Source organism: Engraulis encrasicolus, chromosome 5, assembly GCF_034702125.1.
Source record: "Engraulis encrasicolus isolate BLACKSEA-1 chromosome 5, IST_EnEncr_1.0, whole genome shotgun sequence".
Taxonomy (NCBI): domain Eukaryota; kingdom Metazoa; phylum Chordata; class Actinopteri; order Clupeiformes; family Engraulidae; genus Engraulis; species Engraulis encrasicolus.
This window is the reverse complement of record NC_085861.1, coordinates 39542630-39613473: the sequence shown is the minus strand read 5'-3', so window position 1 is coordinate 39613473 and position 70844 is coordinate 39542630. Positions and strand designations below refer to the sequence as shown.

The 70844-nt window shown below is 42.5% G+C and overlaps 5 protein-coding genes across 17 annotated transcripts in view; 2 read left to right on the top strand and 3 right to left on the bottom strand.

Annotated features, from left to right (window-relative positions):
* Nucleotides 1-12422: 12422 nt before the first annotated feature.
* Nucleotides 12423-21161, bottom strand: LOC134448540 (cornifelin homolog B-like). Of its 4 annotated transcripts, none has more exons than XM_063198216.1 (4): nt 21071-21161; nt 15426-15559; nt 14456-14607; nt 12423-13047 (listed from the first exon to the last, which is right to left on the bottom strand). In XM_063198216.1, exons 2-4 carry the CDS (start codon nt 15517-15519, stop codon nt 12835-12837), a joined length of 459 nt encoding a protein of 152 aa, XP_063054286.1. In that variant the 5' UTR covers nt 15520-15559; nt 21071-21161; the 3' UTR covers nt 12423-12834. The 4 variants fall into 4 exon arrangements, with proteins under 4 accessions (XP_063054286.1, XP_063054283.1, XP_063054285.1 ...); XM_063198213.1 differs by lacking the exon at nt 21071-21161 and adding an exon at nt 20926-21022; XM_063198215.1 differs by lacking the exon at nt 21071-21161 and adding an exon at nt 15714-15823.
* A 2816-nt stretch (nt 21162-23977) lies between these two features.
* Nucleotides 23978-29993, top strand: gpatch4 (G patch domain containing 4). Its single transcript, XM_063199326.1, has 7 exons — nt 23978-24210; nt 24317-24390; nt 24482-24574; nt 24722-24835; nt 25096-25208; nt 27474-27524; nt 28828-29993. The coding sequence occupies exons 1-7, from the start codon at nt 24132-24134 to the stop codon at nt 29843-29845; spliced, it is 1542 nt and encodes a 513-aa protein (XP_063055396.1). The 5' UTR covers nt 23978-24131; the 3' UTR covers nt 29846-29993.
* Nucleotides 29994-39530: 9537 nt separating this feature from the next.
* On the bottom strand, nt 39531-46625 carry LOC134448539 (C-type lectin domain family 4 member A). The gene is made up of 7 exons (XM_063198212.1): nt 46362-46625; nt 43379-43489; nt 42810-42914; nt 41833-41979; nt 41559-41716; nt 41056-41171; nt 39531-39864 (listed from the first exon to the last, which is right to left on the bottom strand). The coding sequence occupies exons 1-7, from the start codon at nt 46537-46539 to the stop codon at nt 39726-39728; spliced, it is 954 nt and encodes a 317-aa protein (XP_063054282.1). The 5' UTR covers nt 46540-46625; the 3' UTR covers nt 39531-39725.
* A 1238-nt stretch (nt 46626-47863) lies between these two features.
* Nucleotides 47864-58661, top strand: nes (nestin). Its single transcript, XM_063199325.1, has 4 exons — nt 47864-49019; nt 50685-50809; nt 52782-52861; nt 53920-58661. Exons 1-4 carry the CDS (start codon nt 48171-48173, stop codon nt 57447-57449), a joined length of 4584 nt encoding a protein of 1527 aa, XP_063055395.1. The 5' UTR covers nt 47864-48170; the 3' UTR covers nt 57450-58661.
* Nucleotides 58662-70309: 11648 nt separating this feature from the next.
* Nucleotides 70310-70844, bottom strand: part of mef2d (myocyte enhancer factor 2d) — an 85000-nt gene continuing 84465 nt past the window's right edge. For all 10 annotated transcript variants that reach the window (XM_063199316.1, XM_063199318.1, XM_063199323.1 and 7 more), the window contains one exon: nt 70310-70844. This exon is cut by the window's right edge and continues 961 nt beyond it. The gene's annotated coding sequence lies outside the window, so the exon portion shown is untranslated.

Below are 70844 nucleotides of genomic sequence, written 5' to 3'. Positions count from 1 at the left end.
ATTTCAATAGCAATTTCCTGAACTCCACAATGTGGTGATGTAGAATCTCCACTGAAATGCCAATGGCACCACTCACCAAACCACTGACATGAATAATTATGTTTTGAAACTCAACTCTCATTTTGAAGAGAAAAGGCAAATAATGTAATGTCTTAAACCACAAATGTTTGTGCTATCACACCACGACCAAGCTGTGATATGATGTGTGGCAACAGACTTGTCATTGTAAGGCAATTATTAAGATTTGGAGGCGTTGTAAGACATTATAATCACATGAGATAAAGATGTGACTCAAAGGTAGCCTATTCTCTGCAATTCATCCAGTCAGCACTCATACAGAGACAAAACAACTGTATATCATAAGTAGAACTACTGTCCTTGCCTACACAACCTGGGCCACTGTCCCATATTAATTTCTCTTTTCCTTTTAAGAATTTGTTTTGTATAATGCATATTTGGAATGCACATAAATTAGGTAAGAATTTCCTGAACTCTACGATGCGGTCATCTAGACACTCCACTGAAATGCTAAAGGCAAAACTCACCAAGCCACTGACGTGAATCATCACATGCCAATCAAAGTAATCACACTTCCCCCTATAAACCTCTTCCTGCATCACCCCCCTCCATTTGTAATGTCTTTGTGTGGGTTACACTTTAACACGCAATCCTTGTCTTTTAAGTACACATGTAGGCCACATGGAAAATATGATTCTTGGGTCTGCTGTGATGCATGGACAGAAAGTTTAGTACATGTATTTATACAATGACTATACGCTCTTAATATCTTAGCAAAACACTTAAACCCTATCAGAAAGTGAAGAGTTGTGGGTTTTTGGTCATGCACTTAATTAGGATGGGACAGTTAGAAACAAAGTGACGGAGATGGGGGAAGGATCAGGAGCCGGATTCAAACCCAGGTTCCCAGGTATATGGTATGGTACCTTAGGTTAGGCAACGGAGCCACAGCGCCTCTGAATAGTGTGTGTGTGTGTGTGTGTGTGTGTGTGTGTGTGTGTGTGTGTGTGTGTGTGTGTGTGTGTGTGTGTGTGTGTGTGCGTGCGTGCGTGCGTGCGTGCGTGCGTGCGTGCGTGCGTGCGTGTGTGTATGTGTGTGTGTATGTGTGTGTTTGTGTGTGTGCGTGTGTATGTTTATTTCCAAAAGATGCAATCAGATTCCTCTAAAATGCCAATGGCAGCAGTCACTAAGCCCTGTTGCCATGAATCATCAGATGCCTATGGAAGCAGCAGACTCACTTCCACTACGCCTCTTCCTGCAGGCCAGTTCCCCCAGTAGCAAAAAAGAAGGACGAGGGGGTGGTGGAGGAAGTGGAGGGAGGATAGAGGACGGAGGAGAGAGGTGGTGCGGCTCAGGGAGGGGGCCCATAGGGGAGTTGTCTTTTTATCGGACTAATAAATTCGCACACAGAGTCCCTGAGTCACTGTGTTGTGTTCGGCCGTGGTGAGGTCAGGTCACCACTCCAGTTATCTTATCATTTATGACTCATTTCACACACTAAACACAACACATTGCCAAACAAACGGCGACAGGAACGTGCCTGTGGGGGAAAATATATGGCATCAAAATCTCCCGCGCTTGTCCAAATATGGTAGCCAGACTATAGGCTATGAATATGACAGACTGCAAAATTTACAGTCCACTTTAAAGTACCTGCTTTATTATTTATTTATTTCTGTAAAAAAAAAAGTCATAGTTTTTGGAGACCTGAACCACCTGGAATGTCAGCACAGACCAGATGCGATTCCTTTTTTGGCTGTTTTTTTTGTTTTGCGTCTGTGAGGGGCCGCTTGTTAACTTGAAAAATGTACTATGTCCAGAAGGTGCTGTATGTCTCCTTTAACACAGACCTGGACACTCCTCGTCCAAACATCTATCCACTGTACAGGGACAGACAAAAAGGAAAACGGGACAAAGAGCAAAGAGAAGAGAAAAAAGAAAGTCATGCTCTCAACCCCTCAGTGCTGCAAAGAGTGCAATGCAATATCTTCCTTTCCACTCTTTGCCAAGCCAGGCCAGAAATGTAATTGAACTCCTTTGTACAGAGCATATCTGTTATAACACTACTCTAACATGAATGGTAATGACGATGTCTTAATCTGTTACTTGAGTCTCTTGGTATTGCCAATAGCAATGCTGTTATGATGTAATTGAGTCTTTTTCAGCAGCGAGAGAATAGGCCCATCGACTGCCCCATCTGCCTGAAAAGGCTACACGGTGAAAGATGCAGTGCTGATTCAACCCTTAGGGAGTACTCTGGGACCAAGCAAGTGCACTCTAGATGTCCAATCAACTCTCTAAGTGTTAAACACTGCATTTTCTTCGTGCACAAAACCTCCGAAAGCCGGAGAGACGTTACCGGGCTCTGCCAAGTATGACCGATTGGAGACTCGATCTGCTCTCAGCGCTCCACCAAAACACACAAGCGCTGAATGAGGTCATGGAAGTTCTTCTGGGGATGGAGCAAACGAGAAGTAAAGCTTTCTCTCTCTTTCTCCTGCCCTCACAATAGAGTGCAAAGCTTATTCTGGATCTCAGAGAAAGACACAGAGAGAGAAAGAGAGAGAGAAAGAGCGAGAGCAAAGCTGAGTCAACAATTCTAATACAAGATCTTGTGTATTGTACTGTGGACTGCAGGTTCGGTGGTGTGTTCCCTATAGCACAGTGTGCCTGCAGCATGAAGGAACCGGGAGTGTACTGAAATACACAGCAGATGTGTCTAGATCACAGAGCAACTTATGCAAGTTAAATTTGAGCAAAATGTAGGGAGTGGGGTGAATGGTTCAACTATTAATTGAATATAAAAATTCTTAAGTCAGTCTTATGCCTACAGCATGGAATACAGTATGTGCATAGAAAACCAACTACAGTGTGTGTGTGTGTGTGTGTGTGTGTGTGTGTGTGTGTGTGTGTGTGTGTGTGTGTGTGTGTGTGTGTGTGTGTGTGTGTGTGTGTGTGTGTGTGTGTGCGTGTGTGTGTGTGTGTGTGTGCATACGTGCATGTGTACGTACGTACAGTTCTGATTCTGGACCAAAAAAGGTTTTACTGATTTTGAGGGGCCACTCTGGAGTTTGGACTCTCTCTCTCTCTCTCTCTCTCTCTCTCTCTCTCTCTCTCTCTCTCTCTCTCTCTCTCTCTCTCTCTCTCTCTCTCTCCGGTGAGGAATGCCTGCCAATAAAGACCTCATCAATGTTGCGGTACACAGAGTGTTGGCTCCTGTCTGCAAGCCAATAGCCCATATCACTGGCATCACCTGTCAGGTGGGGGGACATTGTGCATTATACTACCGTACATCTGAGAGTGCTGCTGGGTTAGTTTAGCTTTTCCCGACCTTTGACCCGAAAGAGAGAGAATACGAGGGAGAAGAAAACACCCACTAGTGGAAACATCTGGTTTGCATGAAAAACACTGGTTGGCTGGTAAGTTTATTAGCAGCCCTTAATACCGCCTGAAACTCATTTAGAACTGTTTGTCATGCTCGAATGTATTTTTATTTGTTTGTTTTTTTCTGTTATTGTTTTTTTATTGGCCTAGTGTCTATGCATGCCGAGCTTCCTGTTTGCTATGTACGGTATACAGTAGAAAAGGTATCTCCACACGTCAACCTGTGTACCTCAGAAAACTGGTTCCATATTTGAGTGCATTACAAGAGTCAGCAATGGGAGGGTCGCCCACAGAACTCCATATAAAAAGAGAATGCAATAACGCAATGCACTGCTCCACCCATGGACACGAACAACACAAAGGGCATATGAAACCCGATGCTGTTCTCTTGCGGTGTTCCATCACAGAGACTTGCTTCTTCTATCAACCAACTGATGCTGACGCTACACTGATGCTGATGCTACAATGTATTTGTTGACGCAACTTGACTTAATGTAACATAATGCATCCAGTACAGCCCCTGCATTAAGACTTCGAGATGTCAAGCACTGAAGAGCTCTTTCTTTCATCACGGCCACCACAAAAAGTGTTTTTGGAACGCTCCCAATTTTGATTGCAACGAGGGAGGGAGGTATGGAGGAAGGGAGGGAGGAAGGGAGGTCTCGTCTTTGTTGCTAAGTCTTTAAGTATGTCGTTTATCAGCCCAGGGTCTTGTGAGGGTAGAGAGGTGGTGAGCTGCTTTCAGGAGGGCAGCATAAAGGAGGAGGAGGAGGAGTGTGTCTCTCTCGTACCATACAGTATCAGTCCCCCCTCCCTCGATGGATGCAGGCATGGCTTTATAGCATGGCGGGCCCTAGCCAGTAAATTCTCCCCCCACCCGTTAAAGCCCCGCTGATTTACAGGCTAGGCTTCCTACGGTGCTGTGCTGCTTTTCTGGAGAGCAGAGCAGGAAACCTGCTCATGATTAATGCACTGATCATTTTAGCATTTTTTTGGACGTGGGCAGCAATAAAAAAAAATATCACCAGATGTGGAGTGTGTGGCTTAATCAACGCACACTTGGACAGCAGGAGAGGAAGACTTCTCTTCCCCCCTCTGTACCTTGGAAAAAAAGGGATTTCAAAGACAAAATGCGTCTGGTGCTCTCCTTCTAACCTGTAGGTGACTCCACCGAGACGACTTCCAAATATTTGTCCCCGTTGACTGAAAAGAAATAAGTTTCCAGGCTCAAAGCTGCTCCTCAGGCAAGAAAAGCAAAGACCCTGTGTGTGCATGGAAAGCGCCACTGACAGCATTGGCTGGTCGCCCGGGACAAAACCTTATCAAAGACCCCCACTCAATGCATTCAATTTAATGGTAACCCACCTCTGGGCCCCCCTCATGGTCACAGGACAACTGAACCCTTTGTACACCCTTGTCGGCCTCCCTGTCAACGAATGAAGGTGTGCTGTGTGCACCACAAATGTGGTTGCATAACTAGACACACTGTGGGTCAAAAACGCAGATCTCAGTGCAGAAAAGTTCCATAACAATATGTTCTCAACAATACGTTCTCTTCCTTGTGTAGCTAAGGATACAAGAGTTGCCATAACATAAACATTCCACTGCAAAGAGAAAAGAAACGGTTCTTTCCTCAATGCAAATCAGCTGTGATTTTTTTCAGACAGTAGGGTTTGTTGTGCTTTTCGTAGGGGCGCCACTAGAAGTTGTGCGCCCCTTAAAGAAAACAAACATAGGCCCTCAGCCCCAGCCCCACCACATCATAGTTTTGTCACTGTGTGTGGGCCCCTGTGAAGCGATGGGGGCCCTCATCTATCTCCACTTAGCAACGCTACAGTCTTTTTAGTGCCCAAAATCTGGTAAACAAAAATCACTTTAAAGACTATGTATGTATGTAAGGAAACCAACAGGGGGGACAAGCAGGTCCGTTGTCCCGGGCCCATGGAGAGAGGGGCCCCAGAAATGGGTCCCCTGGGGGGGCGCTTTCAGAACACTTTTGTCCTGGACCCGGGAAAACTTTACATAGGTAGGCTACAGTCAGTAGTATGTGAAATGAACAAAGCTGCTTCTTTGTTCAGATCCACCACCGGGCTGCTGTTGTGCCTTCACGGCAGCAGAAATAACAGGAAGACAGTGGAGAGGGCAGCGCTGCTACCAACCAGATGCTACGACACAGAGGATGTCCTGCATGGCAGCACGCAAGGGTCGCAGAGCAGAGTGGAGGGTGTGGGGAGGGGGGGTGAGTGAGGGACAGAGGGCAAGAATGGCGACGCAGGAACCTGTCCTGTTTGGGCGATCTCACCTCCCACCACGACCAAATAGGAAAAGTCAGCAGACAAGAATAGGAACTTCCCCGTCCCTGAAGACAATTCACTAAGGAGGTTTTCAATCCTCGGAACAATGCATCGTAAGCATTCTGGAAGTGACAAGAACTTGAACTTTCCTTGTTATGGATACATTTTATTGTACCTTCCAAAGCTTCCAAATCTCTTAAAGAATAGCAATTCAAAGTTTAAAGTTCTTTGTTTGCCATTTGTATGTGAACTAGTAATCCAGGCACATTAGAACTTAGAATTTAGAATATGCGGAACTTAGAACATTACAATATGCCGGCCCCCTGAGTCAATAAATGGAAAATAAATGGGTCATGGTGATGTCATATCATATGTCATGGTGTAGTAAAGCTAACCATATCTAGGTTATCTCCTAATAGCAACAGCAGATGTGCTAATGAGCCAGTCTCCTAATAACAACAGCACTTGACATTTCTCTTGCCCTCCGTGGTCTGAGGCATGCGGCACTAGGGACCGAGATGGCACAAACAATGGGAAGGCCATAGGAAACATCTTGAGAGAGATGCCAGGTCAACATCCCACTGGCCTCTTCCCCTGCCCAATGGACAGCAAACAAGGTGGAAACACATCTGACAGGGGCCAGGTTTAACTCAACACCCAAACACAGGCATGCAAGCAAGCACACCACATCACAGACACACACACACACACGTAAGCACACCGCACGTGTGCACGCGCACGCGCACACGCACACGCACGCACACACACACACACACACACACACACACGCACACGCACGCACACACACACACACACACACACCACCAATGCAGGCATATCGCAGTCACCACCAATGCAGGCACATCACACACACACACACACACACACACACACACACACACACACACACACACACACACACACACACACACACACACACACACACACACACACAGGGAAGTAGAGAGAGGGAGGAACAGGAAGACTCTGAGAGAGACAAAGTGGGAAAGGTATTTTTATGGATGCGTTATGGATGGATTTCAATATTCCAGCTGCATCTCTACCAGGAATTGTGCGTATTTACTGCTTTTTACTCCTCGATCCCGTCTTTAATCATGTCCATTGTTTTGGAATCGAGACGATGAGACTTTTTCCACTCTTTGTTTCCCTGCCTGTCTCTCTCACTGGCTGACTCTCACTTTTTTATTTCCTGCACTAGGAAAATGGAAACATCTGAGACTCGGGGAGGATAGCATAAGAGAGAGAGAGAGAGAGAGAGAGAGAGAGAGAGAGAGAGAGAGAGAGAGAGAGAGAGAGAGAGAGAGAGAGAGAGAGAGAGAGAGAGAGAGAGAGAGAGAGAGAGAGAGAGAGAGAGAGAGAGAGAGAGAGAGAGAGAATAACCCTCTGTGATTTAGCATTGAGGTGTCAAGGTGCAACCATACTGGGGGAGTATCGTGTGGATTTTAAATGCTAGCAAAAAATGACTTCATCCCTCATCTCCTCGGCAACAGAATGCAGCCAGCCCACTGCCAAAGATAATTGTTGGCATTGGTCGATCTGTTGTGAAAACATGGAGAGTGAAAACTACAATCTTGCACTGCCATTCCCTTACAGTAAATGAAAAACAAAAAAATATGACACGCAGTGTGTTTTACCACACAAAATATAAGGTTTCTCTGTGTTCCAGTAAAGAGAGAGAGACAGAGAGACAGAAGGCAGAGTCTGGACTTGACGGCACCCGTTGCGCTCACATTTTAATTGCAGATGTCTCCAATGCTACCCCACAAAAGCCTGTCCAAAGCAAAAAGCACACAAGCAAAATGGCAGGAAAGACCCTCGCCGCAGTGCAAGTAGTGTGCGGTCGCCCAAGCCCCTCCATCCCAGCACTCTCCTCTCCTCTCCCCTCGCCACATCGCTTTGTAAACGCTTATTTGAGCACAGGCCCTGCCAGAACCTGCTGGGCCCGCCTGCCTGCCTCCCTGTATGTGTGCCTCAGTGAGAGAGAGGACAGACACAGAGAGGGAGAGGGGCGCAGAGAGAGAGAGAGAGAGAGAGAGATGAGGGGAGAAAGGGGAAAAGGAGAAAAAGAAAAAATAATAAACCTTAAACCCCAATGGCCTGACTCCAGAGAGAGCAAGCGAGACACAGAAAAAGAGGCACAAACAGAGAGAGAGAGGGAGAGACACAGAGAGAGAGAGAGGGAAAATGCTGGAGAGATTGAGACAGAGAGCAGAAAACTGAAACAGAGAGAGAGAGAGGGGAAACAGAGACCAAGAAGGGGGGGAAAAGTGGGGAGAAAAATCAAAACCCCCAAAACCCCATGGCCTCGCTCCAGCCGCCCGGATCTGCTCCGAATTATCTGCGTGGCTGCCGCACACATGTGTGTTTCAAAGGCTTATATAAGCACGTGGCAGGAATATTAAATACTACCCCTCGTCTGTTAAGTACACCACAGAATAACGTTTTCAGGCTGTCTTGTCCTCGCCGCAGCCAATAAGGTAAAAGCAAGACTTTACGTTCTGTTTTGCCTAGGGATAAAATCAATGTCACTGTAATGCACATGAGTTACATCCCCTTAGAGGATCCCCCTGCTCTGTTCGTTTCTTTGAGGAAAGAAAATCTGATTAGTGCCTATGAGAATACGCTGAATACAATTCACAGAAAGACCAACAAACTTGCTTCCGCGCACAAAGGGGAAAAAATATACAGTACTGTACGTCTAGGTACTAACAGCTCATTTCAATTTTGTGTACCTATTAGATATATCAACTCTATATGCCTACCATATTGTATCTTAGACGTTAGGCTACATGATTTAAAGCACATCATTTCCAGTAAAAGGTATTTCTACTCATGCGGGGCAGCCGTGGCCTAGTGGTTAGAGAGTTGGTCTTTCAATCTAGGGGTTGCCGGTTTGAATCCCTCCTGGCCTCGACCTACATCTCCATCCATGGCTGAAGTGCCCTTGAGCAAGGCACCTAACCCCACATTGCTCCAGGGACTGTAACCAATACCCTGAAAAATAATAGTTGTAAGTCGCTTTGAATAAATGAAAGCGTCAGCTAAGTGTAATGTAATAATAATGTGATGTGTAATAAAGCAGTATTTCCATGGATCTCCTCTGTACTGGGGTGATGGAAAGTTATCAGAGGAAGCACATCATTTGACCTTTGTCTGAATAACAACACCACAGGGGTGCTTCTGGGTGGGAAAGTGGTCACTGAGAGAGAAGCACTTAAGTTATCCTTCCCTGTTCCAAGGCCACTACCGTTCAATGGGTTGCCAATGATGAGATCTAATTTCTCAGACAGGTTCATTCACAAGGCCTGCCCCACTGACATACATAATTGCATTACTTTAGGGGAGCCAGAAACATTTCATAATTCAAAGACATGAAAAAAACTTGGTAGCATAGCACAGTGCTCAAGGCTTGGCTAAAAGAGAAAGGCCCACTATTAGAGAGTCCATTAGCAGCAGTTCAGTCCCTGACGGATTTACCACCACACTTCAACACATAAAACAAGCCTCCTGCTGGGCCATAAAAACAACATTATTTGAAGAAAATCTGAACAGTGAGGGAAATAAATTCTATATCACCTCCAGAGCCCCTGCTGAAAACATGCCATACACTCGCACATAGAAAGGAATGACCGAATTAAGCTTTCGAACATCAGAAACACTTCAAAGAAAGTAACATAGTAGATGGAAGCACATACCTGCTCCCCTGAAATGTATACCAAAGTCGGATGTGTCCAAAATATTTTGATTCTTTGTCAGAATATTAGGTCTAACTGCCACAATAATATGTAACACTATGACAAACTGGTCATATCTCAGTTACTTTAAGACTGACTTTATAAACAGGATACTGTAGGCCTATATCAAAGTGACTCACCAACACAGCTGTCACATGATTACCTCGATGCAACTTAACTACTGCCACAAGACTATCTTCATGCCCCAAATAATATAATATTTGAAAACCAAACAAACCTGAATGTTACTTTATAGAAAAAAACTGCTTTGCAAAAAAAGGAAAGAGGCTATATCTAAGGGGCTACTGTAGACAAAGGGTCACCTAGTCCTGCCATTGTGAACTGGAACCCTTCCAAGATATCAGACCTGTGTTGGCAAGATTGATAAGAATTCCCAAGGAGCATTTTGCTCGTGGAAAATACAGGTAAAAACTGTGAAACTGCACGCACGCATTTCATTTGTATTTTCATAGAAGATGTGATGCACCATATAGTGCATTCTGCCAACACAGCACAGAGAAATGTGATACTATTGCACGCATACAAAGCATTAAGAGATAGTTCTAAGTGTAAGTTAGAGCACAGTGTGTAAATCACCAATCACCATTGTAGTCACAATGTTTAGACAGATATGGAAAATGAATGGCGTGCTTGTTATTTAGTTGCCATTAATACTCCATCAAAAAAGAATCAGAGAAGCCAAAAGAAAGCGCAGAAGAAGAAGAAGAAGAAGAAGAAGAAGAAGAAGAAGAAGAAGAAGAAGAAGAAGAAGAAGAAGAAGAAGAAGAAGTGCAAACGGCATGCATTGGTTTTGTAAACATTTGTCTCACAACAAATAGCCTTACCTTTGCACATCTGCCAACTGCTTGCTCTCCCTCAATCTTCTTCTATTGTTTCCGTCACTCCGTTGGAATTTACAGAACGACTTCGGTCCTCTTGACTTCTGCCAGCTATACGCTATGGCAGTCAATAGAGACAATCCAAAGAAATCCCATATGGCTTTGTCGATGGATGGAGACACGGTTGATCAAAGACGATTTTGAAGCGAATATGCTTGCAAAACGGGGCTTCAGTTTGGCAGCTGTCCCCCCGGCGCCAAGGGGGAGTGGGTTTGTGTGACAGTGGTAATGTTCAGGGAGAACGCCTCCTCGAGTCTCTGACTAAACTTTCTCTATTGGTTTGCCGCTTGCGAGTTTGTCGATATATCATTCAAGTGTATGAGAAGTGTATGAAATATGTTCAGCTATATGCTAAGCCAACAATAGCCCAAATAAGTAAAATAATAAATTCCATGATCTTGCCTACCTTTTTATTTAGGTCATCCAGTGCATCTGACGCCAAGACAAACAAAGTGCAAAAATGAAAGTCTGTTTTGGCCATTGCATTGTTAAAGTGTATGATACATTGGTAATAACATTTGTGATTATTAAACTGGGGGGTCGTTTCACGGAGTAGACACTATGGAACAGCGCGTCACCACCATTATATTTGGTGAGAAACTGAACAATTTCCTTTGAAGAGATGCCCAGACAGAGCTCATTCCCGCGCATGCACTGGATTGAGACCGGCTTGTAGCCTTGCTGGTGAGCGCGACGTGACAGTGGCAGAATGGTTTCCGGACGAACAGTGGGCAAACACTGATAAGACTGACTTTGGGAAGAGTTTCCTTCTGAGGGACCAGCCACAGATAGGCATGTAAGTGTCTCCTCCTGCACAGCAGAACAACAACACCACAAGGAAACACCGAATTACAGGGAAAGGCTTCCGCTCTGCCAGTTAAGCCTAATGAGATCCTCCAGCTTGTGTTTTTGTCTTATTTTAGACATAGCCTATAGGCCTGACCAGCAACAGACTGACTGCCGAGGGGGTCACTATCATCCGTTGTCATCGATGTCTTGCCTCTCTCGATTAGTCAATAGCTGAATTCTGTCACTAGATCAAGTAGTAGGCCTACTACTTAAATAATTTCAGAACATGGCTGTTCAGAGGTTTATTTGTACACTTACAATATAGACCTGTGTTGTTTAGGAGTTTTCTTTCCTTTGTTTTCAAAGATGACAGCTGAACCTTGGATTTCACTGGGTCCATATAATAATTGGACTTTTAAACATAACAGCCTCATATGACATTTTCCTTGTTTTTTTGTTAGACCCTGCAAACCCAATTAAAAATGCCCTTAAAATACAGACCCTCAAAAGAGGCTGATCTCTAGGCCTAATTCTTGTTTCATCATCAGTGCAACAACCCCCTTAAAAAAAGCAAAGAAACAAACAAAAACAAACAAACTGTCAACATCTAATTAAGTAAAATATGTTAAACAGCACTAGGCTATATATTTGAATTCCACATGTCCTCACAAAAGGTCGGTGTATTTCCCTGGGCCTTGGGTAAAAAATAATGCCCAAACCTCAGCTAAAATTTGGCTCTGGCTGACAACAGCCTGTTGTAGCTGATAGAGAGACCTCTAGTGGCAACTTTAGACTATTTTTTAATAATCAGACTCAGACCATTACTTTGCCCTTATGTTCATGAGCTCTCAAGTCTCACTCTTTGGGGGTGAGTTTCGCTCATTTCCCCCCTTTGACTGGGAATGCCCAATTTGCCTTCCCACCCTCAGTATTTTCATAGACTTCACTCCATGGAATGGCCATAGGAGAATTTTCCAATCAGAAAACTGTTGTACGTAGGCCTACCGGGCAGGGCTAAGTAATGTGCATTCAAAATTTTAAAAATCATACCTCCGCTCTTGTGTTATGACACCTTAGAACTGTGAGAACGAAATCATGGTCATGCCAGTGGAATGATCTAAGCTTTGTCAGCTGAATCAATAAATAATAATAATAATAATAATAATAATAATAATAATAATAATAATAATTATTATTATTATTATTATTATTATTATTATTATTATATTTATTATTTATTGATTCAGCTGACAAATAATAATAATTGATGAGAGGACAAGGTTAGGCATTGATGAGAAGCATTATTGTGGAGGGAGCATTGCATAGGCATATTGGGCACATTGGGCAGTTGTATCTACTACCAGCGGGACAGTTACCTTATACTGTATTTGACATTATCATGACATTGCTCTGAACTTAATCATGCACTGCAAAAGAATATTGGGAAAGAAATTTAATGAAAAACAATATTGTGACAGTGTTTTTTAAAGTTTTTTTTGTTTTTTTTTAATCCATTTGATAGGACAGTGTGAGAGCTGGATAGGAAGCTAACTGGGAAAGAGACGGGGAGGGGTCGGAAAAGGTCAGCTGCATGGCAGGCGAGTGCCCTACCGGTTGGCCACTGCAGGGCTGTGACAATGTTTTTTAAAGCATGAAATGAATATGAACCAAATAACATCAAACATACAGCCTGTTTTAGTATCCCGGATTTGGATTGTATCCCGGATTTGGATTGTATCCTGGATTTGGATTGTATCCTGGATTCGGCATTTGGACGTTAACAGGTTGAACATTGATCACAGTGGTTGTCTGCTGCTGCATTTTGCGGATCTTGATTTCACGAGCGACCTGGCACATGGAGCACGCGGTGCAGCAGCACACCTGCCACCAGTCATCGCAGAGAGAGCCCTGAAGGGTTTGGAGAAAACACATGTAACACGCACACACACGCACACACACACACACACACACACACACACACACACACACACACACACACACACACACACACACACACACACACACACACACATACACAGTGAAAACCATTAACATGCATAACTATGCAATATTGTGCATAGATACACAATAGTGTGTAATTTCAGTTTATTTCCAAAATGTATCCTGCCCATTCATAAATATGATCATATTACTAAATACTAAGAGAGAGACAGTTTACATCATGCCCCTGGCTGGATACGAACCCATGACCTTGCGGGTGGTGCTTTAACGTGGCCACAGCTCTTCTGACTGTTTGGCAGTCCCAATGTGATATTTTAACAGATAGCCTACATTAGCTAATGGGTGCACACATGGTTGACTTGTTCGCAAACATTCACATGCATGGTAGATAATAAAGAATATAGGGAAATATTATGTTAAAATATAACAAAATAAAACATAAGATAAAAGAAAATAAAACATACAAACATACGAACATACATAAATACCCACAAATAATGAATAATAATTAGTGCACATTTAATGTTTCACAATTAAAATTAATGGATAATAGCCTGTTGATAACATTGTCAACAATGCATCATCTTTTAAAATTAATTAATTAAAACATGAATTAATAATTTAATTTTACTGCACCTGTGACATCTAGACGTCTCTTTGACGTCCTCCTGAAAGTCTAAATCAAATGTTTGACGTCCAGATTGGGTCAGGCTAACCTGCACTTCATTTATTATGTCAGAATTAGTCTTGATTGACCAATGCAATATAGACATGATCTGCACGTCCAAATAAATCAGTAAAGCCTGTGGTTCAATTGTTTAATTACAATTTGATGTCCAAATTGTGGACCTAATTTGTTCATCATTTTTTGGTCCACAATTAGTCTAGGACAGGCAGACGCAATATAGACACGATATGCATGTCTATATGTTTAGTGGATTCATAATGGCGGATTTACGCTGAAATATGTGAATGGAAAGCACACATTTGGGAAATAAACCACCAAATACACACTTTGAAGGGATAGGCCAGATCAAATTGAGGGCCTCCCCGTCCAGAGACTGAAATAAGTGGTGTGAAAGTGTTCCTGGTGACCCAGCCATTGTCCGATTCTATCAACACTGACCATAGCTTGCTTTCGAATAGTATGTGGGACCGTTTGGTAGTTGTTTGGATGTTTTTACATATGAGCGATTTACATTTCCAGAGGACAACAGTGTTATTTAAAGGGATATGACACCCCCAGTTCAAATTGAGGGTCTCCCTACAGTCCCATAACAGTTTCAATGGTGATGGCAGAATGCAGCATCTAAAACCAGTGCCATGACACAAATCTTGGATCCACAATGTGTACCTGTATCCCATACTGCTTCCGTACTCCGTATCGCAGGGCCAGGTGGATGGGAGATGGAACCCCACCATCACAACAAATCAGCCCACAGTTTTCATTGTAGTCGGAGAGAGTTGATCCAACAAAGCAAGGATAGCACCACAAAGCACAGCAGCCTGGTCGAAGGGACAGACAATGAGAAAGGCAGATACAACTCAGTATTGGATTTAGTTTTCCCCCCTTCCCCGCACATTAAAGTAACATTAGGAAGTTTTCTCAGCTTTGAAAGTAATATCTGCAATAACCATTTTTAGTGGTGGATTCATTTGGGCAGTCATGGGTGAGCGGTTAGGGCGTCAGACTTGCATCCCAGAGGTTGCCGGTTCGACTCCCGACCCACCAGTGCTCTCCCCCATCCTCCTCCATGACTGAGGTACCCTGAGCATGGTACCGTCCCACCGCACTGCTCCCCATGGGGCGCCACTGAGGGCTGCCCCCTTGCACGGGTGAGGCATAAATGCAATTTCGTTGTGTGCAGCGTGCAGTGTTCACTTGTGTGCTGTGGAGTGCTGTGTCACAATGACAATGGGAGTTGGAGTTTCCTAATGGGCTTTCACTTTTTCTTTCACTTTATTTGCGACAGGCACTTTATCACTTTGCCAGTGCTGAAAGGGCTATAACAGCACCACTCCAACTGCAGATTTTGTAGGAGTAGGCCTAGTCTACATTTTGATTGAGAGACTATTCTGCAGTTTGTAGGCAGTGATGGCCAGCTTGAAGTTTCAATCCAATCCAATGCCACATATTCCAAAACACCTTGTTTTACCTGTAAAATGAGGGCATTTGGCCAAGTAAAACCAGGTCATTTGGAATATGTGGGCCTGGGCTTCTGAACCCCAGTTGCCAATCACTGCTTGTAGACAAGCAAAGAGGAAAATTACAGTGCTTTGTGTTCATCTGTAAACTCAGTCAGGGGACTGTCTGCTACACTCACATGAGGCCATGTCATTGAAGCAGTCGAAGGTGCCTGAGCTCCACACGGTAGGGCTCGACATCAACGGCTGCATCACAGTCACTGTTCCCGCCATGGTTACCACGTGCCAGTCTGAACCTCAAGCTGAAGACAGTCTGAAAGACAAGTAAATTATTTCATAAGCATAGTGGAGCAAAGTGTGTTTTTTGGGAGTGCAAAGCTTCGTTACTCTCTCACCCATATTCAGGTTTCAAACACTCTTGTTTGAAGGCTAACTCTAACCAAATATAGTAGATAAGAGGAAGATACTTCAGGCTAGGACATTTCCTGGATCCATGTGATGTCAGGTGGACGCCCCTTTAGGAGACCTTCGGTTAGGAGACCTTTGGATACGGTTGAGAATAAATGGAGTTCCCTTAGCGCTGCAGATGGCAGTAGAGCACAGCTTGTGCTAGCCACCACCAAACATCACAAAAACGGAAGAAGAAGGAAGTGACAACAGGGGGTGTTCACTCACGGAACTAGCTACTAGCCACAACTGGCTAACCCTAATCCTACCTAAGTGCAAAATGAATGGGTGTCAATGAGTTTTCTACTATTATAATTTTTGTGATTTTTTAAAATCATTTTTTGACCTGAAATATTAACTTAATATCCAGTTCACAGGTAGAAATAATAAGACCTCATTTGAGTAGTGTTTCCATTATTTTGCGCCACTAGATTATTATATACTGGGTCACAAAGCTCAATTTTTATGAGGCCAAACCCATAAACATTAGCAGGATGGGAAAGAAAGAAAAGTGTGAAAGCCCATTGGGAAACTCCAACTCCCATTGTCATTGTGACACAGCACTCCACAGCACACAAGTGAACACTGCACACAACGAAACTGCATTTATGCCTCACCCGTGCAAGGGGGCAGCCCTCAGTTTCGCCCCATGGGGAGCAGTGCAGTGGGACGGTACCATGCTCAGGGTACCTCAGTCATGGAGGAGGATGGGGGAGAGCACTGGTTGATTACTCCCCCCACCAACCTGGCGGGTCGGGAGTCGAACCGGCAACCTCTGGGATGCAAGTCTGACGCCCTAACCGCTCACCCATGACTGCCCATAATGTAATGTAATGCTAGCGAGTACAGGTCAAAATCTTCTTCCCTGCTGTAAAACTACACACCTGAAAGATTTGTCAATACACCCACCCATAGTGCTTACCAGGAATGTTTTGTTGATGAGATTTGTGACAGGAAATAGCAGTAGCAATGTATTTAGCATATGGGCTCCCTTTTCCATTCCATACATTTTCCCACAGACTTACCAACGCTCGCCAACTAGTGGACACTCCATAGGAACTGCAGTATGCATGCAAAGCTAACTGGCTACAATGGGAACGAATCAGTGTGAACATTCTCCCTGTATTCTAATTTCTCTAGTGACAACACCCCCTTAGGAGACCAAAGTTGAGCACACGCTTTTGCATTACGCAGAATTTGGAGTAGCTTTCTTAAGAAATTCTTAAGAAAAAACTTAAGAAATTCTTTGTCTCTCTCTCTTGTCTCTGCCATTGTACCACATTGGATCATATTTCAATTAAAAAAGCATTTACTTTTTACATCATTACTAAGCTCCATTAGCCTGGCGACGCCATCCATGTACTCCACCCAAAGATTTTGGCTCCGCACATCGTCTGGCAAAAGCCTCAAGCTTGGTTCTCTCAGTGTTTCGCCAATCAGCAAACAGTTGAGAGTGGTGACGTAGAACTCACCCGCGAGCTCTGTTACTGATTGGTTAAGGTAACTATATTCACACTTCCGTTTTGTTATTTGTATGCCTTTGCGACGCTATAACGTAACAGGTATGCTAATAAAGCACGATATGGGTTTTGATTTGAGTTTGGAACTTCAATTATGAAGGAAAATGAAGGAAATGAAGGAAAAACCGAAGTCTTAGTATTCCATCCCAGCACCAGCGCTCTCCCCCCCAAAGACCTAGGCCCACTCAAAGCTAATGTGAAAGACACAGCCAAAAACCTTGGTGTGACGCTAGATTAATTTTTTAACATGGACAAGCAAATTAATTTGGTTGTGAAATCTAGTTTTTATCAATTAAGGGTTTTATCCAAGGCTAAACCTTTTTTATCTTTTAAAAGCTTTGAGATGGTCATCCATGCTTTTATTACCTCCCGCCTGGACTATTGCAATGCTCTATATGCTGGCATTAATTCCTCATCCATCTCACGGCTGCAATTAGTCCAGATTGCTGCTGCCCGCCTTCTCACCAAAACACGAAGGCGGGAACACATAAGACCTGTGCTTGCAGCTCTTCACTGGCTCCCCATACGTTTTAGAATAGATTTTAAGATTCTTTTATTTGTTTTTAAATCCCTTCATGGCTTGGCACCCTCTTACCTGTCCGATCTTTTAAAAATGCACTCCCCCTCCAGGGGCCTCAGGTCAGTTGACCAAGGCCTCCTAATCGTGCCCCCCTCCAGACTGAAGAGTAGAGGAGACAGAGCCTTTGCGGTCATAGGCCCCAAACTCTAGCCTGATAAACCAGACTAAATGTGGATGTCTAATTTAGTCTGGCCTCGATGCATAATACATCTGAAGATTGTTGATGAGAACAACCTTCCCTTAAAACCCTGCCCGCTTTGATTCAAAACACATCTTTGCGTTGTAATTGGTTTGCCAGATTCGTGGCATTCTGGCTTCATTGAATCATTATGTGAGGCCAGACCCACCCGTAGACAAAACATTTTGCCGTCCAGCGGGTGGCGCTGGTTCACCAGGCTACCAAAACTCTGGAACGAGCTCCCAGCCCACATACGTTCGGCCCCATCCCTATCGGTTTTTAAAAACCATCTTGAGACACATTTTTATGCCTCAGCTTTTAACTCTCTATAAACTTCCTAGTTTTTCTTATCTAGTGTTTTACTTATTATTTGCCCTTCTTCTAATTTGTTACATGAGCCCTCTGTAGTTTTAGCATATTTATTGGCACCTTAATTAGCCTCTTTTTTATTTTTATTTCTTCAGACACTTATTGTATATATGCACTTTCCATTGGTTATTATTGTTTTTAAGTGCTTCAAAGATTACACTGTTTCTATGTTTATTTTTATTTATTTTTGTTGTTGTCTTTGTGTGTCTTAAGGGGTCCTCAAGTCCTTTTATCTGCCTGTCCAGCACTTTGGTCAGCTATCTTGTTGTATTTTAAAGTGCTCTATAAATAAACTTTGACTTTGACTTGACTTGAATTAATTTAAATGATAGAGTAAGATCAGACCATCTCCCATCGTCCACGGAGACAGATTCCTCATGGCTTTTGCCAGACTGATTGACGGAGTCAACAGTCGGCTATTTGCCCAGGCTAAAGCTCCATAGCTACCCAATAGAATTGTGAGAGTGGTTGTAATTTTAAAAAAAAACCAATAAAATCTTAGATAATAAGTGACTCCTTTGTAAAGGATGTCTCTTACAGTGGGTTGATTCTTGCTAGCTGTAGGTAAAGGCAGAGAGGCATTTCTGATACAAATCAGGATGTGGTTTGCATTTGCATGGCATGCGACCCTCCCCCAACTTTCTAACCATGAGACCCAAATGGACCATTTATGAAGAATTTTGATGTAATCATTAAGCACATTTACTTAACCATTTTAATTAAAAAATATGGTATTAAACTATCAGTTTGTCTGCTCTTGAATTTTACGTTCAAGTGTCTTTAATGTCCAGTAAGATTTTTAAGATACGTTTAAAAGAAATGAAACTGTCTGGTGGTCTATACTAAAAGCACTGAACCTTGCGGTCCTCGTATTTTTAGATTTTCCAATTTCCTGAACCACCCAAATGAGATGCAACAGTGGGCTATACTGAAAATCATAGCCATCCAGTTACTAAATTGGATTAAAATTAAGTTTATTGTCAATGTCTTTACATGCACTGGTCATACAAAGAATTGAAATTATGTTTCTTACTTTCCCATGCAGACATAGACATAGACTTTCTGGCCTAGGCCTACACATACATAACAACATAACAAATAGCCTACATAACAACATAACACACTCATTATGCATATGCATGACTAAAATGAAGTTTTTATGGAGCTACTTTTAGATTGTACATGGTATGTATGTATTTTGTAACTGTTTTAATGTACTAGGAGTTTGACATCCTGATTTTACTTTTAGGCTACAGGTAATTACATAGCCTACTGTAGGAGTACTAGTACATCCAGGGCCGGATTAAGATGGCCTGGGGCCCCTAGACTACAGGTTGCTGTGGGGCCCCCAAGAAGGCAAATTTTGTGACAAATTTACATAGAGTGTCATAATTACAAGCTAGGAATTAAGAATAACATGTCTACCAACCGTAACACCACATGTGAATTTTTCAGTATTGCATCTTGTCAGAATTCTGCATTTTTTTCACTTTTGGGCAATTAGGGGCCCCCTGGCAGTTGGGGGGCCCTAAGCTGCAGCCATATCTAGCCTGTGCGTTAATCCGGCCCTGGGTACATCCTTAGTCACTGATGAAATGTTAAGATCAAATTAAAGCTAAATTACTTATCTTTGTACCATTTTGAAATATATAATCAATTATAAGTATTTTTTTATTCCATGAACCCAGCCAGTAAATACCAAGACAATGCCTTTAAAAAACACATAATTACGACCAGCATGGTTAATGTTACAATTAGGCCTGTTGTACGCCTACATGAAAAAACGTAGATCATTGGTGACGCTTGTGCAAACCATGCCCCTTGTCTCCATGTTTCAGATACAGACATTTTTGCAAAGTGCATGAAAGTCCTTGTGCACAACCCACCAGTTGTCCAGGTGCAGGTTTAAGGCAGGGAACTTGGTCAACAGGCCTATGAAAACTTAATTTAACACAGCACACTGGAAACTGTTCTTTTTTTTCTCTTTTTTTTTGGAGCGAACAGCACGTTTCGCCCATTGCGTCCTCAGGTTCGCTCTTTACCATCCCCCATAATCCAGGTGTACAAATAAGGTATTTAAGGATACCTTATTTGTACACCTGGATAATGGGGGTTGGAAAAGGGCAAACCTGAAGACGCACTGGGCGAAACGTGCTGTTCGCTCCAAAAAATGAAGAGAAAAAAAAGAACAGTATCCAGAGACATTTTTGCATTTGTCCTGGTTTGTATTTGTCCAAGCACACTTTCAAATGTAGAGTTTAAATCCTTTCACATAAATAACTAAAACAAAAAAGTAGGCAACATCGTACAATTACTGAAGTAATCACACTATCACCACAAACAGTTGACACAAAAGACCATGTGCTACATGACTGTAAATAGCACCTGTATTAGAGCTACACAATGTCTATACCCAAAGCATTTCCCAATTCCACAGTAAAAAAAAAGCCCATACATTTTTCTGTATCCATTCTCTATTCTCAACAGCTTGATATTAGTGTGTGATATTCTGATGATATTTTAATATGACTTTCTGATATATTTCTTTCATTGTCATGCCATCAATCTGAGGGAGGTGTACATACCTGAACAATTGCACAGGTGCCCGTATCTGGATGCCCTAACACAAATACCCGCAGTGGCTGAGCTGGATTTGAAAGTTTCTTTCACCCCCGATGTGAGGGCTTCTTTGTAAATGGAAAGTGAAGCTGTTGCAAAGTTGCAGCTTACCGGGACAGGATGTGGTGCAGGCCTACAAACGCGTCTGGACAGGTGCAATGTTGGTTTTGTGTGGTCCATAAAGCGAGAAAATGCATGTACTTTGTAGACATATCCCCAAACACACAAACACCACACATTTTGTACAAAGGCAATTCTGGGTAATGGTGCCAGAACAAAGGTGTGAAATGGAACTTAGAAGCCACATGACTCCTCTTTCAGTAGGCTATTGGTGTTTAGAGAGAACACACAACAATCTTCTTTTTTCAATGTTGTCTACCTGAAGGGGAAAATAGTCTACCATAAGCTTTCCTCACAACAATCATCATTATGATCTGGCCATGTTTAATTTAAAACTCGAGACTGTCATATTTTATATTTTTTAGGCCTATTTCATATTTTATCACAGTGTAGGCCTACACAGTAAAATGTTCTAATTGGTCATACTCTCTAGTGTTGAATTAACATTGCAAGATTTACAGACCAGAAAATGTATTTACATATGAGACTTTCAAAATGCTTTGCTGTTGATGATTTTCTTTTGGAGGGGAGAGAAGTTTGGTGATGGAGAAGTGATATTAGTTCAAATGTCTGGTGAGTTGGTGAGTTGGCTCATACGTCTGGTGAGTTGGCTCATACGTCTGGGGAGTTTATTTATATCTACTCCAAGAACCCACTTCCAAGGGTTTCAGAGGCTTAAGCATTTATAGGTCCGACATTTTTACACAGTTTCATATTGATCACATACACTTTACCTTTATTGACAGAAGTTAAATAGACCTACTGTAGGGGCTTAACAGGGGCACTGAAACAATTGTCATGTTTCCTCCCTCAACCCTTTCTTGTTTTGCATTTTAAATGCAAATGATTTCATAAGAATTCTCAATCTCAATTCATATGAATTCAATATGAATTCTCAATCTGTGCCACATATTTCAGGAGTGTGGGGACGTTGTGTGCACATATTGATGAAATTCAATGATGCATGATTGGCAGTGTTGGGAAAGTTCAGTTGCTACAGAAACTATCCAGTTCAAAGTACAGTTCACACAGTTCAAAATGAACTAGTTTGTTCATAGTTCATAACTAATAGTTTGTTCCTATTCCATTTGCAAGAGGTTCTTGCATGCTATATTGTTCAATATCAAGCCTTACACCACAACGATTATTCTTTTTATCAGAAAAGTGAAATATGCGTTAGATGTGATCTTATATTATTGGGTCTCTTTGCAATGTATTTGTTTTCATAAGGGAATGTGGCTCCCTATTAACACCCTGAGGTCCAGCCGTTAGTTGGCCATTTTTTAATTGAGTGAAAAGAAATCTTTGGATTTTCTGCACTCTCTGTTTGCAGTAGCCTCCGAAGTCACACCTATCTCTATTCGCATACCCAGTGTGAGTGGCTATACAGAGATGTGAACACACCCCTGTCAGCCAGCACAAACAAAAGACTCTGTGGGAAAACAAAGATAATATCCTGCCAGAGCACAATAACAGATACAGTAGCCTGACATACAATTAGCCTACTTTTTTACACTTTGTACGGAAATAACAAAACATTTCTAAATGCTCTTTGTACTTTTATGCAGCCAACACTTTTGCTTACAAGGTTGAAACTTCAAAAGTCTTGGCTAAATATATTTATATAGGCCTATTGTGTTTTCTTGCACTGTTCGAAGACCGCTGAAACCGTTTCTTTTGTAGGCCTACAGTTGTGTTTACACTCAATTTAGCCTAAATAAAACATGTTTGTATTACATTCACTTTAGGCCTACTCTCATATTCTTTTTTGTTAGGCTTTTCAGAATACAACCATAGCCTATGTGCCACATTAGTATAGATGTTTACAGTTAGTTGAAATACTTGAAAAAAGTAAAGGTGTTCCAAACAGCCTGTGAAAGCCTCTGAGAGGCCCTAGACTAGCAAAGGCGCAATTCGTTCACAGGCACCAGAATGAACTCGTTCATGGTTTGTTCACCAGCCACTAAATAGTGATTGTTTGTTCATGTTTGCCCAAATTATGAACTAGTTCATAAACTACCACACCAAATTCAATAAAAATGCCCTACTACCCTATGCTGCGCATCCCACATTTTCCACAAATAGGCCTATACCACACCAACCTAAATAAAAGTCCATGCACAATAAATGTTATGAAGGTTATTTGCTATAAAGTGTAGCCTAGAATAGCATTCAATGTCTTAAAAAACTTGTTCCTGTGCACCTGCTATGCAGCTATTTTAGAGGTTGGTTGCTACCGCACCAAAAATTCTCAGATCAGCGTTCTTAAATGCTCCATTTCATCACAAAGCATCTGAAAAGGGCACTATTCCGGTAAAATACTGGACTTCCTCTTTCATTCTTATTTTTCTTTTTTTGTGCAGATGTGAGCACATTGAAGAACTGACTCTTTGTCTGGTTTTGAGTGTTTCCTCAGATGGTGGTGGTGGTGACTGTGACAGGGGTGTTGGTGGAGGTGGGGAGGAACGGTAGGTGATCAGATATGGTGGACTGCAAGGGTGATCCACTGGGTGGCAGTGTGTGTGTGCGTGGCGTGCGTGTGTGTGTGTGTGCGCGTGCGTGCGTGTGTGTGTGTGTGTGTGTGTGTGTGTGTGTGTGTGTGTGTGTGTGTGTGTGTGTGTGTGTGTGTGTGTGTGTGTGTGTGTGTGCGCACGCGCGCGAGCGTGAGTGCGTGGACTTTTTCAGGGCAACTGAATGGCCTAGTCCTACAGGTCATTTTCTTTGAAAATATAGCATACTAATAATACTTATTATTATTATTATATATTCATATAACATTGGTATTATTTTCTCCACCATAAGGTTGCTATCATGAAATGCTTAATATGACAAATGCAAACAAATAAAACCTTCACTCTTCAAACATGCATGAACACTCCTGTAGATTTGGGGGCGGGATTAGTGAAGCGTCCTGATCACACATCCGGTGTCATGGCTGCCACCCTAGCAAACGCGTGGACTCTGTAGAGTTTTTACTTACGGACTTTTCTCAAATCTGATCCAAATCAGTCTGTCATTTCATTATTTATTTGTAATATTACCCTGGGAAGCCATGGCGGAGGCCATATCGGAGAAAACCAGTGGACTGTCATTCGCAGAGCAGCAAATGCTTCGGCATGGATGGCAACCAGGTACATGGGCTAGCATGTGGCTAAGCAGAAGCTACTTTCTCTCTACGTAGACTGTCACAATCATTTTTCTCCCCACGGAAAGTAAAACTTTATCTTCACTTCACAGGAAAGGGTCTGGGTCGGTTAGAAGATGGAATGTCTGAGCCAGTCAAAGTCAAAGTGAAGACTGACAAAGGAGGGGTAAGCCGAGCAGCACGTTTGATGTGCCTGATATCGTGTCATGCCAAACAACTCTCAAATCTGATGTTCGACTTCATAACTCTGCTTACAGGTTGGCCATAAGCTGAGCGATCAGTTCACATTCAATTGGTGGGATCATGTTTTCAATAAGGCTTCCACAAACCTGTCAGTTGAATCTGGTCAGGTAGGTTTCATTGAATTATTTGATAAAATCACACACATTTGTACACATCACATTAACTGATCATTTTGTTGGAGTAGTCATTCATAATAGTACAGTAGTCATTGATAATAACGTTGCCTGTCCTGTGTTTACTTATCATATGAACAGGATGGAGTAACGATGAAGAAAGTCAAGGATGAAGAGGAGGAGGGGATGATCTCGAACAAGAGGCCACTCAAGGCTAAACTGGCCAAAAACATGCAATATGGATGCTTCGTCAAGGTACACAGATGTCAGAACAGTAGACTAGGCCCATGTATAGGCTAAAAGGACCAAATTATTATTACAGCCAAAGGGGACATGAAGCCCAAGCCTCCGTGCTACCTAAAACCCAACTCCATATTAGTTTATATTTATGTTCTCATATTGTGTTAACTTTGCACTCTTCACTTGTGCACATTCACATGTTCTCCCCAGAACTCCTAACAATAAGTACAGTATCATGTTAATTGTTAATGGTTTTTGTTTATTTTGGATTGTAGTCAGCCACTCTTCTGTCTGGTGAAGTGCAGCCTGAGCAGAGAGCATCAGGTTCAGATGACAGCAGCGACTCCGATGACGATGATCGGAAACTTGACCTCTCCTCTGCCACCAAGTAAGACACAAACTCTGAGATAGAATAGAATAGAATAGAAAACCTTTATTGTCAGTATACAAAGTATACTGAGATTTTAGCTTCCCTATGAAGAGCACAGTCCTTTATACAGCGTAGATGAGCATTGTCCAGTAAGTGTGTGTTCATTGTTGTAACAGCTTTGGGGAAGAAGCTGTTCTTCATCCTATTGGTTCTGGCTGGCAATGCCTTGTAGCGCCTACATTGTAGAGATGACATTATTTGTGATAACTTAGAACAGTGGTTCTCAAACTTTTTGTGTGAAGTACCGCCCAAGAAAATATTGAGCTCTCCGAGTACCACCTCGACAACCAACATTAGAATATCGCAGCAAACGTCTTCCATATTCACTTTTGCCAGTCAATACAGGAGAGGTTCATGACGGCATCAACAGCCACGGTCACATTCAGTGCAAGTTTGTACATTTCTTGCTTGCCTAGTATTATTCTGCATTATGTTGTCAGATTCATACAGTTCAATATTACAAAATGATACCAAAGAGACATTTTCGACTGCAACAACTTGATCAGCCTTCAAATCAATGCACAAAAAAATGAATTCTTCCAAGTACCACCAGAGATGTCTCAAGTACCACCAGTGGTACACGTACCACAGTTTGAGCAGCACTGTCTTAGAATATTGAGTTTCCTATTAGTCTACATTTAAATGTGTTCATTGCAGTTCACTTGTAGAACATGTTTGGTGTATATTCATTATTGCCCACTAGGTGGTGCATTGTGATTAGAGACTGTGTTACAGTATTTTCTCAATTGGTTTTGTACATTTCTCGAATCTCTCACAATTTGCAAAACATAATATTCATTCTCAAAACAACTTAAACAAATGGCAAAACACAGTGGATGACCTGCAAAACCGCGTCTCTTGCTCAAAATCCCTAGTTTGTCTTTCAAAACCAAGTTTTTGTGTCAATAAATGTGTCAGTGCCAGCAGAATGGTTAGTCATTGTCATAGTGTATGGACAAGCTAGTCAAATTGATCTGTCATGTTGTCAATTGACTAGTACACTCTTGAGGATCTTTTCTGAAGCGAAATTTTGTTTAGATTGGATGGGAAAATGTTGTAAATTCGACTGTATGTAACACTGATCAGCTAAGACTGGACTAGATATACATTTAGAGTATGACCTAATTATTGACAGACATCTCATTGCAAAATAGAAAAAAAGCCAACTCTGGTTGAGGTGTCAAAATCCGCCCTCTACCACCCCTTTTTATTTGTTTTGCGGGCCCATATGAATAAAAATATAGAACTGTAAAGCAAAATAAATTTAAAACAATGCACTGATATTGTATAAAGTGCACTTACTCGCTCGGGAAATTCTAGGGGAATTTTGTAATTTTACTTGGAGCATAATTATACAGGGCACATGAGGCGTATAGTAATGTAATGCAGTACAGTGCCTATGAATTACATGCCTGTTTTCCCTTTGAAATATGATTCCCTTTTACTGCCTTTGTTTAGAGACAGTCAATACTTACCTGCGAGCAATTTACCAATTCAGATTGTATTTATAGACAAAATCCAATGGAAATTATACAGTGCTTGACGCATTATGACAGCTTGGTAAATCATTTGGCAAGACTTATACTACGACATAGGACCTAAATGTTTTGGGGGGTGAGAGTTTTGTGTATTCAGTGACAAAGCTTTTTGAGTGATTTGACAAAAGCAATTGAGAACGTACAGAAAAGCTGAGAATTGTACACAACCATTTTATGGTGGACGAAAGCATTTGCTATATGCTGAAAACTATGAAAAACTGATTTTATCATGTGCACAGCTAACACCAGGAAGTTACAATTGAACAAAAAGTTTTGAGAATGATTATTCTGTTGTGAGAGATGTACAAAACCAATTGAGAAAAAACTAATACTGCCTTACTTGATTAGTTAGCACCTGGCACTACCATATAAGGTAGACGCCAACTAGTATACCCAGCTCACTTGCACTGTTGTTGCGTGCTGACCTGCTGCTGCTGTAATGTTTGCTCCTGATGCGTGAACAAAGTAAGACAACAAAACGGGACTGCTTGTGTGGACATTCTTTTATTTGGAGATACATTGTTATCAGGTTTTTCAAGTTAGGCAATAATGTAATTAACCAAGGTTAAGTGATTAGGTGAAATCTCTTGGCACTTCATGAATTTTGTCTTCAATGACATGTCCACGGAGATCCTTGTGTCCCTATTGTAAATACCCATTCAATTAATGTATTCTCTCTCTGCAGTTTATCTGATGCGGAGCTGTTGAAAATCTGTGGAGGAAGGACCGCTCACAAGTAAGTGTTCCCCATGGCATGCTGTAGAGATTTCTTTCATTTCTAAGCTGCAGGTGGTGTTTGTCTTTTGTATGTTGAATTTATATTATTATTACGACTGACATGGACAGTCACATTTCAGTGCGACACATCAGGTCCCTGAACCAAAAAACAACAACATATTCTCTCCCCATATCCAAATGAAGTGTGCAGTCAGCAATTCCCACTTTAGCCTCTTTTTGTTTCAGCACTTGTGTGCAATGATAAATGAATCATTTTTTCATCAGGGTTGGGATATTAACTTGTTAATTTTGATTAATTAATCATGTGATTCGATTAATTAACACGATTAAAAAAATAATCGCATTATAATATAGCTACATATTTCTGGATTAGACCAGTGGAGGGCAGTGTTACGCCTGATGAACAGCCTGCTGAAATTGAGAAGAGTTCTCTCTTTTTTTTAAAAAATGAATAATATTTTTAGATTAAGCTTATTTATTGTAATTATTCAAAATCCATGTGGAAATTTTTTTTACTCTTCTCAAGTCAGATATTTAAATGCGATTAAAGCGTGATTAATTTGATTAATTCATTTCAAAGCCTATAGATTAATTTGATTAAAATTTTTCATCAAGTCCCAGCCCTATTTTTTATGAGACAGTGCTTTTGCTCACATCCTTTACTTTTAATATTATATTGCAGACTTATAATTACACCATACATAGCAGACTTAAATATCACATAGCAGACAACTCTTGGTTCTCACTTTTTTGTCTACCTCACCTTAATGAGGACATGTTTGCACCATGGTTGGACTTTTTAGATGCGTCCCATCTGTCGGACTTTTTCTGATGTCTCTTTTCTTGGACTTTGACATGTCTTAGTTCATATGTATGCATGTGTGCCTTATGTCTGCCTGTCTGGCATTGTTCTTTATGTGAAAGCTACTTTACCTTTAAATTTCATTTCCCCTTGGGGATTAATAAAGTAACTGCTCTGCTGCTGTGCTTCACCGTGATGTAATGTCACTTCTGTGTGTAATGTCACTTCTGCTATAGTTCTATAACTGCATGAAGCACTATTTGTTACTCCACTGCATCTTGTGTGTATATGTGTTTTTATGTTTTATATGTCTACACTGTCCCTGTATTATTTGTTTTTGTGTATAGCCTATATGTACTTTTTAGATTCCATGTTTGTATGTGTCATGTGTCTTGTACCCTATATGTAAAGACACCATCTTTTTCTTTTAAACTGCAAGACTAGTTTACCTACGGGTACTAATAAAGTCAACTGAACTTAACTGAACTGTGGTCCACAGGGGTGCCAGACACGGCTTGACCATGAGTGCCAAGCTGGCCCGGCTGGAGCAGCAGGAGCAGGAGTTCCTGGCCAAGTACGGCAAGAAGGCCACGCCGGCATCGTCATCAGCCGCCCCTTCCCCAGCCCCCAGCCCCATCCCCGTCTCAGCACCACAGAGCCCCAGCGGAGCAGACGACGACAACAACAACGGTGGCAATGATGATGGTGACAAGGACGTCCCCAAAAAGACCAAGCGCAAGAAAGAGAAGAAAAGGAGAACTGAGGAGGCTGAAGCTGAGATGCCAGATTCTACCACGAATGGAGACGTCAAAGAGACTCCTGACATCCCTGATGGTGGACAGAAAGAGAAGAAGAAGAAAAAGAAGAAGAGTTCCAAAGAGGAAGTAGATGCCGATGCAGACAACAGTCCTCCTGTGGAAGCTCCTTTGGAGTACCAGGAGATCGATGATGCTCAGCCAAAGAAAAAGAAGAAGAAGAAGAAGAAAAGTCACCAGGAGGTGCTGGAGAATGGGTGTGAGGAGGACACCACGACTCCATCAACAGAAGAACCTGTAGCTGTGGATGATCATTCTTCGAGCATGAATGGGGATTGTGAAAAGCCATCCAAAAAGAAGCGCTCAAAGAAGGGGATAACAAACGGGGTGGACTCTGTTGTGAATGGACAAAATGCAGACGTTGCTAACAAGTGTGAGAGAGACTCTAAGGTCTCGGGAGCAGGTACGGAGGACTGTGTTTTAAATCAGGAGACATCCATAGATGCAGACTCCACGAAGACCAAGAAAAAGAAGAAGAAAAAGAGCAAAGAGAACATTGTCACACTCTGCCAGGAGGGAGAGAGACAGAGCGAAGATCTCCAAGAAGTACGGTCAGATGTCCTCATGGATGGAGAAGAGGGAAGCACAGATGTAAAGAGCAAATCTAAGAAAAGAAAAGCAGCTGGACTAAACAACACTGATTGTAATGAAGGTGGGGACATGAGTGTGAAGATAAGAAAAAAAGCAAAGCGGAAAGAATGAAAAAATTGTGAATCTCTGAACAGATGCATCTTACACCTCTTGATTAGGGGTGTAACGGTACACAAAAATCACGGTTCGGTACGTACCTCGGTTTTAAGGTCACGGTTAAGTACATTTTCGGTACAGTATATGGGAACAAAATAGAAAAACATTTCTTCCTCAGCAGGTTGTAAATTTCACCAAAATATTGTCAAAATACAATGAATAAAATGAAATACATTCAACCTGCTACTTTGGGTCGGAGGTTTCATCAGTGTAAGAAATAGTAGTTTCTCCTCAAGGTTTCACAAAGACCAAGCCTCTACAACTGTTTTTTCCTGAATTCTCTCTCAAGGTTCTGCACGAGCCTCTGCATGTAGTAGCAGCATGATGTAAAAACATGAACAGAGTAGCCTTTTACTCAACCTTTCGGTACTTGGTACAGCACTGTTCGATTCGGTACAGGTCTTTTCGGTACAACACGTCGGTTCGGTTCGATATCGTTACACCCCTACCTCTTGATTATTATCCTGTGCTCATATTGTTGTTGCCTTCACCCTGCATTGACATTGTGGGGGTCGGGGAAATGATGCACCAGGTACACATAGAGGTGCACGTCCTTTAACTACTAGAAAAAGGTTCTGTTCCAATAATGCCCTTTTCTAGTCAGTTCTGGCTAGTATGAATCATCAGCCAGGTCAATTTGGTAAGTGGTAAAATCACCAGTGTGACGGACATAGGAAGAAGGAATGTGTGATGGGAAATGTACTTGAAGTTGGGGTGTTCACCTTTGCCAAAAATGCCTTTCATTTAGGTGTTTTTAATTGCCTTTTAAAATTGCTGGACTGTTTTGACCTTTTTTAAAATACCAAGTGCTCTCAAGGACTCTATTATGAAGGGAACGATGAATTGATAACAACAGGGACGTGAATAGGACCTAACGATTAACCTCTTAAAACGTCTACTTAAATGGTTCCTGTGTCTGCATACTTTGACCTATCATGAAGTGGCTGGTACCATTTGAAAGTAGAGACTCTGTAGAATCCACAGGAAGTGACAGGAAGATTTTGTGATGTACTGCCAAGGACTTACAGGGGTTAGAACATCTTTTTTTTCTGAAATGCGGTCATGAAGACCCCCTGGCAATTACTACATTTCAGCAGTACAGCTGATACATTTGACATTGGAAACACATTTGAGGCTTAATCACAGGTCTACTGCAGCTGTTTCTCAAAGGGGATCTTGCTACAGCTGCATATGACCTTTCCCAAGACAATTATGTGTGGATATTTTTGCCAAGTGTCTTTTTGTAATTTTTTTTAGTTAGTCAAAATGCACCCCCCATATAAGGTCTTACTATACAAGAACCTTTTGAGCTAGAAGCCGTATCATAGTCACATATGAAAGCATACCCCTTGAGGTGTTATACAGTCATCAGCCATGGTTGGAAATTACTTTTGGGTAGTATTACAGAGATGTAGCTGTACAGCACTGTATGGTACTGTACACTATGTACAGTAAATAACATGGGAAGAAAAGGGTATTGTTGAGCAAATTTGAAATTCCTCTGTCCCTGGGTGTAATACAGAAGAGTTATGTGACTCATTTGAAAACCTGGACTATGGACTATCACTCAGTCTTTGAATGGAGTTTCTAGCTCTTGCTTTGAGGGAGCTGCAGTCATTCAAAGCAAATGAGCCAATACGAAGCTGTGTAAAACAGGACCTGCCTACTTCTCTTCTAAGGCTTGTCTTTCAGGGCAGGAATGTCACAGAGCCACTCCAGTGGTGCCCATGTAATCAGCAGGGTCTGGGGATCATGTGGAATACCATTGATCATATGAAATATATGGAAGTGTAGGCAAAAACAGCAAAATTCCGAAAAACATGATCATTTTTTTCACAATAAAGTGGTTTAGGTTGAGTGGAGTTGTACAACTTGTGGTTGAAATAAAGTTAAAAAAAGACTATACTTTCATAAACCTTGGATTGTTGCACCACCTGGATTACAAACAATTGCGGAATGAAGATCAAGTTGAAGTTAAAACAGAGACGTTCTTAATGCAATAGAATAGAGAATCTTTGGTTAAAAGTCATTGGACCAGGTACTGCCAAGAGGTTAAGATTTAATCCCATGAAATACATATTTAAATGCAATGATTTTAGATGATGCATTTTCCATTAGAAATGACCTACACTTGTGGAATGGTTGGTTTAGGTTTCCTACTCACTAAGGCAGTGGCAACTCTATTGGTTGATGAGTTCTTTCTTGTTTTTTTGTTTTTTTTTTTAAATGATACGTTTTGGTCATTATTGCCTTGCTGGAGTTTTGTAAATTCTTTATCTTGCATTTGCTAGAGCAGACGATGTATAGTTATAGCCATTATCTACAAATGGTGCAGTGGTGCACATTTCCATGAGTCTTACCCCAAGAACACAGTAACGGTTGATCAAAGAGGTCAGGGCAGAACACAGAACCACATCTTTTGAACTGAAGGTGTTGATTACCTCAAAAATGGCAGTGTTCATGACTAAACCATATGAAAGATGATGCAAAAATGGCACGCGTGTCATGATCCAAGGCCAAAGCCACCACTGGAATATCACCACAAGAAGAGCATAAAGGCTTGCCTAAAGTTTGCCAGAACATTTTGATAACCCATCAACGCTTCTGGGGTAAAAAAAATTGGGCAAATGAATCAAAACTTTTTGGAAGGAGAGCCTCATATATCATCTGGCATGCAATTAACTGTACGTTTCGACCTCAGACGGTCTTCATCAGGTGTAAGACCGCCTGAGGTCGAAACGTGTTCAAAATCGGTGAGCAGCAACAGTGTGCAGATTTTTCCTTCTTTTACGCACGTTTATTTGATCCAGCACCTGTTTTACTGGATTTGCTCGCATCACTACTTATGAAATTAACGCTGCCTTTGGATTAGGGATGCAAATTATCAATTAATTCATTAATCATTAGTTGATAGCCTTATCGATCGACTTCTGATTAATTGATAAGCAGCGTTTTCCCCCGAAATATCAATGTTTCTCGAAAAAAAAAACTACTAAATCTAAAAATGGAAATTAAAAAATTAAAAATAAAGATAAAATACCACATTTAAATTAATTCTATTTCAATTCTTTAATCCAAAGGTGATTTAAATATTCCCACTATTCACACCCCTCTTCACACACACACTCTTCACATGCCCATTTCACCTGGATCTCTTGTCAGTTAAATTGTTGATTAATTGCGATTAATGTTTTTTTTAATCGATTGACGCATTGATAGATTAAAGTCGATTAATCGTTTGCATCCCTACTTTTATTTAAAAAAAAGATTGTCATGTCAAAAGTGAAACCTGGTGGTGGGAGTGTCATGGTTTGGTGCCTCAGGACATGGACAATCAGCTATGATTGAAGGAAGCATGAATTCTGCTCTATACAAATAAATCCTAAAGGACATGTCCGACCATCAGTTAACGACCATTTTTGTTCATGTGTGGAAACCCTTATCTGTAGCCAATTTAAAAACAATTATGCAAAGAAAATTTTACTAAAATTCCTCCAGAACAATATGAAAGACCGTTTTCGGAAACACTTAACTAAAATTGTTGCTGCTGGGGGTGGTTCAACGAGTTATGAGGTTTACGGGGCAATTACTTTTTCACAAACTGTAGGTTCATGTAGGTTCGGAGAGCTTTTTCCCCATAAAAAATGAAATCAGCAATTAAAACGTGTTTTTGTTGACTTGAGATACTTGAAATACTTCAGCATGACAAAGATGTCATGGAGCAAAGAGTTTTAACTGTCTCCTATTGAATTTGTGTGGGTCTTTATGTAAAATGGGTCTGTTTTCTATTTTCTTGAAAAGTTACAGTCAAGTTGCACAGGAAACCCTTGAAAATTAAGGATTTAAAAAAAAAAATACAATTTAGTGAGGAATTGACTTGGCAAATTACCTAATATAACATAACCAAGTTGATGACAATTGTGTACAAATCAAAGAAAAAGAAAAAAGTACAGTATCTTAACATGCATTTTGAATACTGCAACAATGTCTGCCTTCATTCAGGCCATGCAGCAGCTTCCATCTCACAGATCCATCTAGTTGACGAGTGACTACAAATCTTTTTCGTCCAGCTTTTCGAAGGATCACTATTATGAACTGCTGCTGCACAGTCATAGTGAACCCAATCGCTTGCATCAATCCAGTACCTGAAAGGACAAATTAAACATTTAAACATGGTTACTTGAAAATAGACACAAAAAGTAAATGAAGTCAGGATTATTTTTCTCTTATTTCCAGGTATTTAACAAGAATTGAATCATGAGAATTGTGAAGTGCTACCTAGAACTTGTTTCATTAGAGCAGGGGTGAGAAACCTTTTTTATTCGAGGGGCCACTTCAAATTTTAGAAAGTCCTACAAGGGCCACACTATGAACAGAAACCATGATTTCCTCCAGTCTATTTTGAAGGCGGCCACCTTTGCAACAGACCCTACCTTCACTAGGTCCCCTTAAAATATAACTTAATTGCAAATGTAATTTCTAGGATTTCATTTCAGCCATATTTCATGTGAAACGGCATAACATTAAAATTATATCGGGGACTGCATAAGACGGCCTCAAAGGCCGTAAATGGCCTTCGAGACATCGGTTCCCCCTTGCTGTAGAGATAGTGCTCTTGGGTGACAGGCTCATTCCATTTCAAAAGTACTGCAGTAAGACACCAAGGCACTCATTTTCTGTAAACTGCCTTTATTTTATGGGCAAAGCATACATTTATGATAAAAATTCTTCCAACACATTTCTTTTAGAAGCCTTGGAACAAACTTTAGTCAAAGTGTAGGTTGCAGTTTGCTTGATAGTCCACCTACCTACCAGAAAACAATTACAGAATTGATGTCTATAGGTTACCAAAGAACAGAGATTGTTCACTTCCTGAGAAAGACCAAACCAAAATGGGTCAAGGTGTTTTAATCATGCTTTGTCCATATACGTACTGTAATTAAGGCATTTTAAGTTTACAGAATATGAGTGCCTTTGAAAGTCACTTTTATTGAAGCAGCTGTTGCTGGTATTTCAAAAGTCAAAATATGTGTCACACACTTCCAAGTATGAATAGGCATGGTTAGCTTTCTGACTTACCCATTAATGAGCTCACTACCATTTAGCCACTGCCATTTTTTCTCTTGGTTTTTTCTTAAACCAATCCAGTAATATCCATCCTCCTTTGTGTGGTCATTGATAAAGATCTAATAGACCAATATGACAAAGAGAGCAGTTAACCACCTCATGTTCGTATAATAGTAGATGTAATTATGCATTGCTAGTAACGGAGTAATTGAGCGCTAAATGAATATTGCATCTTGTGTAATTGTATTTAAGCTATTTAATCTATGAAAAGCAAAATGTTTCATTTTACCTGTTTCTCCAATGTGTCAATAATTACCAAATGAGCCTCACTGGAATTGCAATCATTTTTACTTTTTTCCCAGTTGTAATATTTACTATAGTCGTTGTTGAACTGGTAACAGCGTGATTGATAGTATATCCATCCCTCTTTGCAAGGTCTGCTACACCTCCTCTCTAGTTTGGAAAAAGACAAAGGTAATCTGCAACAGTTGGATACCTTTTAATCACAAATATGTAGGCCTATATCATTGCAATCATCTTCATTTGTCTTACCTTGTGTAGTATTGTCTACAATTGGACAGAAGTTGTCAACATTGAATTCCTTGAACTGGAAAATGACTCCGAGGGTCATGTTGAGATGATCACGTTCCAACGTCAGTGTTTTCATATCTTCCTGCTGTTGAACTATTTGTGAATGCAGATGTTGTTTGGCAATCTGAACTGAAAAAAATAAACAAAAGCTTTCATAGCTCCCATCTTAGTTCAACTTAATTTTTATTATAGTCTAAATTCCTCTTCATGACACAGAACAATTGGTAAGGGTAGTGACAGCCTGCCTGCTGCAATTCAATTGGGCAAGGATTAGATGCAACCTGGTGATAACTTTTAATCATCACATCACACCACACACACACACATTTTATTTCTTTAGTCACATTTTTATTTCTGAGACGCTCTGAGGTAAAGAATGGTTTTAGACCAACACAGTAAACACAATGACACAATGCTCATTCAAGCTTGAAATACTCACAGTAAGTGACCAATGCCACCAGGGCAGCAAAGAGTACTGCGGTCAGGACCCCAAGGGCCACCACAGCACGGTGACATCGGGGACGACCAGGCTGAGGGGCGTCATCTGATGGGGAAATCAATGAACTGACCAGTCATTATTGTGGTAATGCAGCACATCCTCGACATATGTTATCGTTGCCATTTACTGTACTCTGCTACTGTAAATGCTGAGGCATAGTCAGACAACTCTTATGGGGGTTAAGGGCAACATTTCCATCAGTGTTGTCAAACAATGTTTACCATGCTGTTTTGGCCATTGTTATCAACTGATGTTCAACCACAATTTATGTCTTTTGGTTTTAATTTGTCGGCAGCAATGCTAAAGCAATGTATTGCCAGACTTCTGGCCGTACCACACACGCACGCAAAGGTGTAGGTTTGGCTCGAAAAGTGGTGGGGACATTTCAATGGCAAATTGTCCGGATATGCTGTTTTTGCATTATATTTGTGGAAAAAGTGGTGGAAAAGCTAGGTTTATCTCAAAAGTGGTATGGACATGTCCCCACCATCCCCCCCTAAAATTACGCCCATGCACACACACACACACACACACACACACACACACACACGTAGTGTATGCACATCATTTTAAACCACTGGAACACCCATTGTTGTGTAACCCACCTGCTGGTTGGCTGGGACTGGCACCCGCTTGGATGTTTGTTTTCTTCACTCCACTGTACACTGTCTCTTCATTCTGTGTTTCTGTATGTTGCTCTTCTATAGATGTTTAGTAAGTGGAGAAATCACTTCTGCTTTTAGGTGTGTAATGGTCTGTGCTTTGTTTATACAGTAGGCCTACTACTGTACATACATACAACCAGCTATTCTTGCACCTATATATGTTTAACACATCTGCCTTGTAAAAAAATGTCCAGCAGTGTGAGGAAGCATACCAACCTCCTGTCGCACATGTTCTCACAGGCCACAATCAAAAATGAGCTGGTTTTCGCCCTCTCTGGCTGTGCAAAGCTGGCTTGCTGGCTGTACAATGGCCAACAAGGAGAGTCCAGATATCATCAGAACTGGAGAGAAGATGATAATTTCCCCACTTCCCTCCCTGCCTGGACTCAATCGATAGTTCTACCATACCGTTCAACATCACAGTGATTATTACAACTTCATCTCCGACACCTGTTCATCATGCCGTCCTTTTAGGTGCTGGCTACACGTATGTATGCAGATATTTTAAATGTGGATATTTTTTATCCATTTACGTGTAAACATGGTATGTGGATACAATTAAAAACTCCACTGTGAGAGGTACGTTTTAGGCTCCTAAATGGGAGTTTTGACATGTGCATTCTAAAACTCTGTTTATGTGTAAACGGGAGGCCAAAACTAATACATTTTGAAAAATAGCCATATAGAGTATGTTATCAGCTTCTTAGAGGGAGCTTAGGTTCATCAAGGGTGCTCAGAAGGGAAAGAACCCTGAAGTTGTACTCTTCCTCATATTTACTTCCTACTCTATTGTTTCTCACACTTTTTTGCATACCCTTTATTCTCTCTCTCTCTCTCTCTCTCTCTCTCTCTCTCTCTCTCTCTCTCTCTCTCTCTCTCTCTCTCTCTCTCTCTCTCTCTGTATGTTTTGCATATCCACTGCTGTTCAAAATGCACATGAACAATAACAATATTCAATACCCAAGTGCAATATTCCACCACTGTATCAATAATATTTTGCATTCTACTCCCCTCCAACCCTCTTCGGCTGTGTTTTGGCCATTCTACACTTAGCCTATGTCTTACACCACACCATATGGTATTGAGCAATGTTCACATTATGACATCCTTCCTCTTGTACTGTAGGCCTTTTAGGCTGCCCCTCTCCTCCTTTCTCGGTTTTCTCTGTTTCTGTTTCTCACATTGTACTATTGTATTTGACACTTCATACAGCAGGCTTGCTATACTAGTCTCTGGAACGCATGGTTGTGCTGACAATAATTTTGAAGAACAGAATTCTACATTAGGAGAAACTTGACATGCCAAATTCTTAAATAATGGTCTTGAAATCAACATTGACATGATGTAGTGATGACTTAACACCTATTGAATGAGAATTCATTGACTGAAGGGAAGACTCTTACCTCTTGCCTTTGTTTCTTCCGATTTGACAAAGGACACACTTGAGTAGCACACTTCATCTTCCATGTCTCCTAATACCTCACTGGCCAAAGTATTATGGACAAAATTGTTGTATTCAGTTAAAACTAAAATATTTTCGTCTCTAGTTAAACCAGTCAACGCCACCACACCATCCACAACATTTTGGGCGGATACTTGATGTGTGAAAACGGATCTAATGTGGTCACAAAAGGAAGTTGAGTTACTTCCTTCAAACACTGTGTAACTACTGTGTAGCATTCACATTGTTTAATAATAAACAAACAAACATACATACAAACATACATTTGCTCTGTTATCACACAGCTGAGCACAAAATGCATATCATAAAACAGACCCTGTGATTAGGTCACCCCAAACACATATTCACTCCTAGTTCTCTCTAGTTCTGAACCCCCTGTGTTTTACAGCACATGCACACGTATACCCCAATACCTCATGCTCTCTACATAACCGTTATACAGGCGAACAACTCCAATTTGACTGTTGGATTTTTTAATTAAAACCCCATATCCTTGACAGCACCTGGCCAATATTAGTGTGGGGGACAGAGCCATCACAAGGTACTTCAATGATAGTTGGTTGATGGACTTGAACCTTTGTTCACATACAGTCTATTCACCCTTTTTAAAGACATACTGTGGGTCCTTTTTTGCCTTTAATGTCACACAGGGCAGAAGAGTGATGACAGGAGATTGTGACAGGAAATGTCCCAGGCCAGATTTAACCCGGGCAGCACCTTGACAACATTGCCCTACATGGTATGGCGTACTGGAGCAGTGCCCTTGCAGGGCCTGCATGACAGATGCTGATGAAACTGATTTAAGCAACACATTCAGCCCCAAATCAAAAAACTATATCTGCATTTTTTTTTGTCTGGACTTGAGACGTTGTCTGATTCTTCTTCTTTGTGAAGACCTGCAAGCCTGCTGTTGCCTGATTATCACCAGACCTAATCACAAGTGAGATAATGTCTGGAGACTGGCTTAGGCTACTGTAAATCCCATAGGGGGTGTGTGGTTTACAATTGACAATGGCTGTTTACTGGGCATTGCGAATGTGTATCATTTGGCATAAAATGGTGTCAGTTGTTAGCCTGATAAACCAGACTAAATGCCGTCCAGCGGGTGGCGCTGGTTCACCAGGCTAGTCAGTTGTATCTATTCAAAGAAACTGCAGTCATCGCCTTTCCACGCCTCCCTGCTCTCTGATTGAAGAGAGACAGGGACCATGATATGGTACCCTCTCTACCCCCTGAGGGTAGACTGCATGTGGTCTTTCAGATCGGAACGATTGTGCAAAGCAGCATGGGTTTTCCCAGGCTAAGCTTGCTGTGTGATGGACACTGTAAATCTTGCAAGTGGAATAATACTATTTCTTTTTTTAATTTCTTGTCTTTTTTATTTCTTTTTCAACACACAGATTTGTAACTCACAATCTTCAATGTGAATCAGGGAGGTCAATAATTTCTCTTTATAACAGAACCAAGTTGATGATAGAAATACATAAAGAATCTTCACTAAACGTTACATCAGCGAGTTATTTTGAATCCAAAGCAACAACATCTGTGTGGTCAGTCTGGCCATATAGTTGCCTCCATCTCGCAGATCCACCTGTTTGTTCCAGCACAGTGTTTGGCCTTCCAGCTCCTCGAGGGGTCAGTGCTAGGCATGGTTGCCACACAGTTATACCATTCGTTAGTAATCCAATACCTGAAAAGAAAATAATACGATTTGTATGAAATGCAATATGAATGCCCATTATGTCAGAGAAAGTGTAGGATGTAGAATCATATTTACATGTTGAGATGGGCGCATTCATTTCGATTAAATGTATAAAGCGATTAAATAGGCCTCATGTACTCAGTCAAATATAAGCATCATAGATATTTAAACCAATTACATTAGGTAGTTAGTTTAGAGAGGTCACATTATATTTATGTGGCTAAGCTAGTGAAAGTCAATGGATCACTGTAGCATATAGCATCCATGCTATATGCTACAGTGATCCATTGACTTTCACTAGCTTAGCTACATACTCCCTCTTTTAACTTGTCTTAAAGCAAGACAACGCTTAACATGAAAAATAAGACACTTTACCACCTTTATAAACCCCAGCCAACGATTTTAACTGTATTAAGTCCCAAAAAACAGATATTGGCTACGGTTACATGCCGTTTTTAATTCCGAGTTAAATAGTTCGGTCGAATTTACTCTGATCTTTCATTTAATTCCGAAATGTGAAGTGTTTACATGATGTTTTCAAAGCGGAATTAACCTTTATTCAGAATTAAAGTAAGTTGATTCCAAATTAAATGTCTCATGTAAACGTAGCAATTGACCATGTGAGCGCAGCTAATGTCACTCTTCCAGGTATGTAGGCATAGAGGTAGAAAATAACACTAGAGAGGACACAGCAATTTGCGACAGCACTGGGAAATGGCAGCTGGAGCTTCCCAACTTCCGTAGGTAGTGTAGGTACTTTCAGGCAATGCAAGTCAATGGAGAACACGCCCGCCCCTGTCAAGAAATTAACTAAAACTGTGTAAATATGAAGTAACACTTTAATCAAAGACCAGATTTGAAATGTCAGGCTAAATATCTACTTAAATAATATGAGTCGATAAAATACATTTAAAAATCAAATAATATATTTTATGAACATAGTTAGCAACACACTTCAACTATTGTCCTTGTATAGTGTGTTGATGGACATTTTCACAAGATTAAGCCATTTTTGACAGAGGTGAGCCTCGTTCTCCGTTAATTTCCATTTCTCTGATCTACCTACAGATAATGGCCGCTACAGATTGCCGTAAAAAGGGGGGCGGGGTCCTCTCTAGTGTTATTTTCTACCTCTATGTATGTAGGCCTCAAGGCCTGTGCATGATTAGCCTGAGTTACCCTCCAATGAGATCACTGCCATTCACCCACTGCCATTTGTCATCGTGTCTCGATAAACCAATCCAGTATCCATTTCCTTCATTGTCCATATCCTTGGTGTGATTATTGATGAAGGCCTAATACAGATATGAATATGTGTCAGAGCGTTAAAAACATTAGAACAGATTCTTTGCTCAACTTATGGGGGCAAGTCATTTCTCCAAACTTGCGTCCTTTCCTCTATCCTCTTTCATCATTGTTGACTTAACATCAGTTTTTGGCCAAATATGATCGATCTGAAAAGTAGCTGTTGTCAGATCAAATTTGGCACATAGACACATTTCCACGTGTCAGAAGGCCTAATATTTTTTCCAGATACTGTATATCACATTTGTGGTTTGATTGTTAAATGAACGTCCAATACAACTGTCTTCACCCAAGTTGATAATGAGGACATTAGTTTTGAAGTATTTTGAGTTTTGAAGAATTACTTGCGCCCGTACAAAGGCAGCATGTTCTCTTACCTGTTCCTCTAAAGTGTCAATTACAACCAAGTGGGCACCAATCGAATTGCAGTGGTTTTGACTGCTCTCCCAGTTCGGCCAGTCAGAGGAGATGAATTGGTAACAGCTTGATTGGTAGTATACCCACCTCTCTTTGCAAGGTTTATAACACTTCCTCTCTGTATTTTGAAAAGACAAATGATATTTGGACCAAATTAGTCGATTGGTCACGTACAATACTAGGTAGCCTACTGTATGTGTCTACTGTTATCAAAGTAAGCTCCATTTCTCTCACCTTGTGTACAATTGTCTAAGATCGGACAGAAATGGTCAACTTGAAAATTGCTGAACTGGAAAATGACTCCAAGGGTCCCATTGAGATAATCACGCTCTACCTTCAGAGCTTCCTTCTCCTGCTGCAGTTGAATCAAATGAATCAGCACTGAAAAACAGGATAAAAACAATCATACTTCTACTGCATAATTAAGATTCTTCATTTTCATATTGAGTGAAAATGTCCAACACATTTGTTGTCCTGGCCCAGTTGCACAAAACACCTTTGCACTGGCATTGGTGACAAATTTAAACTTCTGTCACATGAGATTTCTGATGGTCTGACTGGGTGACTCACATCACATCACTCTTTACTGTAATAAAACAGCCAAAATCTCAAAATCCTGAAAAACCTGTATATGTGTCTCCAGGGCAATAATACTAAAGGTCTTTGCACACCAAGCACGATTTTTCGCAGCGATTTTTCGCTGGACAAGTTCTATTCTAACTAAGACACAGAGAGCACATCTGGGAAGAGAAAGCATGAGGGAAAACTGTTGAACACCGACATGTTTTGTTCTTTCTTTCAATAAACCAGGCCTATTCAACAAGCAGCCCACAGGTCAGATGGTTTAAAGCCATTTAAAATTTCCTGCAGACGCTGACTTAGAAGTTGTTCAAGTTGTTGAATGGATGTTTATGTTGTCCCCTGAAAATCCAGTGATTTTTTCATTTGGCCCTCTTGGAGCTGAAGTTGAAAACAACATGGATATAATATAATATAATATAATATAATATAATATAATATAATATAAATTATATTATATTATATTATATTATATTATATTATATTATATTATATTATATTATATTATATTACAATTGCATTAATGTAATATAATAATTATATTAATATAATAACTCAAATTATATAGGCCTACTCAAATATAATTAATATAATAACTACAAATATTTTGTATAATGCATAAGCTTACTTACAGAAGGCCACGGCCGCCCCTAGTATGGTCATGATCCCCAGTGTCAGGAGCCAAAAGAACACCACGCAGCAGTGACACTGGGAACGCTCAGATGGAGGGGCATCACCTACAGCGGGAGGTGTGTGTGTGTGCATGTGTAGGTTGTATTGTATTGTATTGTATTGTATTGTGCGTGTGTGTGTGATTGTGTGATTTTGTGTGTGTGTGCATGTGTGTGTGTGTGTGTGTGTGTGTGTGTGTGTGTGTGTGTGTGTGTGTGTGTGTGTGTGTGTGTGCACGCGTGTGTGTGTGTGTGTGTGTGTGTGTGTGTGTGTGCACGTGTGTGTGTGTGTGTGTTTGAGGGTGGAGGTGGAGTTGGGGGGGTTGGGGTAGAAGAATAAGTATAAGTTGGGGTAGAAGAATGTACGTACAGCAATATGAATGTACTTCACAATGAGATGGATCTTTTGTGTCATCAGCTGTTTTATGACATTTTCACTGTTGTTCTCCTTCCCTCTTTACACAATAGGGTTACTACTGTAGATGCATATTGGCTTTACAACACTGGAAATTGCATGGTCTGTCACCAACCTCTCTTTGTCTTCCGAACTCTCTTTTTGCTGGCAATGGGCTCTGCTTGCATGAAGGTTTTCTTGACTTCCGTGACCTCGGAGATACTCTGTATTTCCAGAGTTTGTTCCTCTAAGGAGGGAGAAACAGTTAAATTGTTACTAAATTACTTAATTGATTAAACAAAATAAATACTCATTTATTTAATTGTTTAATAGTTACATTAGTATGTCATGTAAGGCACTGGTGACCCATGACTACACACTGTCACACATTGCCAGTGTTGCCAGATGTGTCTGATCAAATCCCGCCCAAAAGGTTCTCAAAAAACGCCAAAATGCGCTAAATTCCGCCTAATTTCAACAAATTACATTGATGTCTATGGGCATAAAACGGCAGGAAAAAAAACGCCAAATGGCCAATTTTTCCCATTTTTACTCGCAGACGGCCATCCCAAGTAGCTCAGTTGGGCGGGCAACCGCCCAATCTGGCAACACTGCACATTGCTCAGCTCTCCATCAAGCTTGCAGATGATGCAACTGTGACATAAATGTGAACTGTGAAGGATTACAACACGATTGATGGTGATGAGCCGTACTTGTGAGGTGTGAGGGGAACCACCTGCTTGAGGGATGCAGTGACAGCAACAACCTCTCCCTGAACTCACATTGTAAAACGTCAGACAGGCAGAAAAAGATGTGTCCGTCTATGCACTGCCGCCTTGTGGACACAGGAGGGAATTACAATTGAAAGAATGCGTTTCAGACGGACCAACAGACGGACAGACAGACCGACCGACGAACGGACATAGCCTCTTATAGAGATGCTAGGATGCATCTAAAAACGTGATGATTCCTCAAGGGGCCTTCAGTTACATCATTGGGGAAACCAAAACGTTCTGCTAGGAACCCTAAAAGGTCTCTGAAAAACCTTTTAAATTTCTGGGAAGAACCCCACGGTTCCTTAGAGAGCTTTAAGGGCAATCGAAGGGTTCTTCAAAGATCCCTTTGGGTTCATGGGTTCTTTGAGAAACTTACAAGAACACCTCAGCGTTCTTCCCGAACCAATGTGCCAAATGTTGGTTCTTTAGAGACCATTTAGGCCCCTCAGCGAACCTTTAGGGATTGTCACACTGATGCTTCTTTGGGGAACCTCTCATTTTCACATTGTCGAGAATGTTACGAAACGATGTGATACAATACGATATCAATTTTATTGTCAGTAGAAAATGAAGGAGATTACCATAGACTTCTGAATAGTGCTGCTGTGGACATAGTAGGCCTAAGCAACACCAACCTAGGTCTACACATCTCTTTTTTTTGTCTTTTTCGACTTTATTTGACAGGACAGTGTGAGAGGTGGACAGGGGAGAAAGATGGGGAGGGGTCGGCAATCGAACCCGGGTCAGCCGCATGGTAGACGAGTGCCCGGTTGGACACGGCAGGGCCAGGTATACACATCAACTAACAACCTCTCCAGGTCATAGAACCCTGTATCATGTGGCCAGCAAGGCCCAACAGGCCAATACTCACTGCAAAGCACTGGAGAAGTAGAGGCCAAGGCCCCCTCGTGTGCACCTTCCACTGAGGCACCATGGAGAGCATCCTGGCTAATTGCATCATGGTATTGTATGAGGTATGCACTGTGTCCTGCCAGAAACAGCTAGCAGACAGGATGGTGGGAGCAATTTGTGGGAGCAAGAGCTTCCGTAAGGAAGGAGGCTAAAGAGCCTGGGAGCCAGGGGCAGCTGCCTTGAGAGAGATGGCTTTGTCCCCCAAGCTGTCAGGACGCTGACCTGTCTCCCTGTCCTGATCTCTCTACCCCCCTCTCCCCCCACATTGACGCCACTGACTGTTATTCTGTTTCTTTGTCTTTGTCTGACTCTCTGTCTGTCTCTCTGTTTGTCTCTGTCTCTGTCTCTGTCTCTGTCTCTGTCTCTCTCTCTCTCTCTCTCTCTCTCTCTCTCTCACACACACACACACACACACACACACACACACACACACACACTCACACTCACACTCACACTCTCTCTCTCTCACACACACACACACACACACACACACACACACACACACACACACACACACACACACACACACACACACACACACACACACACACACACACACACACACACACGCACACTCACACTCACACTCACACTCACACTCACACACACTCCCGGATCTTTCAACACACAAGCCCCTGGCCTGAAGTGGACATGCACCTGCGCTTTAAGATGGATGTTTAGCTACTTGTGCAAGTTGCTAGTGTGCCTATGTGTGGCCACAGAGTCAGTCTATTGTATCATTACTGTTACAATGTAGTGGTCGTCTTTATGTTCAAAATGTAATATCTCTTCATTAATGTGTCGATATACTGTACTCAGCTGTACCACTGTACTTAATGCTGAACTTATAAATCTGCTTTAACCGAATGGCAATGACCAAGTCATAGTGTATTACTAAAGGCCTTGTGCTATGTCATAGTAGTGTAGTTCTGTGGTATTTAACTTTGAAAGACTTTTACAGCGTGCCACTGATGTGCATTATTGGGTTAAGGCCGCACTGCTCCACTGTAACGACACTTTGAACCGTGCACTACTCATGACTCCCTGTAGAGCAGTAACCCAGAGTCATTGCTGCTAATATTGCATACTTTAGTATTGCATCCTGCACGCCTTATCTGTAACTTCTTTAACTTATTTGCAAGTCTGCTGTTACATTGTGGAAGACAGGTGGTCTGATATTTTCAAGATGTTTTGTGCACATTGTGGGCCTATGCAGCACTGCCCCTTCAAGGCCTACTGTATGCATGCAGTTTTTGTGTCAAGCTTGTGCTTCGATACTCTGTAGTTCATTATAGATTCATTAGACCAATAATTAAAACATGATATCTAACAGTCTAGTATCAATACAGCAAGATCCATGTTGTTTAAAAGCAATTGTGAAAAAAACTCCAGTGTTAAAACACAAATGAAAGCTGAATTGAAAGCACTCACCTCTTGCCTTTCTCTTCTCTTCTGATTTGACAAGTAGCACACTTGAGTAGCCCAAGTCATCATCCATGTTTTCCGTCTCACTGCCCAAAGCGTCATTGCCAACAGGGAAATATTCAGTCAAACCGGTAAACTCAAGCACCCTCTTCTCCACATTTTCCGACGTCGACGCTTGCATCATGTACTAAGTGTGTAAAAAGTAGCGGAGCTTACTCCCTTCGGAGGCTTCTCTTCCATTGCAGGGCTCCCACAGAGCTCACTTGTCATTGGGATCACACAGCACACCACAGCACACCACACGGTGCACACAATGAGATTGGCTTTGGAGAGCATGACACAACCATGACAACGGCTGCTGAGTAGCAGAGTGTGGCAGCTAGCGAGGCCTTCTAAATGGCACTGCTGTGCTGGCAGTGTTGATTAAAACCAGCAGTTCATTACCTGCACTGTCAAACCACTTCCTCTACACACTACACTACACCCTCATCATGATCATGTATTGAATAATACTTTTATAGGTCCTTTAGGGTACATTACAACTTTTGTAAATCATGTGTTTGGCTTCGATGGATTGAAACAGGCCTTTTCTCTTCATCTCAAATAGGTCTCAAAATCACATTTTCTTTATGGAAAATGTGCTTTGGTTTATTGATCTGTTTACAAATATATAGGCCTATTTTGTTTTCATTTTATGTAACATTCATTTTTTCATAGAATAAAACTCAGATACATTAAGATATTGATGACAATTTGAGTTGACCGGAGAGGTTGATGTTTTAGCAAAAAAAAATCTATAATGTGGTAAAGTGGTAGCCTACCAGGTATGGTAAGTTAATTTCTATCACGGGACCAAGTGATAGGCCTACCATGTTAAGTTTAATTCTCCCTTATCACCACAAGAGGGAGCAGTAAACATAGACCGATCAGAGCCATACATAAACGGCTCTGAGGCAGATGGGCAGGTGTCTTAATACTTGTGTTGGAGATGGGGAATTGCCATGTTGTTTTATTTCATCATAATGGTTACAATGAGGCAAACAAGTTTTGCCATGTAATCACGTACCAGTGTGTGGTGGTACCTTGATTCACTTACTAACATATTTATTTGAATAGATCACCGAGATCAAAAGCAATTCTAAAAAAAGTTCTACATCGTCAGTAAAATGGTGAGGTGTTCATTGTCTTCACATTGTTATCACTGTTTTGTCTCCCCAGGATGATTAAACATCAAACAAAGAGAGTGTAAAAATATCTCTCAAAACAATGCAGTGACAAAAGAACCAAAATAATAAAGTTATGAAACCAGTTGCATCGCTGTCTTGAACTAAACCACGCGGTATGAAACAGCAGTGAGGGCAGGATATCCCATACCAGCAGAACTGGGAGGGTTAATTCCACAATGACATCACTACACTGCCTTCTTCCTCCATCCCGCCCCGCCCCACCCATGCTCACACTGTCCATCTCCATCTAAGGGACCCCTCCCTTCCCCTCCCCCTGCCTCTGCCTCTGCTCCTGGTCAGCCCACCCATCCCCTCCTTCACTCGATTGATTCTAAAAAGAAAGGAGCCTCTCACCATGGGTCACTCTCACTAGGGCACTCAACCTCGAGACATGATCTGACCCTCTCTCTCTCTGTCTCCGTCTCTGCCCTCCAGCTGAAACAAAAGACAGGCACATAGATCCACAGACAGTGTGGAAGAAGACCAGAGGAGGCAAGAGAAAAACGCTGACGGGGGATCATCTCTTTCTCTTTCTCTTTCTCTGCATCTCTTCTGTTGGACAGCATCTGTTTTTTGATCCGCACACAACATGGAGAGCCCCACCGTCCGCCTGCCCCAGGGCTTCACCTTCATGGGCCAGGAGAAGCAGGACATGCTGGACCTGAACCGCCGGCTGGAGACCTACCTGGGCCGCGTCAAGTTCCTGGAGGAGGAGAACCAGCTGCTCCGCGACGAGATCCACGTGCTCCGCAAGAACCAGCAGCCCCGCGCCCAGCAGCGCAGGGCCCTGGAGGCCGCCGTGCAGGAGGCCCGCACCGAGCTGGACAGGGCCTGGAGGGAGAAGGACAAGGTGGAGCTGGAGATGGAGAACCTGAGCGCCGAGCTCCAGTCGGTGGCCCAGCAGAGGCAGAGGGTGGCATCGGCCCGCGCCCAGGCCCAGGGCAGGCTGTTGGAGAGCAGGAAGGAGATGGAGGACGAGCGGCGCGCGCAGGCCTGGCTGAAGGACAAGGTGAGCCAGCTGGAGGGGGAGCTGGTCCTCCGTGAGCAGGTGCACCAGGAGGACATGACATGCCTGAAGGAGTCCATGGCCCACGTGAGGCCCGTGCAGGCACCACCACTAGCAGCAGCGCTGCGCACAGACATCATGCAGGCCCAGAGCAGCAGAGTTCAAAGCCTGGGGCTCGAGTACTCGCAGAAGGCTGCCCAGGCGTGGAGGGAGGCAGCCGAGACGTACCAGAGGCAGGTGGACAGGATGGAGGACTCAGTGGGTCAGGCAAAGGCCCGTCTTGTCCAGATCACACAGGAGAGGACGGAGAATCAGCTGAGGCTACAGGGCCTGGCGAAGGACCTGGAGGCGGTCCGCACCAAGAAGGAGATGCTGGAGAGACAGGCGGGCCAGCAGCGGGACAGACACAGTCAGGAGGTCAACCAGATGCAGGTGAGGGGGATCAAATCAATTAAATCTTACATAAATCTCAAATCTCTACCATAACCCTGTAAGTCTTTGAGAATGGACGAAAATTGGACTTGTCAAATCACAGCTAAAGATCACTTTTCTGAGTGTCAAATACTAAAAGTTGCATTTCCAGTTTTTACAGTGTAAGAAATGTATGTCATAGCAATTTCATGACAAATAAATGCAATTTAGACATCAAATTAGAATTAGAAAATTAAACACACTACTGTAATGTTAAAATCTTATCAGATTACATGATGGATTACAATAAGGGGTTTCACAGACACTGCCAGAAACACTTTTTCTCTAATCATGAGAAACCACATGTGCCTGTGGTTTGAATATGGTTACAGGGCAGTTAGACATACAGTAAAACCATTCCAGAAAGAAATCAAAATGACATTGGATATTTAGAAACAATATTTTTCACCTAAAACAAAAAATCTCTCGAGTAACAAAAGAACCCAGTATAAGCATTATATTAAGAAACAGGGCCGCATGACTTCCATAATAACAGGATTTCCTGCCAGCGTACATCGAGAGAAAAGCATGAATGAGGGCCAGTAACAGTATTATAACTTCTTATGCCAAAACAGAAGCCAAAATAATTTTCAGGCTCGTGTCGCATAACAAAAGAACATGCAGTTAGCAGTTCTGTTATGCCCATTTGCCATACATCTCTGTTGTGCAGTTTTATTAATAGCCCTATCTAAGAATCATATTTGTTTTGTGCATTTCCATTATCACAAGTGGACTGGTCTTTATGTACAGGACTAGAGGCACCAACATTTAAACTTGAATACATATTTATTACCAGTGTGGTAAACCATTCAAATGATTAATTCAAAGAATTCAAACTAAGACTGCACTAAGTAGATCAAACTAAGAATACACATTTAAATCTGAACTACAGATGAAGTGTGAACCAACAGCTGTCCAGTCGGTGAGGGGGAGGTTGTCCTCGTCTCTCTCCCTCTCTCTCTGAGTTCACTTCAGGTCAGCATTGGTTGTGTTGGGGGAGAGGGCAATGGTAGGCCTAGTCTCAGAACTGACCCACTCTCTCAGCCAAAAACACAGTCCAATCGTTACATTCTATTTTCACTCAGTTTAGCTAATATTTTCACATTTTTTTGATAGTAAGTATGTTTGTACGATTCATTTATAAAGGACATTTAAAAGCTGTGGGAACTAGCCAAAGTGCTGTACGTACAGTGTCAAGCCAAACTAAAATTAAGTCATACAATTGACATGGTCAAGCGGCAAAAACATGATATTACACACATTTACCATTTGGCAGAGTAAAACTCGAAAACTGAGATGTTGAGACTAGTGAAAAGTGATTTTGTTTTCAGGATGCTCTCAGTATGACCCGTGTTGTCACTGTGACCCCAGCAAGCTGTTACGTGCAGTCCCAAAATGTCAAATGAAAAGCCTTTCACACCAGAACTTGGCTTTTAAGGCTGGCGTGCAGTCTTACGTGTCTGTGTGAGGTCTGTCAAAACATGAGCACCCTGGGGTCTCCCTTAGAAATACTGAATAGCCGGGCTGAATCACTTCCAATTTTGTGTCAGTCCTGCTTTCATTTAGTTCAACGACAGAGAGGTGTTAAACTCTTGCTTGCCTTTTGGCCTTCTGTGCGTCTCGCAGGCCCACGTGGAGGCTTTGGAGGAAGAGAAGACCAAGATCGGGCAGCAGATTGATGACCTCATCATTGAGAGCCGGACCCTGCTGAAGCTCAAGATGTCTCTGGGGCTGGAGGTTGCCACTTACAGGTGATTTTCTCTTTCTCTCGCTGTGTCTCTTTCGCTTTCTTTCTTTCTTTCTTTCTTTCTTTCTTTCTTTCTTTCTTTCTTTCTTTCTTTCTTTCTTTCTTTCTTTCTTTCTTTCTTTCTTTCTCTTTTGCTTCCTCTCTCTCTCTCTCTCTCTCTCTCTCTCTCTCTCTCTCTCTCTCTCTCCCTCCTTTTCATTTTCTGCTTCAGTGACAGCCTGTTCCCCCAGCAGTGTAGAGGTGAGAAGGAGACCAGTACAGAGCAAAGCACGGAAAGAAAACACAGACATAGACATAACTTCACACTGTGAACCACCACCACTGATAAAGGGCTTCAAGTAAAACACAGACACAACTTATATAAACCTATATACCTATATAAACATTTATAAAAAAAACCCCAATCCATTACATCAATATAAGACAACAAAAAGTAACTCATTATTTTAAATCACTCAGACTCGCTGTTATTTAGTTATTCTAGTATTGATGAGCTATTGAACTATGTCATGCGTTCTTGCTTTCATTGGTCCATTGAGAGTCCTGTCAGGAAGATGAATGGGTCTGACAGATCGAAGCAAGGAATAGTAGTCTGGATAGCCATAGCGATAGTGGGTCAACACCCTTCAAAAGATGGGGCTCTCTGTGTTCAGGGGGCTGAGGGGTAACTCTAGATCAGCGCCTGCCTGCCTGCCTTTGCCTCCCCTCCGGCATTGACCCTACTTGTGCATCTGCTGCCTGCATCGAGAGAGAGAGAGAGAGAGAGAGAGAGAGAGAGAGAGAGAGAGAGAGAGAGAGAGAGAGAGAGAGAGAGAGAGAGAGAGAGAGAGAGAGAGAGAGAGAGAGAGAGAGAGAGAGAGAGAGAGAGAGAGAGAGAGCCCAGGGAGTCTAGAGTGACAGGGGGAGGGTAAATGGAGGTCGAACCGGTCGCCTCCACTAGCCTGGAGAGTCTCTGCATCCACTGCTGTGCTGATAGAAATGTACGCAATATTGTGGAATGAAAGAGAGGAATCAAGCGATCCTAACGAGCTGCGACTAATCATATTGTTCTCAGGGTTTCATTTCATGTTGGTGTGTAAGTGTCTGTATCTGAAGTGAAATAATTGCTTTATATCTAATGTCTATAAGGATAGATATGTAATCTAATACCTTCTTCATATGTATCTTTGTTTTTTTAGTTCTTCCTGCTCACCACCCCCTGTCTCTTTTTACATCCTCCATTCGGTCTATTTCTCTGTCTCTGTGTCTGTGTCTGCCTCTGCCTCTCTGTGTCTGTGTGTCTGTGTTGGAATGTGTGGAATAGAGATGCAACATCTGTGCATGAGTTATCTGTGTTGTTTACCCCTGCTGGGATCATGTGTGGGTATGTGTGTATAGCGGAGAGCAGAGCAGACAGAGTAGAGACAGGGATATTTGTGGCTGAGCATCTCATTTCGCTTCAGTGAAAGGGCCAGGCAAGGCAGACGGTGGCATGTATAAAAGGAGAAATGCGGTTGCGTTGGGTCATGCGTACTGCAGATGGTCCGACAATGACACAAGTGTCTGCCCATTTCCATAACAAGAGTGCGCAGCCTGCCCCTGTTGTCCAAGTGCAACAAAAAGAGGGGGAGCTCGCCCTCCCCTCACCCACTCCCAAAATGTGCAGCTGAACGCTGGCTTGCATCTGAATACCCAGTCTCTCTACCCGGGCAATGTCCTTTACTTCTATGATGTTATGATTGATATCATGTTGTTCTGAAATAGTTAAGCAAAGTGGAAAATAAACTAACTCAATTGAGGCTCCTAATTTAGGCATCAGACTACAAAAACTAATATACGTATATCTGTGTTTGTTTACGTGTGTGTGTGTGTGTGTGTGTGTGTGTGTGTGTGTGTGTGTGTGTGTGTGTGTGTGTGTGTGTGTGTGTGTGTGTGTGTGTGTGTGTGTGTGTGTGTGTGTGTGTGTGTGTGCGTGCGTGCTCTTGGTGTTGTTTCAGAACGTTACTGGATGGCGAGGGCCTTCAAGTCAACGAATTCCCCAGAAATAGGCACAGCACCCAGACAGTCTCCTCCACAGGTATTTTTGGTTTCTTATCTTCTTATTTTGGGAACGCGTGTAATTTACTAAACTCACCACACCATATGTTTTAAAAGGGCATCTTTAATTGAATGTCAGCTTTGAAAAATCTCTGCAAAGGGGGGAAAAATAGATAAAGAAAGAAAAAAAACATCTCTGCATCAGACTGTCTCTGTTCATCTCAACCACACTGAATAATTTACACCATGTGCTGGCTCTGTGGAGACCTGGTCCCATAACCTCATTAGAGTAGGCCTAATGGGTGGAGGAGGCTGCTGCATATATGCTAACTGCACATTAAACCTCGAAACTCAAGCTGGCTAACTCGGTCTCCATAGGTCAGTAGACCAATCCGTCTGCCAGTAAGCGAATACTGTACTGGAGAGGAAGTGGGGATCAATACGGGGTTTCCATTTCAGCACTGTAGTACTGGAGCCTGAGCACTGGGTACCCTGATAAGGCCTTTGGGATTATTGGGTCGGTGGGTTTTGTCTGGGTAATTTCACAGAAGCCATTGGATTGGCTGTAGGGATTTTTTTGCTTGTATAGATTTAAGGGGGGGGTTACTGTGGGCAGGAAATAGGCAGGAACGAGCACTAGTAAGTCAGGACAGGAGACGGAAGAGAGAAGCTTCTAGGCACATTTTTCAGTTGAATAGTATACAGTATTTATAAGCATATATAATATTGTATCTACAGTATTTTGATCTCTGAGGGAAATGCAGACATTTTCCCCCTGGGAGCGTGTGACTCAGTGGCATGTGAGTGAACTCACATTAACCAAGGAGCAGTGATCAGGCTGCTGCTGTGGTGTGTACTGCATGGGACAGGAAGACATTAGCTGCTTTCCTGAAGGGCATCTCAGACATGCATGTCTTCATCTGATTTCCTCTGTAGCATTTCTCTTAGTGGTTGGGTATCAGGCTGGCATTTGCAGTCACAAGGCTGAAGCCCTGATATGGCACGCTACTCCTAATGCAATTTTACGAAACTAGTCCGTTTTTCATCTGGTTGTCATGTTTTTGCCTGCTTGAATGACTTTTTATCTTTGATTTACAGATGGGTTCCCGACCCTTCGAGAGCTGAAGCATAACCTTCAGGAAACCCAATTCTCCACTCCCGTGAGCAGACCCTCCACCACCACAGCTATCAGATCGAGCCTCCAAGTCAAATCACAGCTGACGTCTTCCAGGCCTGCCGCCCCTGTCCTCAGCTTCACCTCCATCAGCAACACTCCTGAGCACCAGCAGCATGTGATGGTGGAGAAGAAGAATGAGGAGGAGGAGGAGGAGGAGGAGGAGAAGGAGCGTAAGTCGGAGGACTGGCCCCAGCCAAACATAGGCGACTCACTGAATGGGAGAGATTCCGTGGAGCACTTCAGACCCGAGGAGCTTTACGAGGAGGTGACGTATGCATCAGCTATCAGCAGCACCTCCGCAACAGCTAACGCCATTCCCATGGAAGAGTCCTTCGAGAGGGAGGTTGATGAGGACAAGCCTGAAGTAGGTCATTCAGCAGAAGCATCTGATATGTTTGTGAAAGAAGTCAGTATGATGTGTGATGCAATGGTTCACTCGACATTGCCCACCTGTGACACTAGTGATCCACAGGACTTTGATGCACAGCAAGTGGATGTGCTAGACACCTCAGAAGGAAAAGAACCAAGCATGGGAGATATAGGTAACCCTGAAAGTGACACGGCAGATGACCTCACAGAGTGGATGCAGTTACAACAGAAATTTCAGGCAACATGGGCAGAAAAAGACCCGTTCACAGACAGGGAGAATACAGAGAAAACAGATAAACAAACAGAAATTTCTGAAACAGATGAGGTCAACACAGAACACCGTGATCTTGATGTGATGACATGCATGACTTACCAACCCATTAAACCCTTGGATCATGCTGACACAATAGACAATGATTTGGCAGAACCAGAGGATAAGAATGACTTCTTTGACTCCGAGAGAGACACAGACGTGAGTCAGACACTGTCAGGAGAGAATGTAGTTGATGATGAATGTGACCAAATGAATGCTTTAGAATGTAAAGAACAGGACACTGAGAATGTATATGAAGATAAGGCCTTTGTAAAGCCAGAAGAGGTGGTAAAGAATAGAGAGGTTGAGAAGGATGAACCAAGATTTACAGAGAGACAAGATAAACTATGCGCTGAAAGTGAAGGAACTGAAGAAATCATAGAGGAAAAGCATGAAAGTGCAGAGCAATATCTCTCAACAGGAAGAGATCTGGAAGATGACTTGTTTTCAATTCCACATGCCAATTTCAACATTAATCTTGAAGCAGATACACTGCCCATGATTCATGAACGAGAGCAAGTTGTTAACAGCCAGGAACAGCCTGTATCTGAGGATAGCTTCACCTGGAACAAAGAAATGGAGGGCAAGGAAGGTGATGAAGATGGTAGCCAGGAAGAGCAAGAGGAAAAAAATGGCGAGGACCTTGACGACTCGCCAAACGTGTCCATGTCATGGAGAACGGACCCAGGCGAGTTGGACAGCTACGCTCTGGACAACACGCTCGCCGACACTCGACCACTGATCCGGTACAAGAGTGACGACACGGATGTGAACACTCAGGCCTCGCACACGTTCGTGAGCGACTCCAGTGACAGCGAAGACGACCGGGAGGCTGGCCCGGGGCAGCACCGCGCCGTCACCAAGGCCAAGCGGTTTGACACCATGGAGGACCTGTCTGAGGAGCCTGAGGTGGAGGCCATGAATGAGACAGAGCATGGTAGTGACACCCCTCAGACTGTGGTGAGAGATGTTCACTCAGAAAACCCTTACATGCCTCTTCAAGAAGAACACGGTGATGCAGAGAGTGAGACCATTGCTGTTGAAACCATCAGTGCCTTAGATGAGGAGAGGAGTGAGATGGCAGAGGATCTTCTACAGATTGATGTCAAAGAGGTAGATGAAACACAGAAAGACGTTGAGGAGACAATGGATGACAAGAAGGCACAAGAGGACACAAACGTTATGCCTGAGGAAAAGGCTGAGAGCGAAACAAGCATTTTACAGGAAGACTTCCCAGAGCAGACTATGGATAGCGTGATGGACGTGCCCTATCAAACCAAACGGCATTTAAATGAGCCCGCTGACACTGAAGAGCTTTTAAGTGCAGACGTTACCACTGAGTGTGTCAGTCAGCGAGAGCCATATGAAGACTGGCCAAAACCTGAAGACCAGACTACTCTATTTTCCATCTCATCAAACCCACTTAAGAAAACTAAACAGCCCAACCTCACTGAAGAACTTTTAAATGAAGACATCATTACCACTGAGCCTGGCAGTCAGAGAGAGACAATTACTGAACAACAGCCAAAACCTGAAGACCAGATAGCGCTGATTCCCACCTCTTCAGATCCACTGCAGCCAACTGAGCAGCCTTTAAACGAGCCCCATCTCACTGAACAACTTTTAAATGAGGAAACAACTACTGAAAACCAGCCTAAAGCTGACAATGAGCCCTCTCTATTTTCCACCTCAGCAGCAGCAGAGCCACTTGAGCAAATTCCAACCACCCTAGCCACAGCACAGGATGCAGTAGAGCTTTTACCAGAATCCTCAGAGGATATTTCCACAGAAAGATTAACAGTCAGTGGCAAAGTATACAACAAAAACGATGAAGAGGAATTCTTCGTATACAACAACGATGAAGAAGAAATCCAAGAACTGTCCATGCTGACTCACACAGATCTTGGAGACAATCTCTCCCTGAGCAGCGAGCCCCCAAGCAGGCCCGAAAGCCAGCCCCACACTGCCAACTCTGACGACGAGGAAGAGGAAAATGAAGATGAATCCCACTCGACTGAAGAAGAATCACCCAATGCCAGCCCATGCTTATCACCTAATGCCTTCGCCAAGCTGTCCCAGGCACATTCAAGACTCCAGGGAGCCTTTGAACATTTTCCAGGAGACTCCACTGAAGTGTCTAGCGATGTGTTACCCACAGCCTCTCAGGAATCATCAGAGTATGCCATGGAACAGGGCCAGTGGCAGGAGAGTGTGTCTGAGGTTGACACTGAGGTGGAAGCTGATATGAAAGATGCGGCTGATACCTTTAGTCCTCTGGAAGACATTGAGCACCCATCATCCACAGAGGCCAATGGCAATCGGCCATCTCAGAGCTTGGTGGACATCATCCAAGACGAGAACATGGACGAGCCCCCAAAACGTAACAGGAAAGACAACGATGATCTCCACAGCTTCTTTAGCAGCAACATGGAGGCAGACTTCTGGGGCTCCTCTCGACAGATGGCCGCCACATTCGATCCAGACGAGATTAACCGGGAGCAACACCAGCAGAGTGTCACCTTTCAAACCAGGGAGAGCCTGAGGCTTGGGAGGGAGGAGGAGGAGGAGGCCTGGGCATCTCCAGAGGCGGCCGACGAGAGGGCAGAGAAATACAGCAGCGTGCCTAAATTGCCATTATTCGGGATGGTGCATCAGGAGGGAAAGTCCAAGGTGGATGCCCTGCAGGGAAAAGGACAAAAGCAAGCCAATGCAACACAGTCGGATGACTCCGCTGATGAAGGAGACACCTGGTCATCTGGAGAGGAGTAGCTTTTATTGACAATTATTATGCTCATTCAGATAATTACAAAACGTACCACCACCAGTGAAAATAAATCCAAAGCACTTTTTTACATTTTTTTAAATTAATTAATTTGAGTAATTAAAAACTTCAACATCACCTGGGAGACCAAAGCCATTAAGCTGTGTAATGCAATGTAGTACCTCTTGCACTGTACACCATAAGCATGGTGTTGTAATTATCACCAAAACGAAATTTCCAGGCAGTCTTTGGATACCCACTCTGGTTTTATTGTCTGGTTGCCTGGTTCTAAGACCGAACAAACCGGCCTATTAAATCCAGTCTTTAGCAGTGTTTCCCACAGACACATTTCACCCACAGCACTGTTTTTACTTTTCAGGCAAGGAAAAGTTTGACAATTTAAAGTTTATGAATGTGGTATTTCAGAATATAACATCCCTTGTTTTATTGAAACAAAGATGATTTATACAAGTGATATTGTCCAGATAACCATTGTCATCATGGCATGGAAAGGTACCTATTGCTACTGAAATGTGGCTCAGAGAATTATTGCTTACATGACTGAGGCTTTTTTATTGCTGCATAATATATATAATTACTAACCCCAGACTCTCAGCATACAAATACAGTATATTCTACAGTATATTACAGCCATATTGGGCTAGTGCAGGAATGTCAAACTCAAATTCACAGGGGGTCAAAAATAAAATCTGCGATGAAGTTGTGGGCCGAACTCAATATATATATTTTTAAATTGGTTAAAATGGTGCATGCTTGCACTTAACACTAAGGGCAAAATGTCCAAATGTATGGTATCTTAAATGTACCTTTACCTTATTATCATAATGGCCTATTCTCTTGTATAAGAAAAAGGTATTATGTTGGCCTCTTCTCACTTATATTCCTATGACATACCAAATCTAATTATCAAGTCAAGTACAAATGGTGTATGTGGGCTAACTTTTCTACACATTTGAAATAATCCCGCAGGCCAAACAAAAATGACCACGAGGGGCAGATTTGGCCCCTGCCCCCTGGGCCTGAGTTTGACATCCCTCTTGCTAGAGTATTACCAGAACTTTTTAAGCAAGCCTCTTGTTCGGATATATTTTGCATAATTACCCAACTCATTTTCAATATCCAGTGAGGTGTGTTTCAACTTATCATAAGAAGCAATATGAATTGTTTGACATTGGACTCTTTCAAATAAACAGACAATTGGCACAGAAATTGTTGTGCGTGAGAATTTATTATGAAATACATGGTGTTATGAAATACATGGTGGAAAGAAGTCACAGAGAGCCTTGAAAGTAAAAAGAAAGCAAAAAGTAAATGACAAGACGTATTTTATATTGAAATGGCAATCAACAGCAGTCAGTTGAAATAAAATACAGTAGACCTAGTTGTACATACAAACATCGACACAGAATGGAAAAGATATGAATAGCCAAACAGCAGATAACAGAATAAAATCAATCATCGTGGTACACAGAGGGAAACCGGTTCAAATGGGGCGAGAGAGGCAGCTGAAGGGAGACTTTGATTTTGAAGTATTCTTAGCGCAGGCAGGCAGGCAGGCAGTCGGAGGCAGTACAGTGTCAGCGTGGGAGGCCTATGGCAGAGCTGGCACTGTTCCAACACTGAGCCCCAAACACAGATGCTTATTTAACAATAGAGAACTCACACCCCCCAGGAGAGAGACAGAGAGAGAGAGAGAAAGAGAGAGAGAGAGAGAGAGAGAGAGAGAGAGAGCATACAAACACACACACACACATACACAGTAAAAAACGACAGAGAGAAAAAAAACTGAAAAATAGAGGGAGGGAGAGAGACAGAGAAAGAAAGAGATATGAAGAAGAAATTGAGGGGAAGTGCAGTGTGTACAATAATATCTCTTCATGCATATATATTTTTTAACGTTTTCCCTAAGACTGCAAACGAAACGAAGAGGAGATTCCGATGGGACTGGGTAGAGTACACATGGCTCGGAACAATGGATGACATCATCTCCTTTCATTTCCCTCACTTCCCTTTCCTCTCTTTCTCTCCCTTGCTTTTATTCTGAATGTCATGGACAATGGTGGCCATTTTAAAAGGCAGCTGACCAAGGCTCTGCCCAAATTCTTCTTCTCTCTCTCTTTCTCTTTCTCTTTCTCTCTCTCTCTCTCTCTCTCTCTCTCTCTCTCTCTCTCTCTCTCTCTCTCTGTGTTGTGTCAGAATTGTGTGTGTGTGTGTGTGTGTGTGTGTGTGCAACTGAGTCTGACTGTAATGCAATTAGCTTAGCCCTCTGCACTACGGTGTCCCTCTGTTATCTGTTCTTCCTCCTGCCCCGCTGTGGCCTCTGTGCTTATTGAGTTTCTCTAACCCTCAGTCTCATCCAGCTTTCCCACCAACCCCCTGCATCCCCCTTCAGAAGAGCAATCTTGGTGTCTGGATCACCATGACGATCAGAATTAGAATGATGACATACGTACATACTGAACGTCTCCCCCCCCCAAAATGCCATTGCGATAACATTGAGATCAGCTGCAGCAGATCGAGGCCGTGGTTGTAAATAGTCGAAAAAAGCCCCCATAGTGGGCCTCATGCCGAGGACATGGGTTGCACTTTGGCCTGAGGTCATCTAGGGTGCATTCCAATATGCACACTCCCGTCCTCCACTTGTGCTTGTTGTGGACTCGCCCTGCCTCCTGGCCTCCGTGGAGAAAATAATAAAGTTCCCCAGCTGTCAGCCTAGTCACAACTACTTTTGAGGGACTATTTTTCATTCACCATCCCAATTGCAAATGAGAAAATGACCTAGAATTGTGCTTTTAAAAGATATTGAATTAATTGTCTGTCGGCAGTGACATCATCAGGAGGCCACAAGCTGGCAAGTAAGCAAGGGAGGTTGGAAGTCCGCATATTGGAATTCACCCCTAATGATCCTCCCCCATCCTTCATTGTCAGTCACTCACTTCCTGTCACCATCTTCACTGTCCTATCAAGTAGGCATACAAGCTCCCAAAATATATTTTAAAAAGCCCCCATAGTTTTGGATTTACAGTGAGCATTTCTCAGCCACCCTCCGCCTCCACCTCCATCCTCCCTCTTCTTCCTGTTATACACAAAGCTCGGCCATGTGACTGGTACCGTATACCCCCAGGAGCACCTGTTATCTCCGGGGAATAAGGTCACCGACTTCCCCCTGCTGGCATACCAAATGACCAATTCTGTCTCTCTCTCTCTCTCTCTCTCTCTCTCTCTCTCTCTCTCTCTCTCTCTCTCTCTCTCTCTCTCTCTCTCTACCACTGGTCATCAGGCTCATTCTGGGGACTGCTGATGCAAGGGGGCCGTAACAGCCCTGGGCACCGCATGAGGTCAGTCTGGTGATGGCTAGCTATGGCTCTGGCTATATAATGCAATAAGGGGCTATTTCAGGATGTGTGAGGGGCTATGACCAGGCAGAAAAAGAAGGACCTGAGGTCTGGGAGAGGAGGCAGGGGGTTGGTTTTGGGGGTCTAAGATGGAGATGGGGATTGTGAGAGTGCATGCATGCGCATGTGTGTGTGTGTGTGTGTGATTGGGATGCAGAGATGGTGGTGTTAGTGTGTGTGTGTGCAGGGGTGCCGACAGGGGGGGCAAAGGGGACAGTTTTCCCAGGCCCAGGGAGAGAGGGGGCCCAAAATTGGGTCTTCATTACATTATATCTATTGGGCTAAGGGGCCCTTTCAGATGACTTTGTCCTGGGCCTGGCCAAGGCAGTCAGAGGTCCTGTGAGTGTGTGTGTGTGTGGGGGTGTATCGCACCTCCCCCCCCAAAAAAGCCATCTGCCTCCATTATGCCCTTGCTCATTGATTTACTCCTCTTGTCGAGCCATTGAGTGATTGAATGTCCGAGCGAGGTGGCTTCAAATCCACGGGCCAGTAGGCCGTCCGTCCGCAGGATTCATGTCGTCCATCCACCCTCTATCACTTTTATACAATTTATGCCACTTATAACATTACTTCTTTATCGCCCGTGTTACATCTTTATTTTATTGCTCTGACAGGAAAATTGATTGGGTGAAAAATCTCTTGGGCATAAGGCGGCATTGTGGACACTGGGATGGGGATGGGGTCTCTTTGTAAGGGGGTTACTGAGCCCCATAGATCATCCACATTTTTAAGTTTAATGTTAAAATAAAAGCTATAAGGTACCAGTCTATCCTTGAGCTGTAAGAGTTAAAGATTTGTCTCAGAACACACAGTCAAAACCAGTTTAAGAACATACATTACTTTACTTTGTATTGAAAGTAAATTACTACAATTGAAGACAGCTTGATGAAATGTGTCCGACACAGCTTGTGGGCAATAAAACTTTTCAGAAGTGTATGGGTATCTTTCTCTCTCTCTCTCTCTGTCAGTAGCTTCATGACAAAATGAGTAATTGTGTGTGTGTGTGTGTGTGTGTGTGTGTGTGTGTGTGTGTGTGTGTGTGTGTGTGTGTGTGTGTGTGTGTGTGTGTGTGTGTGTGTGTGTGTGTGTGTGTGTGTGTGTGTGTGTGTGTGTGTGTGTGTGTGTGTGTGTGTGGCTCCATTAGAATGTGGATTTGGTGATAGACAGTGACTCAGCTGTCTTAAAACCACCAAGGCCAACAGATGACGGGAAATCCCACCGCAGCCAACACTGTTGGGCTGGAATGTTGCCACGGTTACTTCATAAAGTGTGCCGTGAAAGACACCATGGCACCATCACTTTCTGGGGAAACTGGGGGAAAAGTGTTAGAGTGCACGTGCTGATAATCATAAAACCACTAATAAACAGTTCGCTATCCCCCTACCCCCCACGGTTATGGCTAGGTTAGGTTTCGAGAGTGGGTTTTGTTCCACACAGTTTTAGCTGGTGAGCTGATGACACAGCAATGAAAGACCCTTGAGTATGTGTGTGTGATGACACAGCAGTGGAAATCCAAAGATCCTTGAGTGTGTGTGTGAGAGTGTGTGTGTGTGTGTGTGTGTGTGTGTGTGTGTGTGTGAGAGTGTGTGTGTGTGTGTGTGTGTGTGTGTGTGTGTGTGTGTGCACTATGGTGTTTTGGTGAGGACAAAGAGCAGTCTGTGAGGGACAGGACAGGCAGCTGACCCCCACTGAAGTTGGGGGGCATCTGGTCTGGACAATGCCTCTCCTCCCACAAACACAATCCAGTTATCGCAAAGGCTGTTGATTTACATTATGTTACATATGATGAAATGACGTAAAAGAGAGAGAGAGAGAGAGAGAGTGTGTGTGTGTGTGTGTGTGTGTGCGCGCGCGCTTCAGTGGATGCTCATGGGTGTCTGGAGAGAGAGAGAGAGAGAGAGAGAGAGAGAGAGAGAGAGAGAGAGAGAGAGAGAGAGAGAGAGAGAGAGAGAGAGAGAGAGAGAGAGAGAGAGAGAGAGAGCAAATAAATCAGTAATCAATTCCCAATCAATAGTATTGACACACCAGACAGTAAGCTGGTGGGGGAAGTTCTGAGGAAAAGGTATTGATCTTATTTGAAATGCATCTTAAGTTGTATTAGTCTATATGGTAATAAGGTAGGCCTAGCTGGAAAAGTCAGTCATTTTGTATAGGGCTAAATCTGTTCCATTTACTAAACATGCTAGGATAGCTTTAGGAACTGATACTGTAGTCTCTTCTGCCACCATATGTAAACTTGTCTTTTCACCTTTATTTTTTAAAATAATATTTTTGGTCTATTTTACTGGTTTATTCATGATAGGACAGTGAGATTTGACAGGAAACAAGTGGAGAGAGAGATGGGGAAGGTTCAGCAAAGGACCCCGGCTAATCCGGGTCACCGGTGTAGTAGCCCAGTGCCCTACCGTTAGAGCCATGGCAGGGATTTCTTTTCAGATTTAAAGATGTAATTAAGAATTAATAAATTAATTCTAATAAACAAATAGAATGTGTGCACAACCACTGGTCTAATTCTCATATCAACCATGCACATCATTTGCAGGTGTGTTACCATTATTGTGATTGCGTTGTAAGTCTGATTTTGTATTTAACCATGGAAACCTGGAAAGTTACCACTTTTCTACCACTAAAACCAGGAGCGTTCTTGCACAGTTCTAAGCAGAGACCTCATTTTCCCCCTTTTACACAAACCATTGGTTTTCTTGCCCCTAAAATGCATCTGAAAATGCACACGAGGTTGGTACCTTGTCTCAAGATAATGTTTGGAACATGGACATGCAATATTTTCAGGCCTGTTTTTCCAGACATTTTCAATCGTACTGGGTTTCTGGATGTCTGCTTATATAGGAATAGGGCACTCAGCTATTGACTTCTCTTTCCTCTAGACCGGTCAGACAGGCCCAGTGTATGCCTATAGACTGCCACCTAGTGGTTTAGATGCTTCAGTGCACCTCAATAAACATTGGGAGGAGTCCTCATCCATCATACTGGGCCATACCAAACATCCTCCTAATTACTCAGGGCGGAGAGCAATTAACATGCTGAAATGCTACATTTGGTTTGTGGAGAGGTTACCACACACCTGGTGTAATGATGCACAAGATGTTTTCCATCTCTCTGTACGCAGGTATAAACAATGTTCACATTCTATCCAAGGTTGACGAATGAAGACACTTGAAGGCACATGAAAAAATTAATCAACAAGAAAACAGAGACCACCATTGTAGGTCAACTTGACTATTTAATATATAAAATACGGTAGAACATACGCAAAAGGGGAAGGGGATAAAGGACAAATGGATACTTTGGTACAATAACAAACACTTTTTTTGTAAAAGCAGTATAGAATTTGTAATAACATATCAGTGCATACTTTGTTTATGAAAATATACACAAATTGTATATCATTCTCCGAAAACAACAGATTTTTTTATACAACAAAACTCAAAAGCAGACTAGCCTAACACAATATATTAGCTATAATTTTCTTTTCAACTTTTTTCTTCAATTTCTATCCTAGTTTCGTGTGGTGTATATTCTTACTGATATTACATTTTCAGTTTATTTTGTATAACATGAATCATTCTTTGCTTGTTTAACGCCCATGCATTGACATCTTTGTGCCTGGTCTGAAATAAATTAAATGTGTTTTTGTACCCACTTAACTATGTGTTTTATTTTACATTTGACTAAAAATTGCAGCATTGAACTGGTCATAATATTCAACTTGGTTTCGACCACTTCCCTCAATTACCAATAAGTACTAATATTACTACAATTGTTTGTTTTCTTTAATAAATCGTGCAATATTAGTAACACCCCTTTGAAGAAAAAAGAAAAAAACAAAAACAAAAATTAAAACAAAAACAAAAATATATTTATATAATATTTATATATAATATAATAAAATAAAATCAAATTCAAATTCAAATAAAATAGGATGCCTAAACTACACAAAACCGCAGAAAATAAAAATTGCCTCTCTAAAATTATCATTATTATTACCATCCGTGAGGATAACAATAATGGTAATGGTAATTATCATAACAACAAGTATAATAAAAACAGACAATAGAACTGTCACCAGCACAAATTAACACTAGAAAATGAGTGAGATTCTCTAAACATCATCGTACATGGGAAATATAGAGGGCGGGGGAGGGCGCAAGTTACCTATTCACTTGACGATTGTCTTTCATTTTTGATTACTAGAACTCCTACTGTAATTCTGAGATCCGCGTCAGACTTTTATATAGTAATATCATCATTACAATATGCCAGAACAAGCAACCAGGTACATCAAGGCTTCAACTAAAGCCTACAGATCCACAAACCCGCAGCTAAACAGGAAATGTTTTTTTCTTCTTCATCGTTTCATGGCTTGTGGCCTTTTTAACAGGAAACCCCATTCATACACGAACCAAAACCCCTTTCATGTTTTTGTTCAAAGCTCAGGATAGATCAGTCTTTAAGTCAAAGGGTGCTCCAAACATGCACAGACCAGAGTGATCTTTCCAGTGACCGAAAAAAAAAAACGCTCTCCCAACCCCAAGAGTCCGTGGCCGAGTTACTCCCCATTTCCCCTCTGCTTTACAAGACCACCACCACTTTGCACAGAAGGACCAAGAACCACGCACACACGCACACACACACACAATGTGGGGGCCACTGTGAATGACTAAAGCAACATAAATTAAAGTCTTGTACCACCCGGGACCACTACCAAGAATCACTGCCAGGCTTCCACACTGAGGTTCTTCTGGTGAGTACAAGTGGCACAAAATTCCTCATAATGTGTCTCAGAAGCTTCCTTCTTCATCTGCAGGTGCATGTGTACAGTGTACTGTAACTGCCAGAGGCCATCCTCTCCGAGCAAACAAAAGCCCAACATTGGAGGGATCCCTTATGGGGAGTTGACTGGCAGCCTCCCTTATAGCACTGAGATTTTAAGGCCTTTCCTTCTGGATTTGCTTTGCTCTGTGCTGGATCGGTTGGCTGAATGTGACTGGACACACAGAGGACCTGCCTTCTGACGGATGACTCAGCATGGTAGAGAGAGAGAGAGAGAGAGAGAGAGAGAGAGAGATATAGAGAGATAGAGATAGAGATAGAGAGAGAGAGAGACAGAGAGAGGGAGTGAGCGAGAGATGCTCTACTGCTGCTATGACTGACAGCAGAGCGGTTGAGAGAGAGAGAGAGAGAGAGAGCAAGAACAAGAGCGAGTGAGAGAGATAGAAAGAGAGAGCGATATTGAGTGATGGAAGTGGTGGTTTGCACATATGAGCAGGAGATGTGCCGCACTGTGTCGTAAGCCTGGGGGAGCAATAGAGGTCTCTGGCTGGCAGGTGTGGAGCAGAACAAGACTCAGCCAATCTACCCAGTCAGTCATTAATGGTTGGATGGATGCATGGATGGATATAAAAAAGCAAGAGAAGAAAACAAACAACAAAACAAAACAAAAACAAGCATTCGAAGAGAGCACACATCACAAACAGATCCGAGAGATAGAGTGCACAGGCAGACAAGAAGTTCATTTCCAGCCTATAGGATCCTTGAATGAGTAAGAGAGGGGACCAAAAAACGGACTGAAGTTTCAAACCAATAAAATAAGAGAGACTGATGGTTACAACTATGAAGCAGGGCCATTGTTTCAACTCTCGGAGGAGACCACAAGCAGGCTTATGATGGCTGATTTCAAAACAACCCTCAGGGGCTCAATGGAGCATGTCTGACACTTCCCTGGTAATGCCCTTCTACACTTTTCAGAATTAAGAAGAACCTCCACAAAATGGTGTCTCAGGTGCATGATTTTGGCCATGCATGATACAGTGGGACATTCAGGCATGTCTGGCCATTGACCCAGTCAGCAACTCTGGGCCAGCCCATGAAATTGCTTGTTTTCCTCCGCGTTTGCTAATTAATATGCCTAATGACGGGCTGCGATTGGCACAGCACGACCACATGTGGAGCATTCGGAGGGGAAAACAATGCAGTTTTATGGGCGGGCCAGAGCAGCCGACTGCATCAATCGAAACATGATCGTAACACCCCCACAGGCATTTCAACAGGCCTGTTTCCTTTCCCAGCATTTTTAAATATCCTTCATCCATTAATTCACTCGGAGAATATCCATATAACTGCACAAGAAAAAAAAAACAATTTGTGTACATCTTTTAAATAATCATTAGACATAATATATATATTTTTCTGTTCAGAATTGCACACTTGCAACACGTGTCAAGTCTAATCTAAGTAAGTACAAGGTTTTTGAAATTTACAAAGGTGACTTGCTAAGTTTTTTTTGTTTCTTTTTGATTTTTTTTCCAAAACTGCAATCCTTTGCTGACAAGATGACAAGTGCAATACAGGCTTTGAATGCGTGACAATGGATTCTCCTTCCCTGAAGTCATGGGTACAAAACATGGACTAGACGGAGGGATGTTGTTTTTTGTGAGCAGTAAGAAAATCTTAAAAAGAAAAAAAAAACAACACTTTTTTTTTGTTTTGTCATTTTAAAAAATAAGCACTCATTTGTTTTTAAATTAAAGAGTGTGGACCGTTAAACTCAGCTGTCCCTCAGCATGTGTAAGCCTAGAGCCTGGTTTTACATGATCAGATGCAGCATGGGTCTTGCTGTGCAGGTGTGTCATGTGAATACATGTGTGTGTGTAGGTTCATGCGTGCATGTGTGTGTGTGTGTGTGTGTGTGTGAGAGAGAGATAGAAAGATTTGTGGGGGACATGGTCATGGCTGAACATGCCGAACAGCAGAGGCTGAATCGGGGACAGCGAGTCAAGTCGAGTCGAGTTGAGCTAAGGAGTTGGCGAGTGGAGTGGGAGGAGAGGACTTTTGAGGTGAGATTCGAAAATCATGGGCCATGGAGAAGAGGTCTGTTAGGTTGGAGAGGAAGAGGAGGAGTAGGAGGAGTGAGGAGTAAGGAGAGGAGGAGGAGGTAGGAAGGGATTGCTCTGTGCGCCTCTACCAGCTTACAGTAGACACACCTGGCATTTGGGGGGGCGGGGGGTGGGGTTGGGGTTGGGGTTTGGGGTAGATTCTAAAGTGCACTGCTCTATCAGAATAACAATATCAATTCATCGTAGAAAAAACACCCTAACACAGTCCAACACACACACACACACACACACACAAACACACACACGCGAGGAAAAGGGTGGGGGGGGGTGAGAAAACGAAAAACGATCCTCAGCTCTGTCCCTTTCTACCCTCATCAGCACTCTCGCTCGCCACACCACACATCTTATGTACATCATAAATTATAGAGTTCTGCTCTGCTCCCAGAAGGAGCCGCCCAGTAAGAACTGAAGTGTAGACGCGTCGCACGCCACTCAAGCTCCCCCTGTCCTCCGAGCTCTTCCATCCCATTGCAAATGAGAAGAACTGACGAAAAAAAAAGGGAGAAAGGGAGGAAAGATCGCGAACGTGAACGAGAAGTCGCTGAAATAGTTTAAGCAGATGTTGGTGAGAAGCGACCTCTCTTGCTCCTTATCCACCCCTCTGGAGAATTCCATCCAAAACTGTATCCTGAAGCAACATTGACATCAAACGCTGTGATATACACAAGTTCTTCTTCTAAATTCTTCAACTGGGTTCTTCCTCGGCCTCGCCTCGCCTCGTCTAACCTCACCGAGTCTTCCAATGACTCAAGGTGCTTTAAAGTACGTCGAAATCTGGCTTTCTTCACCAAAACATATACAGAATGCTTATTTCATTCTTTAAAACAACAACAACAACAACAACAACCCCCCCCCACAGACTCCTTTCTTCTACCAAACCATACTAAATATACAACGCTTGTGTCAGGCTGCTACTTGAGTACACTGGTGGGGGGGTGAGGATTACACTGCCGTCATTCAGGTTCCATTGCATTTCTCAGAACAAGTAAAAAGCGCACCCTACCTCTAGTGATCTGTGTAGAACTGTATAGGAGTCTGTGCATGTGTTTGAGTGCGGGTGTTTGTGTATTTTTTCAATGTCAACACTTTTCTGTTCAACCAGGGCTACATTTCCACTAAAATGTCATTATCTGTATAAAAAATGCAGAAAACAAATGCCATCATTTCATGGTAAATACAAGCAAAAAACAAAAACAAATCACTGCTCCCAAACACACACAAAGGGAGCACACATAAAACAGTATAGGGTGCCGATCACAGAACAACAAAAAAATAATAATTAAAGATAATTCCAAAAACGTAAAACAACATTCAAAATAGATATAGAAGGAAAGAGAGAGAGAGAAAGAATGAGAGAGCAAGAGATAGAGAGAAAGAGAAAAAGAAAGAAAAAGAAAGAACAAAAAAAAGATTAAAAATAAATATTTGGCTGAGGTTCATTTACCTAAAGAACAAGTGTCAATTTCATCCAGCTGAAGGCTGCAGCATTTCATAGGCAGACGCTCAGGGAACACACATGCAAGTGTGTAGGTGCACACACACACACTAACACACACACGCACACACACAAACAAACGCACACAAACACACATACACATGAATGCACACACACGGCGCAGCCTTGGTGGCTAGCAAGAAAGCTCTGTCTGTCTGTCTGTCTATCTGTCTGTCAGCTCCTCAGTTCTGGCTCTAGCTCCCACAGTTAATGGCGTGTGTGCATGTGTGTGTGCGTGCGTGCGTGCGTGTGTGGTTTCCGTGGTTTCAGAGTGATCTGTTCGGTTTTGTCGTGCAGGCTGTTCTGTCGGCCCTGATTCCCTGATAGAGGACACCTTTACCTCACACAAGGTAGTCACACAGGTTCATGATGGAACAGACTTTGTTTCCGTTTCTTTACGCAAGCTGCCGAACAAACAAACAAACACACACAAAATGTCCAATGACAAAATGTCCAATGACTTTTCAAGCCACGATTTTTCTTTTCTGGCTTTTTTTTTGTTTCCTCTCAAAAAAGGGATCCTGAAATTTCACAGAAGTAGTCTGTTCTGTGTGATGTGACGGGCTCCTCAGATACTACTTTTAATGTAGTCCTGAAAACAAAATGGCTGAGGGGACTGGATAGGATGGCAGGGGGAGGGGGAGGAGGAAACAGCAACAAAGTCAGAGAGCTAAATCCTGCCAAGGAGAAGTGTGATGGGAGAGCAAGAGATGGACATCCATCCATCAGCAATGCTCCCAAACACTCCCAGTCAGCTGCAGCAGGCGAAAAAAAACACAACACTTTGTGGTTCAGTTTTAGTTTCAGTTTTTTCCTCCGTCGCATCCTCGCTTCCATTTGCCGTTTTGTTTTGTTTCGCGTTTTCGATTCGGCTGTTTTGCTTCGTTTCACACAACGGAACAGAGATACAGCTAGACTCAAGACCAAGATACCGATTTCACTGCAAAGAAGTAGATGTCCATCTGTACAAACCCAGCACAATATACCCCCCACACACACACACACTCCCCCCTTAACCCACCCCTGCCCCGCCCCCACCCAGGTACCCATGCACCCCTTCTGGGATTGCCCCGAGAAACCCATTTCAAAACCACAAACAAATAGAAGCCAGGCTACAGAGCAAAAGCAAAAATCACTAACTCTCCCCAAAATGGCCTGTTTTGTCACTCAACAGCCTATGCTGACATGTATAGTATATATTCATATATATATATATTTATATATAATATATCCCTGGTTTTGGCGACCATCCGTGACATGCTCTGGTGTTTGCATGTGTGTGTGTGTGTCCTAACTGTATACAGAATGTGCATACATCAAAGCATAAGTGTGTGAGTCGGTGTGTGTGTGTGTGTGTGTGTGTGTGTGTGTGTGTATGTGTGTGTGTGTGTGAGCTAGAGACAGAGTGAGTGGACAGTTTGTGTTTTCTGCATGCACAGGCATGCATGGGGTATTTCACTCTAACCGCAATGGGCATACGTGAGAAAGGAGGGGGATGGTGGTGTCAGTGTGCTTGGTATCTCTTGATGATGGGAAGGTATCGTGTGTGTGTGTGTGTGTGTGTGTGTGTGTGTGTGT

Bases quoted from the DNA above. Each gene is read 5' to 3' on its own strand.
- LOC134448540 (XM_063198216.1), bottom strand. From the start codon at position 15,519: ATGGCGGGAACAGTGACTGTGATGCAGCCGTTGATGTCGAGCCCTACC. The intron at 14,608-15,425 runs GTGAGTGTAGCA...CCCTTCGACCAG, and splicing joins CTTCAATGACATGGCCTCAT to GCTGCTGTGCTTTGTGGTGC. The intron at 13,048-14,455 runs GTACACATTGTG...CAAACCCTTCAG, and splicing joins GGAAGCAGTATGGGATACAG to GGCTCTCTCTGCGATGACTG.
- gpatch4 (XM_063199326.1), top strand. From the start codon at position 24,132: ATGGCGGAGGCCATATCGGAGAAAACCAGTGGACTGTCATTCGCAGAG. The intron at 24,575-24,721 runs GTAGGTTTCATT...TCATATGAACAG, and splicing joins TGTCAGTTGAATCTGGTCAG to GATGGAGTAACGATGAAGAA. The intron at 25,209-27,473 runs GTAAGACACAAA...CTCTCTCTGCAG, and splicing joins GACCTCTCCTCTGCCACCAA to TTTATCTGATGCGGAGCTGT.
- nes (XM_063199325.1), top strand. From the start codon at position 48,171: ATGGAGAGCCCCACCGTCCGCCTGCCCCAGGGCTTCACCTTCATGGGC. The intron at 49,020-50,684 runs GTGAGGGGGATC...TGCGTCTCGCAG, and splicing joins AGGAGGTCAACCAGATGCAG to GCCCACGTGGAGGCTTTGGA. The intron at 50,810-52,781 runs GTGATTTTCTCT...GTGTTGTTTCAG, and splicing joins CTGGAGGTTGCCACTTACAG to AACGTTACTGGATGGCGAGG.
- LOC134448539 (XM_063198212.1), bottom strand. From the start codon at position 46,539: ATGATGCAAGCGTCGACGTCGGAAAATGTGGAGAAGAGGGTGCTTGAG. The intron at 43,490-46,361 runs GTGAGTGCTTTC...CTCCCTCCTTAG, and splicing joins AGAGAAGAGAAAGGCAAGAG to AGGAACAAACTCTGGAAATA. The intron at 41,717-41,832 runs GTGAGAGAAATG...TTCAAAATACAG, and splicing joins CTTAGACAATTGTACACAAG to AGAGGAAGTGTTATAAACCT.